We start from the raw sequence: 71,043 nt of genomic DNA on the forward strand, positions 1-71,043 counted from the left end.
AGGAAGAGAATGAGGAAACCTTGGGAGAAAGCTCTGATTGTTAAACTCCTTGGGAAGAAAATTGGGGTGGAGTTTATGAAGAAAAAAATAAATGTCTTATGGGCTAGAAAAGGCAAAATCAATGTCACTGATATTGGTAATGACTTTTTCGTAGTCCAGTTTAGTGAGAAGGATGATCTCAATTTTGCGTTGAACGGTGGTCCATGGATTGTTTTGGGTCATTATTTATCGTTGAGGAAGTGGGAACCAACTTTCAGACCTAATAGTGCTGGAATTGCTAAGATTGCTGCTTGGATTCGTCTACCGGATATTCCCATTGAATTCTATGATGAAGCTTTTTTTAGAAGGATTGGAAACTGGTTAGGCAAGATGATCAAGGTAGACAGCAATACAAATGCTCATGTAAGAGGACGGTTTGCAAGAATATGTGTGGAACTGGACCTATCTCAGCCATGGACCTTGGATGGTTGTTAATCGTCAACGCAGGAGCCGGCAACCTCCTCAGACGGCCGGTGCAGTCCAGCCAGGCGCTGGTTCAAAAACGTTACAAAGGAATAATGATAAGGGAGTTATGACCAGCGATAATCATGGAGATAATCATGGTGATAAGAGAGTTATGACCAGCGATAATCATGGTAATCATGGTAATAAGGGAGTTATGGTAATCATGGTAATAAGGGAGTTATGACCAGCGATAATCATGGAGATAATCATGGTGATAAGGAGGAAATTACGCAATCACGGTTTGCAATCTTAACAGCTGGACCTATTAATGAGGAGGATCATAATCAAATAATTAATTCTGTTACTCCTCATATGGGGGCCCCTCAGTTTGAAATTCCTCAGAAAATATGGACTAAATCCAAAAAGTCCAAAGATACCCCTAGGACTAAATCAACGGTTCCTACTATGCATGCGGCTCATTCTTCAAGCACGGGTAAGAGGTGTCCAGTCCAGAGTGAAAATCGTGAAGATCATACTCCCATTCCACCATCTCCATCAATTGCTACTCCCATGGCGGTTAGTCCTATGCAAGCAAATCAACATGATCAGGAAAATGGGATGAAAGCAGATAGCACTTTGAACCAGAATCAAGAGCAGTTATATGACACATTTCATAAAACTGGTCCTGATATATCAGTTGACAACAGCAGCGACATCCAAAATCCTGAAACCTCAACCATCTCTACGTGCATGGAGGTGGACAGAGTTCACCAGGAAGATATTTCAAGAATGAAGGATGCAAGAACCTTGGAGTCTTGCGTTCAACATAGTTTTTAATGAATTTATTCTTCTGGAACTGTAGGGGAGCAGTGAAACCCCAGTTTCAAAATTCGCTTTTTCTGTTTACTAGGAAATATAAGCCTAGTATTGTAGTGATTCTAGAACCTCGGTGTAGTGGTCAAAAAGCTTCTGACATTATCCGAAAATCTGGGTTTAAGCATGCTTTTGTTCAAGAGGCAGAAGGTTACTCAGGGGGTATTTGGATCCTCTGGAATGATGAGACTGGTCTCGTTGAAATTATTAATCACACAAAACAGTTTGTTCATTTTAAAGTTCAGAATTTTCATGTTCCTTCCTTTTCTTGCACGGCAGTTTATGCGAGTCCTAGGGAAGAAAATAGAAAGGAGCTATGGGATGATCTGCTAAACATTAGTCTCCATTGTAATGGGCCGTGGTTGGTGGCTGGGGATTTTAATGAAATAGCAAATCGGGATGAGAAGAAAGGTGGCTGTAGAGTTAACTTAAACAGATGTTCCAATTTTGCAAATGTTCTTCATAATTGCAAGCTGCTGGATCTTGGAGGATCAGGTCCTTGGTTTACATGGAAGGGTCCGAAGTTTCTTCATCTTGATCGTGTTTTTAAGAGGCTGGACCGAGCCTGTGCTAATGCAAGTTGGAAGACTACCTTTACTGATGCTGGCGTTAAGGTACTTCCACGGATTTATTCTGATCATAGTCCCATTTTGGTCTACTTGTCTAACTTGGACACAGGTTGGAAAAATCGTCCCTTTCGCTTTGAGATTGCTTGGATGGAGCATTATAACTTTACTCAGTTTCTGGCTAGGAGCTGGAATGTTGTGAAAGACACTAGAACGAATCTGCATGATCTGACTCCAAATTTAAAAAGATGGAACAAGATAGTCTTTGGCAACATTTTCAATAGGAAGACTAACCTATTGCATAGTATTGCAGAAATTCAGAATCATGTTGATTATCATACCAACTTATCTCTCCAATCTAGAGAAAAGGAGGTTAGGAAGGACCTTGATGCGGTTCTCATACAAGAAGAGATCTTATGGTTTCAAAAAGCCAGGGTGAAATGGATAAATGATGGGGATAGAAACACCAAATTCTATCACATTAAAACAGCTACTCGAAGAAGTTCGAATAGGATTCTTGAGTTAAAAAATTCTGATGGGATTTGGGTGAAGGAAGCTAGACAACTTCATCAATTGGTAACAGATTTCTATAGCAACTTGTTTAGTGAGGAAGTCCTTAATCGTGATTGGGTGAAATCAAAGACTACTTGGCCCCTTCTGCACGATGATCTGCTATCTAATTTGACTCGTAATCTTTCGGATGACGAAATTTCAAAAGCTGTTTTTAGTATCAATGGGTCAAAAGCTCCAGGGGAAGATGGTTTTCCAGCTGCCTTTTTTCATAAGAATTGGAGTCTTATTAAGACTAATGTTATTAAGGATGTTAACATGATGTTTCAGAATCCCAATCTGATTCACCTTGTGAACTCGACTCTTCTGGTCCTCATTCCAAAAGTAAAGAGACCTGAAAGTGCTAAGCAGCTCAGACCAATCTCTTTGTGCAATGTCATTTATAAAATCCTCAGTAAAATTCTGGTTAACAGAATGAAGCCCCTAATGGAAGAGATGGTGTCTCCCTTCCAAGCTAGTTTTGTTCCTAAACGACATATCCAGGACAACATCATCATCACCCAAGAGCTGATCCATTCAATGCGTAGAATGAGAGGAAGAAAGTGTTTCATGGCAATTAAAATCGACTTGGAAAAGGCTTATGATATGTTAAATTGGGAGTTTGTTCGTAAAATTTTGGATGAAATTCAAATCCCACACTGGTTCACAAATATTATCATGAATTGTATCAACTCTGATAAGGTCTCAGTGCTTTGGAATGGAGCCATTGCAGGTGACTTCCTTCCTTCAAGAGGAGTTCGTCAGGGTGATCCTTTATCTCCCTACATTTTTGTTCTAGCCATGGAAAAATTGTCTCATCTCATTCAAGATGCGGTTGACAATAAGAGATGGAAGCCAATCTCCGTGGGATCAAAAGGTCCTAAGATAGCCCATCTGATGTTTGCTGATGATTTGATGTTGTTTGCAGAAGCTTCTCTAGATCAAATCAAAGTTATAGTGGATTGCTTGGAGACTTTTAGTTCAATGTCTGGCCTAAAGGTTAGTATTCCGAAATCTAGTATTTTTTTCTCGAAAAATACAGATGCTCACATTGCAGATGATATCACAAATGTGTGTGGCTTCAAGCAAACTCACAATATAGGGAGATATCTTGGGTCCATGATGAAACATGGTCGAGTAACCAAAGACCATTATGCTGATGTTGTTGCAAGAATTAGGCACAAGTTATCTGGTTGGAGTAACCAGGTCTTATCTTTTGCCGGTCGAATTACACTTTCCAACTCCGTTATTTCAGCAACTCCTATATTTCAAATGCAACACAGTCTGCTTCCTGTAGCCATTTGTGATGAAATAGAGAAGTTGCAGCGTGCCTTTATTTGGGGTGATAAAAATGGTCAAAGGAGATCTCATCTGGTTGCATGGGATAATATTTGCAAGCCTAAGAGCATGGGTGGCTTAGGGGTGATTAACCTTCGTGTCCAAAATATGGCTTTCTTTCACAAGCTTGCATGGACGATACTTACTTCGCCCGATTCGTTGTGGGTTCGAGTTGTAACAAGTAAATATAAGAGAGGTTTGGATCTTCGGAGGGAAGTAAATCATAAAGCATATGACTCATACTTCTGGAAAAATCTGTGTAGTGTTTGGCCATCTTTTCTTCAAGCAATGCAATGGGAGATTGGAGACGGTAATGATGCATTATTTTGGACAGACAATTGGTTGGGTTTAACTGAGTGTCTTGCCTCTCTGGCTACTCGTACTCCAACTGGTTTGGAGTTGAATCTCCCTGTTAGTGCCTTCGTGAACAGCAATACTGGTCAATGGAACTTTCCCTATATTCGTCAATATCTCAATGATCAAGCTGTTGCAAGGATCCAAGCTGCTCTCATTCCTAGCGCATCGGATGGAAATGACCGCATTATTTGGAGAAATCAAAAGGTTGGCTGCTCTTTAGTTAAAACCGCGTATTATAACATGCTTGGTTTCCCTCTCATGCCGTTGAAAAATTCTTGGACTACCATATGGAAATGGCATGGGCCTCAACGTGTTAAATCTTGTATGTGGATCATAATGCATGGCCGCCTTCTTACTAAAGACCACACATCTAGATGGAGTGGGGAATCTGGTCATTGTAAAATATGTCCTGGTGAGTTGGAAACAAACCTCAATGTTCTAAGAGATTGTAAGCATGCTAGAAGTGTTTGGAATTCTCTGGTTTCAGCTAATCGGCAAAGCTTATTCTACAGCTTGGATCTTAGAGATTGGGTTGAAAATAATATCTCAAAAGCTTGGAATCAAAGTAATTCAGATGATTGGCGTGATGTCTTTTTTATCTCTTGTTGGTTCATTTGGGGATGGAGGAACAAAAGTGTCCATGATACTAACTTCAAGCATCCAACCCATGGAACGCACATAATTGCTATGTATATAGAGGAAGTTCGTAACTGCATGGGTAGGAAGGCTATGGCTACTACTAGCATTCATCCAACTCGTATGAGTTTATGGAAACCTCCAAGGTTAAATTGGGTGAAGATTAATATTGATGGGGCAGTTGAAAGGAATACTGAGGTGGCTGCTTGTGGTGGGATTATCAGATCTGATGATGGCTCTTGGTTGGGAGGCTTTGAGTATCATATTGGTGCTTGCACTCCTTTAATGGCGGAGCTTTGGGGAACTTTAAAAGGTCTGGAATTGGTTTGGCAACTGGGATTTAAGAAGGTGGAACTAGAAGGAGATGCTTCTGAAGTATTCTCTTTGCTTGCTGATTGCAATGCAGCTTGTCAGCCTCGTATAGTGGCTAAGATACAAGCACTCATCGGTCAGGATTGGGAGGTAACGCTTTCTCATATTCCAAGGGAAGCTAATTCCTGTGCTGATTGGTTAGCCAAGTCTGCTCTTCACAAAGATACTGGATTCTGGAGTCATAGAGTTATGCCGTTTCACCTTGCTCAGTTATTTGATCACGATCTTCAGGGAATCTCCTCTTGTAGGGGTATAGACCCTGGATAGTTATTTTTTGTTTCTGGTTGTTTGTTTGTTTTTGTTTGGGGCTTCGCCCCTTAATGTTATCAAAAAAAAAAAAAAAAAAAAATAATTATTTATTTAAAAATAAATTTTGATAAAGATGCATCGAAGAACTCACATTTATATGAGATGTTTCATTTATTGTGTTATTTGTTTTAGTTATATAAACATAATAAAACCCTTAAAACAGTAAGATTAACGTCATAGAATATCAAGTGCATGACTTGATGTGAAATATATTTTTTTTGGAGACAACTTGATGTGAAATACTATTAATTAAAATCATAAAACTATTTTTAAATGTCTCTAATCAAGTATCATTGTGAAGTGAGACAATGATAATATATATATAAATTAGTACATGTACACTCATGACCATATCTATATACTATATCTTACTGATCATGAATATGAGATATTCAAGTCTTCATATTAGAGTAGTGATGTATTGGATTAACCTATTATGAGAACATTACATGGATGTTAGTTCTCTTGAAGACTATGGGATACAGAGTCCATTCACATGAACTCAGAGCAATTCTCTACATGAAAAGTTATTTGTTTTAATCTCATTGAAGCTGAATACAACAAAGCTAGTTATTGTATAAACTACAAATCATAGGCAGGGATGTTAGTGATTTATATGAGATTTGTCCCTCGTATATAACAATAACAATATCTTTGAGCCCCTTGATTGGGTAAGAATGTGAAATGCATGGTTAAGCTCAACTGAGTCAATATCGAATATTGATCTATTTTGTTTTATTAAGTTTATTTTGATGTTAATAAAATAAATATTAAAAATATAATAGTGACACGTTTCAAGTCATTAAGTTTGGTTTAGTGGCAAAGAATTTGAATAATTTGTATTATAATATCAATATGTGTTCAATTCTATAAAAAAAAAAAAATTGACATGTTTCATGTCTTACATTCAATTGAAATATTTGGACAAAAGTACTGGACTAAATGATAATATTAGTGACAGGAGTTATATCTTTGATATTCCTATTGCTTGGAGTGCATGATATAACTTTGATATTTCTATATTAGATACCATTATTTTTTTAAGTCATCTACTACAATTAAGGGTCCGTTTGGATGGGCTTTTAAAAAAAGAACTTTTAATGAGATACTTTTTTTAGAATAACTTTTTTTAAAAGCCATAGTTATTTTGTGTTTGGATACAATATTAAAAAAGTATTTTTAAGTAAAAATATTATTTGGATGTTAAAATAAATAAAAAAACCACTTTTAAGTCTAGAATTACTTTTATACCCTTGTGCATTTTGTTTTTCTTTCTTTCAATGAGCACTATTAATCGTCATCTTCACCTGATACTTCCATCCTCATCTTATCCAAACGCTAACATATTGTCTGCTAAACTTCCTTTCCTTTTCCCTTTCTCTTCGTCGTCTTCCCTTGGAAGTGCTATTCCCGTTTCACCTTCGCAAGTTGCAACGCTACTATCCATGGCCAATCGCTGGGTTAGGCCCAAGGTTCATTTTGATCTATCTGTTTTGTCTTGGAGACAGAGATGTCCAGCCCAATGGACTGGTATGTTGATCTTGGATCTAGTGCCCTCTCAAATAGATACCCTTGAGTCAAGCAGATCACTGTTCACAGTAAACAACTAACGACTTTGCCAAAGGGTGTGTGTGTGCGCGCACAGTGACAACATAACAGTAAGGGAGAGAGCGTACCGTACCTTTAGAGTTTACCTCTTATTTATAGGAGTTACCTATAGATAATATGATATGGACCTTCAGTACCTCTGATGAGGGCTCATGCTTGTCTGTCATGTTGTCGTATTAGGATTAGTATCCTTGATGAATACTATCCATAATTATACTTGATTTAAATCTTGGATTGTCCCTTATTGGGTCTGTCATTCAATGGGCCCTTTATACGGGTCCATAACAGTATCGATATAAAAGTAATTATATATATATATATGGAAAATTAGGTGTCATGTGATTGGATACAAGTTTTTGTCCGTTCAAAAAGTTATAATTATGTATTACGGATAATACGTAGTTATAATATTAAAGTTTTTTCTTTCTTTCTCCTACATCACCCGACAATTGTTTGAAAAGTTATTGAGGAAAGAGAAAAAAATAATTTTTAATATTATAACTATGTACTACACGTAGTACATAGTTAAATTTCTGAATAGAGAAAAAAAATAACTTTAGTATTATCTCTATGCGTTATCTTTGACCGGACAAACTCTTGTATCCAGTCACTGTACATTCGCTGAACCTATATATATATATATATATATATATATATATATATATATATATATATGTCCTGGGATCATCCTATATCTTGCTTCTTCCTAGGAACGACTTTGGTCTTCTCACTTAATGGGACTGTGATGGCCAAGGGTTAAACCCGGCAACCTGGGATGTGGGATTATACCCACAACTAATCAGCCCTCCAAAACAACACCCACAATCACCACTCTCAGCAACCGCTTTAGGGCTACTCCATACAACCATAACCACTCCCAAAGGCTGTATATATATCGCTATAGTACGACAGTACCCCCGAAGAGTCAAAACTGTCCATATTGCTCACCCTTAAAATCTTGTGCCCTAGAGCTTTCATCACCCATAACACACACACACAGATCCCTTTAGTGTGTACCTCTCGGACTTTGGTTAGAGGTATTGGACTATCATTGTCGGTTATCTCTTTCACTTGCTCCGTAAATACAATTACTAGCCTCTACGATAAACATTGGTGTTCAGCTCTCAACAATAGAAATTATAATTCTTACACCAAATTTTAATAGTTGATTTTTGTGAAAAGTAATTCTAATTTTTCAATAAATTATAACCGTTGGATTAATGGAAATTAACGGTGAAAAAATAGGTTGTAAGAGGTTATAAAACTTTTAGGTTGTAAAAATAACGCTCCTTATGTATATATATATATATAAGAAAACATTTTCCAAACAACTTGAGATATATTTATCTCCGTCCACCAAAAAATACGTCTTTTTATTTATTTAGTTCTATTAGTTATGAAGAATGGAAAAGCAGAAAAGAAAAAATGTTACTGAATTTCATAATTCTCATTACTCAATAGAAAAGTTGCATACAGTGGTGAATTATATACAAGGCATGAGGTTATAACAGAAAAGCGTAAAAATAGCACTATATCACTACTCTACTAACATAATGTGCACATGAGCACAAACCTCTCTAACAGAAACGTGGAAAGAGAAATAGCAATGTAAACTATCAGAAAGATAAAAGAATTACAAATAAAATAAAAATGAATATTAATAGCCCCCCTCAAGATGGAGAGTGGATGTTTAAAACACCCATCTTGGACACCAGAACAACAAACTTGGAGGGAAGCATAGGCTTGGTAAGCAGGTCCGCGAGCTGTTTGGAGGAAGGAATAGGAAAGGTCTTAATGCGTCCTTTGCGAATGTGCTCGCGAACAAGATGACAATCGATCTCAATGTGCTTGGTGCGCTTATGGAAAACCGGATTTGCTGCCAAGTGAATAGCAGAATGGTTGTCACAAAAGAGATGTGCAGGTGTTGGATGCAAAACTTGAAAATCTTTGAGAAGTGAAAACAACCATAAAAGGTCACATGTGACATTAGCCATAGATCTGTATTCTGCTTCTGTAGAAGACCTGGACATAGTGTGTTGCTTTTTAGACTTCCAGGAGACAAAGGAATCACCAATAAAAATGCAGAAACCAGAAATTGAACGCCGGGTTTCGAGGCAAGAAGCCCAATCTGAGTCACAAAAAGCATTTAATTGAATAGGAGAGGCAGAGGAGAAGAAGAGGCCTTGACCAGCAGTAAGCTTAACATAACCAAGGAGCCTGTGTGCAGCTTGAAGGTGAGGGACCCGAGGAGAAGCCATAAGTTGGCTCAAACGATTAACAGCAAAACAAAGATCAGGTCTAGATATTGTAAGATAAAAAGACGTCCAATCAGCCGCCGATATATGGATGGATCAGATAGGAGGTCACCATCAGTGGTGGAGAGCTTGAAACCAACATCCATTGGCGTGCTACGGGGCTTACAACCCAACCGGCCAGAATCTTTAAGAACCCCCAAAGCATATTGCCGTTGAGAAATAAAAATTCCCTTTGTACTTCGAGCAACTTCAAGTCTGAGAAAGTATTTCAAGGAACCAAGATTTTTTAACTTGAAACTGTTATGCAATGTGGCAGTAAGCTGCTGTACTTCATGAGGATTGTTAGAGGCAACAATAATATCATCAACACAAACCAAAATAGCAATAAAGCATGTAGAAGAAGAACGAACAAATAAGGAGTGATCAGATTGTGATTGTAGAAACCCAAGTTGTGTAAAGGTGGAGGAGAACTCGGCATACCACTGCCTAGAAGCCTGACGGAGTCCATAAAGAGATTTATGGAGGCGGCAAACAACATTAGGAGGAAGGGATGAATGACTGGAAGTGTAACCAGGAGGCAAATGCATATAAACCTCCTCAAGCAAATCACCATGGAGGAATGCATTATTGACGTCAAGTTGGACAAGGGTCCAATTGTGTATGGCAGCAAGAGCAAGGAGAACTCGTACGGTTGTTACCTTAGCAACCGAAGAAAAAGTATCCATGTAATCCACCCCCTCTTTTTGGGTAAAACCCTTAGCCACCAACTGGTCTTTATACCTCTCAAGGGATCCATCCGAGTTATATTTAACCTTAAAAACCCAACGGCAACCAACAGCCTTCTTGGATGGGGGAAGAGAAACAATAGACCATGTTTTATTTATCTCAAGAGCTGTAAGCTCACTGGACATAGCAGCCTGCCATTTTGGGAGCTGAGAAGCCTCAGTAAAAGAAGATGGCTCAAAATGTGAAGAAAGGGAATTAATAAAAGCAGTGTGTGAGGGTGATAGTTTGGTATAAGAAAGGGAATTGGACAGGGGATGAGCTGTTGGTGAAGAACAAAAATAATCATGAAGATGGACATCGAGTTGGCGGGTTCTTTGGGGTCGTGGGGTGATGGGGGTGTGTTGAGGAATAACAGAGGTGTCAACAGAAAAATCAAAAAAAGAGTATGATTGGGGTAAGCGAAGAAAGTCTGTAGGGAATGGGCAGGAATGAGACTGTATGCAAATGGAAAAATGTTTTCATAAAAAATAACATCACGAGAGATGAAGGTTTTGTGAGACTGTAAGTCAAAAAGTTTGTAACCCTTGTAGCCGGGTGGGTAACACATAAACACAACAGGGGAGGCCCGGGGGGAAAATTTTTGCCGGTTCTTAGGAAAAGTGGAACTGTAACACAAGCAGCCAAAGACTCGAAGGTGATCATAGGTAGGTGGCTTATGAGATAAAAGCTCAAAAGGTGTCAAGGAAGCAAGAAGAGGGGAGGGGGTTCAGTTGATAAGGTAAACGACAGTGAGCACACAATCCTGCCAATATGGTAAGGGGATGTGTGACAGAAAATGCAAAGCACGGGCAACATTAAGAAGATTTTGGTGCTTACTCTCAACAACAGAGTTCTGCTAAGGTCTATCTACGCAAGAATGAAAGACATGTATCCCTTTAGAGGAGAAAAAAGAATGCAGATGAAATTTAGGTGCATTGTCACATCTAACAGACTTGATAGTATAACGATACTGAGTCTGAATGAGAGAATAAAAATGAGGAAAAACATAAGCAAAGTCTGATTTGGCACGAAGGAAGTATGTCAAAGTGAACCTAGTGGAGTCATCAACTAAGGTTAAGAAGTAATGTGAACCCTCAACAGATGGGGTGTGGAAAGGACCCCAGATGTCGAGGTGCATGAGATCAAAAAGAGAATTGGAAAGTTTGGGATTTAAAACAAAAGGAAGTCGTTTCTACTTAGCAAGGGGACACACAGAACAATGATGTGCAAAATCTAAATTCTCAGAAAAACCCAAAACAGACTTCATTTTATTTAAAACAGAAACAGATAAATGGCCCAATCTGGAGTGCCAAAGGACAAGGTCCCTTACAGAAACAGAAAAACTCAGCGGATGGGGGACATGCACAGTAGGAAATAAATTGGTACTGTCTAAAAGATAAAGATCCCCTTGGCGTTCAGCAATCCCAATCGTCTTGGAGGTTGCACGATCCTGAAGAAAACAGTGAGAAGCAGAAAAATTAGCGATGATGGGAGAATCGCGAGTCAAGGAAAGGATGGAAAGAAGATTAAAATGAAAAGAGGGAACAAAAAGAACATTAAAAAGTTTCAAAAAATCAGTAACAAAAACGGAACCAATAGCAGAAACAGTAGTAAGAGAACCATTAGGAAAACTAACAAAAGAAGACGAAGGAGAGGAGGAAACAAATAAAGAGGAAGAGATACAAACATGGTGCGTAGCACCAGTGTCCAAAACCCAAGAAGAAGAAGGGATGGAAACGGAGTACTTATCGCTAAAACTTGCGATAGAAGGGAAAGACTCAGTGACAGAAGGAGCTGACGAAGGAGCCGAGGAAGGAGATGACGTTGAAGAACTCTGTTGAAGAAGCGTAAGTAATTGGTTGTACTGGGTAGGGGTGAAAGCCAACGGAGTATCAGCGGTGGAAGGGCTAGGGTAGACCGAGTAAGGGAAATGGGGAAATGAGTTGGGGTGTGGTGAGGTTGAGTGAATGAAGTGGGCCTGAGGGTAAGGTGGGTTATTGGGCCGAGGGTTTCAGGTGGGCTTATAGCCAGGGGATAGCCATGCAACTTAAAACACTTTTCGCGAATATGGCCCGAAAGGTGACAATAAGTGCAGAAAGGTTTGGAGCGGCGTTGGGCAGCGGCTGCAAGGGTTGGAGGAGAGAAATTAGTGGTGGTGGAATTGAGGAGAGGGGATTTGGAAATTGCAGATGGAGGCAGGGAAACGGAGATTTGGCGTTGACGTTCCTCTTGGAGGATTAAGGAAAAAACTTTGGCAAGCGAAGGCAATGGATCCAGTAGCAGGATCTGGGCACGGGCTGATGAAAAAGAGTCAGTAAGGCCAATGAGAAATTGAAGAACATGGTCTTGTTCTCTTTGATGGGTGATCTGCCGAAGGGCACCACAGGTGCATGTAGGCAAGGGAAGATAAGCATGGAGCTCGTCCCAAAGAGCCTTGAGCTTGGTATAATAGCCACTGACGTCGAGCGGTCCCTGACTGAGAAGGGAAATCTATTGCTTCAACTGGAAAATACGGGGACCATTGGCTTGAGAAAACCTTGTAGCCAGATCTGTCCAAACCTCATATGCATTGGAGAAGTAAAGAAGGCTGTCAGCAATTTCCTTCGATACTAAGTTAAGAATCCATGAAATAACCATGGAATTGCAGCGGATCCAAGCGGGAAACAGCAAATCAGTTGAAGGAGGTCGAAGAAGGGAACTATCAACAAAGGATAATTTGTTCTTGGCAGTTAAAGCGAAAACCATGGCGCGACGCCAAGAATGAAAATTAGAACCAGAGAGTGTATGGGAGACCAAAATCAACCCAGGATGGTCACCACTCTGTAAAAAATAAAGACTAGAACTGTCATCCATGGAGGCTGATGATCCAAAGGAAGCATAAGCTTGAGGAGGACGATTAGTATTAGAGCCACGAGCCATAAAATAGGCCTTTGAATGTTTTTAGAAAAGGCCTATTTCGAATGTTTTTGGCAAGTAAAGCCAGAGACTCTTGTTGAACTTCTACGTAAACTTGATAGATCAAGTGATCATGTTGATTGCGTTATTTATGATTCATTCTTGCCTTGGACTATAGAAGTTGCCAAGAGATTTGGGATAGTTGGAGCTGCATTTCTCACTGAAATTATGTCTGTCCAATAGTATATACTATCATGTTCAACAAGGAAAGTTTCGAGTTCCCCTCACAAAAAATGAGATTAACCTTCCTGCGTTGCGTAAACTTCAACTTGGGGACTTGGCTTCTTTCTTATTCTTTACTAATGTAGATAATCCACTTTTTATTGATTTGGCAGTGGCACTCTAGTCTCCAATATCGACAAAGCTGATTGGATCCTTTGCAATTCATTCTACGAGATGGAAAAGGAGGTTAGCAGCTCAAGTCATGTAACTTTAATGAACGTTTGATGAGTGATATTTTGTCATTTCAATATTAAAAAGTAAAGGTAATTTTGTTATTTAGATTAACATTCTCATCAATATTTTATAATTAATTAAATATAACATCAGTAAAATTAATTTAATATTTTTGGCAAAATTTTGGCTTACTAAATACACTTTTGTAACTTTTTAAGGAAAAAGATTTTTCATCATATTTCTAAAAATCTTTTTTTTCCAGATAAAAAATATCTTCTTTACCAAATGCTCGCTAGATGGCGAGTAAATCTTCAGGGCAATAAAAGTAAGTATATCCTTACTAAAAAGGGGAAAATAGAAATATGAAAAAAAAATAATTATAATATAAATATATTTTTTTTCATATTTAATAAAAGATGTATCGAGTCATTAGTACATTCATAATGCTGAAACTATTTTCCTAGATGACGTGGCAAACAGATCTGGGAAGCGCTCACAGGCATGATGTTTTAAAGCACACGGACGGCAACGTTGTTGGATCACCAATGACGATGGTGGCCTATAACAATGGTTGCTAAACTATGAAGTGTAGGTGCCCACAAGCATAGGACCGAGTAAAATCCATATCAGCAACCCCAGTATTGTAGGAGAGTCCTGCCCTTTTTCTAAAAAAATATTTTTACTACAAAAGAATCATAAAAAGTAATAATTCCATCATGTAGTAAAATCATTTTATTAAATATGCATACTAATGAATGAAGAGATTAATATTCCCGTGCAAGATATAAATAACTTTATCTCCTCTCACGTACAAATGAATAACTCCTTTGGAAAGAATAGGGAGGGAAAAAAAATCACATTCGCTCTAATGTGAATGCAGAAAAATAGAATTGTCTTTATTTTACTGAAAAAAACATTAATTCCATAAATAAATAATAAAATATTTAATATACTATAGAAAAATAGAGCATTTGTTAAACTATTAACAATTTCATTTGCATAAATAGTTACATGTTCTTGCCTTAAAAAATATAGGCGAGCGTAATAATAATTAGGATAAAAATGTTAGAATCACACCCCATCATTTTAATTTTAATTTTTAAATTTTAACTGCTTATGAAGATCTCATCTCATCATAATAAAATAGGGATATCATATCACGTTATATTAATAAGCAATAATATATGCAAAATAAGAAAAACAATCCAAATTACATGACGCGATGTAATTTTCATAATTAGCAAAAACCATAATTGAATATCCCGGTATGAGATGCGGTTTTTATAACGATCTAATCTCATCATAATAAAATAGGGATATCATATCACATTATATTAATAAGCAATCATATTTACAAAATAAGAAAGATAATCCAAATATGACGCGATGTAATTTTCATAATTAGCCAAAACCATAATTGAATATCCTGGTATGAGATGCGGTTTTTAAATCCTTATATTATTCTTAATAAAGCAACGAACTTGTTATCCTTATTTTGAAAACAAATTTATTAATGCATTAGTACTAGCAGCAAGCATGTAGTTTCTTTTATGGGTTTAATGCTCCTACAGCTAATATGTATATAAATTATCTACATTTGTTCCAAAAATAATATCGTTTTGCATTGAAAAATTTAAAAATTATAATGAAAAAGACTATTATAATCCTGAAACAAATTATAATTATAAAAATGGATAGGTTATTCTGCGTACTCTTATTTTACCTACTTTGCCTACCATTTTCAATACCGTTACATTACAACTTTATCCAATGGTGGAGATTTATTATATAAAATAAACTCTTTAACTCATTGTTCTCTCTCACGGCCTCTCGTTCTTTCTCTCTCCTCTCCTTTCTCTCTCTTTAATGGTGCTTCAGCATAAAAAAAAGGTGCAAGCTTTTTTCTCAATTCATCCAACTCAGTCATTGTTATGAGCATTTACATAAAAAATTAAAAAGGGGTGTCAAGAAGAAACAAACTCAGATGCCATGTGTTATAGGATCATGTATGCCTGTTGAACATCAATGGTGAAAAACAAGATAAGAAGGAGGAGATAAGTTGATTCGATTTCAAATTTCAACATCAAAATAGAAACGTTTCTCTAATCGTGGATTAATTCAAAGGAAAGGATTCTTCGTGATTTTCGTTTTTTTTTTGTATTTTTGTGGTTTATGCCATGTTTAATTATATTAGATTCAAGAAATTTTGAAAATTATATTCATCCAGCATAATTATCATGCCATTAATCGTTGATTGGATTTAGATTCAAATATAAATTCAGATTATAAATTATGCAAATCGACGGAGAAAAAGGGAAGGAGAGAGAAAGAGTGTGGGAGGAGAGAAATTAAAGAGAGAGAAAGGAGACGAGAGAGAAAAAAGTGAGAGGCAATGAGAGAGAGAAATGAGTTAAAGAGTTTATTTTATATAATAAATTTTCATCATTGGATAAGACTGTAATCCAACGGTATTGAAAGGGGTAGACAAAGGTAGGCAAAATAAGAGTTGGCAGAATAACCTATCTCTTATAAAAATACCTTATTTTCGTCTCAAAACGATGTCGTTTTGGACTCAACGTAGATAAGTTATCTACATTGACGGTAGAAAAAGCAATCCCTTCTTTTATTCACATGTTTGTAAATATCTAATACTAAGTGAGCATTTATAATTTTCTCATTGCATATAGCTCAATTATTGATTCAAAGGGATCGATCCCTGGCTGCGTGTATAGAAAATGCTTTATTGGAAAAATCTGTACCCAAGATCGTGTAATCTCTCCACCTCAAGGGGATTAGTCCTTGGCTTATGGCTGGAGATACTCTTAGAACAATTTTCAAAGAAAAATTATTGATTGAAGAAAGTCAGAGACAACCAAAATTGTGACTTAATAAGTATGATTCAATTGTTTAAAGAAACCGAAATTTAAAGTATAACAAATTTCGATCAAATCAAAATTCAAATAAAGAAATAGACATGATTGTGATTTGTTTGGCAAGAAAAAAAAAATTAACACATTTGGCATGATTTGATGTAATATCCCAGAAAAATAATAGTAATTTATAATACAATAAATTAATAATAGTAATAAATTATAAATTAGTAATAATAATAATGGGTGATAAATTGTGATTATTTGATTGATCATTATGCTTTAATGTTTGATTATTTGATTGGTAATGTTTGATTGGATTAGGATGAGTCAACAAACATAAATTGTTTAGATATGATGAGTCAACAAACATAAATTGTTTAGATATGATGAGTTAACAAACATAAATTGTTTAGATATGATGAGTCAGCATTGAGCCAGTAATGTATAAGCCCAAAACTTCAACTATAAATAGAGACCTAGCCTAACCAAACCAATTCACTCTCCTCTACTACTCTCTCTCTCTCTTCTCACTCCAAAAATTTTATTTTAATTATTTTCAAACTTTATATTTTTTTGATTATCAACCGATTCTCTGCCCCAAATTACTCTTTTCTTCTAGAAGTTAGCGAAAATGGAGACTAGGTAATCCCAATCTCTAGGTGGTTGTAGATTTGTTGTGTATGAAATTTTATTGGGTGTGTCTTAATCTTTAGGTAGTTATATGTTCGATATATGTAATCCTAATCCCTGGAGAGTCATAGATTATATTGATATGAATTTTGGTATATGTAATCCTATTCGTAGGTTATTTCTTTTATATAAAACTTGGATGTAATCCTAATCCCTAGGTGTTTAGGTTATCTCTATTATATGAAATTTGGGCATAATCCTTATATGTAATCCGTAGATGTTCTTAATAGTTTGGTATGAACATTTCTATATATATAGGTATTTGTTTTTTTTTTAAATTTAAATTACTACATATAATAATTAGAATATTTTTGGAAAATTTTTTTTATTTCAGAAATTATGATTATGTGCAATATATGATATAAACTTATATTTTAGAAATTATGATTATGATTATGTGCAATATATGATATAAAATGTTATTATTTTAGAAATTATAATTATGTGCAACGTATGGTATAAGATATTTTTTTTTTTTTTTGGTACATTGCCAGGAGGTATCCCCATTCAACCTTCTCCGGGCACCATGCCTTCGGGGTACGGCCCGTTTGGGCTAGCCCCTCATTGTAACAGTGGGTGCACTAAGCTTCGCAACCGGAGAAAGGACGAGACTAATTCCTCAACCGAAGATTTTTTGGCTTATTTTTAAAATTTTAAATTTTGGATCAATTTGTAATTAGTCTATAAAATGATGCTTATAACTTTTATTGTAGGAATTGAATTTTATTATTTTATAAATAAAAATTAAAAAATAGGGTTTCTTTTTTATTGATCACAATTTTTTTGTGAAGTTTAGTCACATTTTTTCTATACACTTCGGCATCACTACGTTATGATGAACAAAAAGAAACTATATAAAAAGTAACTAATATTGGAAAAATGTAATTTTACTAACCATCAACATACTTTATCAATAAATTGTAAACATAAAAATATAAACAAATAATACTGGCCAACTAAGTTTGAAAAATACGATCAAATGTAACAGTCAAAAGAGACAATCACCTTTATTAAATAATATAGATTATCATTTAGAATAACTGAAATAAGAGCATGTTTAGCAACATTATTTTTGGGAAAAATAATTAAAGTTTATTTTATTTTATTTTATTTTATAAGATTTGATTAAATTTTTTTAATACAAATAATTTAATCTGAACACAAATTCAACATCAACATCACCTTTATCACAAATTAATTGGGGTCGGTAGTAGATGAATCCACATGAAAGATACAAAACAGTTGAAAAAATAAAATAAAATAAAATAAAATAAAATATATATGTATATAGATATGTATATATAAATAAAATAAAAGTAAAAAAGAAAGGGACAAGAAGAAGTGGGGGAGATGAAGGGAAAAAGACTAAAAAATGGCCATCTGGAACATAGGAATAACAACGGGTCTAACCCTCCACCATATTTATAGCTTTTCTCCATTCCGTTCTAAAACAAATCGTCTGCCAATCTATATCTCACTCCATTAAATCTTGTTTTACTACCTTCCCCCAAGTAAGTTTCGGCCTACTTCTGCCTCTTTTTGTGTTGAGCTCTTGGTAACAAACTTCTGTTCTTACAGGAGCATCCAGGGGCCTTCTCATCACGTGCCCAAACCACCTCAATCTATATTCTCTCATCTTCTCGTCTACTGGTACTACTCCGACCTTTCGTCGAATATCTTTAATCTGAACACAAATTAAAATACAAAAAAAATTTATTTATTAAAAGATCATATTATTTTTTTAAACGGAATAAGAAAGTAAATGGATGAAAGTCAAACTTAGATAAGTTAAGTCAAACTAATGAGCCAAGTACATGAAAGTTAACAAGAACAACGTAATTGGTCCCAAACACCCAATCTAACATTAGACTCTCCTTTACCAAACCGTTCTACTTTCCGAATCCCCTGCCCCAATATTCGTCATGCCTCTCCTCTCTATGTCAAACCCAATTATAATCATATTAATTCAGATATAACCGTTTTTTCTTTGGGTAAAAAATAAAAAAGTAAAAATTAAAAAAATCAGAATCTTTTCATTCTTTTATTATTTTCTAAAAGGGCACAATATTTAATTGTTAATTTGGTTTGATACACACCAAATGCCATTCCATATTGCAGATTCTCACTAGATTTTGCATTTTGCTGTATGTAATAGCGGTTGACCTCCTCACACCATCCAACCACTGTTTGTGTTCCTTTGTGTTTGTTTTTTTTCTCTCAAACAAGACAACAAACAAAAGGGTAACTCGAATGCAATTTTGATCAAATGAAGGGTCCCTTGGATCTTGTTTGAGGTCACTGTTGCATCTCTCACCATTGCTCCGAGGCCACGTTGCTTTGGTGAGTCTCGAAATCGTGTTTTTTTTTTGTCCTTCTTTGTTCTCTTCGTTCTTCTTCCATGTTCATGCTGGTTCTCCGGATCTGCAAAAAAATTTCTTCCCGTTGATTTTATGTTTACAATTTTGAATTTTGCTTCCAAAGTTTGATGCTTTTTGCATTATTATGGAACCCCGTCATGCATTTGTAGGGGATTTGAATCCTATGTGGTATTGTTTGGATCCGTTTCGAGCAGTGTCGTGGGAAATAGGGAAGTGTGTTTGTTTTCTTTGTTATGCTGAAGATTTAATGCGTGTGTATATGGGTTTTTGTTTAGCTTTTTTAGAATGTAAACGAGGAATACGCGTTGCCTTTGAAGACTAATGTGGTAAGGGTGGTTTTATGCAGGTAGTGGGGAGGTGATTGATGGAGTCCAGTGATCTTGAGAACGTGTCAGTTAGAGAGGTCCATGCAAATGGAAGCCGCATGATTGCATCAGAAGTTGAGGCTAAGCTCGATGAAGGAAATATTCAAGAGGCAGAATCTGCTTTGCGAGAAGGGTTGTCACTCAATTTTGAGGTCAGTTTGTTAATGCTCCCAGCCCCCTTCTCAGGCATCACATAGTTTGTTAGTTTGTGCCTGCCATTTTTTTATGTTGCAACCATTCCCTCTTCTTCTTTTTCCCCCCTTTTATGACATTAATAGGCAGATGTTTACGGATTGAATATTTCATATTTGCAAATAATACTAAGCAAAGATCAAGGACCAAATTGCTATTTAGATTTAATGGAGGAAGCTAGGCTCAAACTCCCCTTTGTTGCTGAATGACTGCAACCGTCGTTACTTAACTTCTGAAACTTCTTTTTTCTCTATTTCTTGGGGTGCTTTTTTTGAATTTGGCATGTGATTATTACTCTTCATGATTGCTAACTATTTAAACTGCATTATGTTGTTTTGACATATATCCCCATTTGGAATAACCTATCAAGACAAGTAGGTTCAAGGTCATCAATTATGTTAATAATGAATTCATAAAAATTTCAAGGACATAATTGTTTTCCTGGTTTTATAGGATGTAATTGAATCTTTAATTTTAGATCAAATTTGAAGGTCTTTGGTGTCTATCATTATCTCTTTTTCATTGATTTCGTTTGCGGCATAGAAGACTCTGGTCCTCCTAACTCCAAACTACTGAGAATATATTAATACATGTCATTCATAACGCCTTTCCTTTGAGTTGTCATTGTTTTCCCCCTTGAGCTATGTTTGGACTCTGAAATCTATGATTATATTTTGGACAAACAAAAAGTTTTGGGTAGTTACTAGAAATCTGTTGTTTGACGTGTACATGGTCTGCATAGGGTATGGCAGAGTAAGCAATGACAAAAATTATAAGGTTTTAACTATATATTTTTTTAATGCCCCCCTTATCTAGGTAACCGTAACTATTTTGTCATTTTTAACACCTTAAACAACTAGGGAGTAAATTTCTTCAAATATGAGTCAAACCTTAGAATACTTCCATACCACAGAATAAAATTTTCATATCTGCGAGAGCATGAATTTTTATTTCATGATCTGATCAGTGCTCACATTGCACTTGTATAAGCATTAAATATATCATGGATTATAATTTATGTACATGAGCATAACTTAATTGGATTTGAAACCAGATAAATGTGCCAGACAAGAAATAAACCTTAATAATTGGTACGATATGTAAATTTGACGCAAACTACCTCTTAAATGTTTGGTATATTTTGCATCCCTTGTTTTTTGCACTGAATTAAAGCAACATTTTTGGGAATTAATTAAGGGAAATAGAAGTATGATATTGTAGGAAAGTTGTTAGGTTATGTTATAGAAATAGAGATGGTGGGACTCACTTTTTTTGTTTTTGTTTTTGAAAACAAGTGTGGGTCCCACATTCTCTATCTCTATCTCTATAATGTAACCTAACAACTTTCCTACAACATTATACTTCTTTTTCCCATAAATTAATCAGATATTTGAGTTTTGCCCCATGGTTGCTTTTAAAACTTTAACAGGAAGCAAGAGCTCTTCTTGGAAAGTTGGAGTATCAGAGAGGTAATGTAGAAGGTGCTCTTCGTGTGTTTGATGGGATTGATCTCCAAGCTGCCATACAGCGATTGCAACCTTCCTTTTCTGAAAAACCACCTGTCAAGAAAGGTCGCACTCGTACTGACTCACCTTCCTCAGTCTCTCAGCATGCTGCTAGTTTGGTGCTTGATGCCATCTACTTAAAAGCCAAGTCTCTACAAAAGCTGGGGAAATTAACAGGTATTGAATATATGGTCTTGACTGTTGAAAGTTGTTCTCCACATGTTGTATAGTTTCTTAATTTTTTTCTTCTGAATGGGAATGATTCCTCCTATACTTTTGACATTCTATTTATTACAAAATCAACTTGGCAGAAAGAAAAATTGCAGAAAATAAAAGAGAGTGACACCAAGAATTTACTTGGTTCAGAAACTTTGTTGTTAGCAAGTTTCCTACATCCAATGGCACTGGGATAAAGTCCCAGTGTTCTTGCACTATTAGATCAAAATAAAGTGTACAATCCGGGCACTAAAAGCACCCCAAACAAACACCAAGAAAACACGTACAGCCAAGCAGTAACAGCCAAGCAATAACAGTCCAAAAGAAAACCCTAAGTTCAAGTATTACAAGATTAACAGATATTATAAATCAGAAGCTACATGCAGCCAACTCAACACGAAAATACCAGAGATGACTCCACCAAGCTCCAAGAACACAGAACCTTCAAGCTTGCCTCCAACTCCTCAAAGTCACGAACCAAGATCTCCTTCAATCTTCAAGATTCTGCACGATCTCAAGCCTGCAACTCAAAGGATGAACAAAAACACATATAGAACAGAGTAATAACAAAGAGAATCGAAGAGATTTCGGGGACCAGGATCTAGGTTTCGAGGGAAACCCCTGATCCCCAATTCTTGGGTTTTCATAGAATAGAGAGAGAAAAATGTAAGAGAGATAGAGTGCAACAATCAGAATGAAAGAATATTAAAAGGAATGTGTTAGAACCACATATAATATAATGCACAGTATCTACCTTTTACCAAAACGATTACCCAATTACATAAAACGCACAGTTAATAAAACACAGCTTTTTTCTTGAAATACACTTACATCACTATTTTTGAATCTGATTGAACTAATTGAAATGCTTGTTTAATGGATTCTGCAGAAGCTGCTAATGATTGTAAACGTGTTCTTGATGCTGTTGAGAAGATATTTTATCAGGGTATTCCTGACATTCAAGTGGATAATAAATTGCAAGAGATAGTCAGCCATGCAGTAGAACTCCTTCCAGAGCTTTTGAAACAAGCTGGTTGCTATGATGAGGCAATCTGTGCTTATAGGCGTGCTCTTCTTAGTCAATGGAACCTTGATAATGATTGCTGTGCAAGAATTCAGAAATCATTTGTTGGTTTTTTGCTGTATAGTGGGGTAGAGGCTAGTCCACCTAGTTTAGCAGTTCAGATTGAAGGGTCTTATGTGCCTAAAAATAATATCGAAGAGGCAATTCTGCTTTTAATGATTCTTATGAGAAAATTTTGCCTTGGTAAGACGAAATGGGATCCTTCAGTCATGGAACACCTGACTTTTGCACTTTCTATGTGTAACCAAACTTCTATTTTAGCAAAACAACTTGAGGACTTGATGCCTGGAGTATACCATCGTATTGATCGTTGGAATTCTTTAGCTTTATGTCATAGTGGAGCTGGACAAAATGACAATGCTTTGAATCTGCTTAGGAAATCTTTGCACAAACACGAACAACCAAATAACCTTACATCACTATTGTTAGCTGCTAAGATCTGCAGTGAGGATCCCCATCTTGCTGCTGAGGGAGTGGGCCATGCAGAGAGGGCAATCAGTAATGCTCAGGGTTCTAACGAGCATTTGAAAGGTGTTGCGCTTCGGATGTTGGGACTTTGTCTGGGAAAGCAAGCTAAGGTTGCTTCCTCTGACTTCGAGAGGTCCCATCTTCAGTCCAAAGCTCTGGAGTCATTGGAGGAGGCAACTAAACTGGAGCCGAACAATTCTGATCTGATTTTTGAGTTGGCTGTTCAATATGCAAAGCACCGAAATTTGACTGCTGCTTTGCGCTCTGCGAAGCTTTTCTTTAATGAAACTGGTGGCTCTATATTGAAATCTTGGAGATTGCTTGCCCTGATTTTGTCTGCACAACAAAGATTTTTAGAAGCTGAAGTGGTAACAGATGCTGCTTTAGATCAGACTGCAAGATGGGAACAAGGACCACTGCTTAGGCTGAAAGCAAAGCTGAAGATCTTCCAATCACGACCCATAGATGCCATTGAAACTTATCGGTACCTACTTGCGTTGGTTCAAGCCCAGAAGAAATCCTCTGGTTCTCTCCGAATTAGTTCAAAGGTAAGTTCTGCCATCTACTTATCTTCTTTTAGGGATTCTCTTATTTAATATTAGCAAGACATGTCTGTTTGATGTGAGATTGGTAGATTATAATATTTATTTAATTAAATTACTTCAGCATGTCTGAACGATTTTTTCTTCAGACTAGTAATAGCTGAAAATATGTAATGTGGGAACCGGATTTCCTCTAAATCTGCTGTCAATTGAATGCTCTTAATGAGATTCCAATTATGCTAAATTCTTCCCCCCGTGTTATATGGAAAGAAGTTGATATTCCAACGTACAGTTCTGTACCATTATATAGTTGTCTTTTAGAAGAAACCAAAAATCACCGCAATGTTAATTACCTAACAAAAATCACAGAAACAGTCATTTCTTAATGTTGCAAAAAGGTAACCTGTGAAAAATTTGAGTTTGTTCTATAGAGATGGCCCTTTTATCTATAATCCTGTAAAATGAGTACTTCAAAGATGTGTCCATGAATCAGTATAAGTTCCAGGATTTTTTTTACATTTTTGCTTTTATGCTGTTATGCTCTCATATTTTTCTTTTTTACTGTTATCGTTTACACTGAAGTTTAAGCACTTCCTCATTCTTTTGGTTTTGCTGAAAGAAAGATGTTGTTTGATGGGGTAAAAAAAAGAAAAAGGAATGCCCCCTGTGATGTCGTTTGCTTCATGGGACTCATCATTTACAAATTGCTGATTCCATAATAAATCTTTCATTTTGTCAACTCTTTCAGGTTGAGGTTGATAAAGTAAATGAAGCTGATATTTGGCATGGTCTGGCAAATTTATACGCTAGCCTTTCTCATTGGAAGGATGCTGAAATCTGTTTGCAAAAGGCCAGGGAATTGAAGGAGTACTCCGCGGAAATTATGCACACTGAAGGCAAGTCCAAAACTTGTGTGCTGTTTGAAGTTTTCTATTTTAGCATGTTGACCTTATCCTGTAGAAAAACAGAGCATAGGTTTTCTTTGTATATTATTATTTCCATGAAGGTGGTTACAATTTAAGGGCATCTACCATACACAGATTTGGCCTAGCAAATCCCATAATATCAAGAAATAAAAGCTATAATTATCTAAACATGGAAGAATAATATTTTAGGGTTGACTAGCTTATGGGCCTAATCAACCTAAACTAGGAAGTAGGAAACAAATAACAGGAACCGAAAAAAAAAAACAATATCTAAATGGATTACGTGGAGAATCACATGTGACTAACAACATATAGGGGCCCTTTTTTATCTAATTGAGACTGAAGTAGGAGTCCTTATGACTGGTCATAGGCCTAAGGCTGGATCCACCTGTAAAAAATTACTCCCCATTAAGCCCCGATTAACAAAGGTAAGGGTGAGGTCAATCCTTGTATGTAGCTTACACTTATATATTTGCAAAAAAGTTGTTTCCCAGATTCAAATCCGTGATCTTTCAGTCACAAGGAGCAATTTCACCATTGCTCGAGGCCTGCCCTCTTTATAGGATCCACATGTAATGATCTTAAAAATTTTAAGAATGTAAAGTGACACCCTTTGAGGATGCGAAGGTAGAGCATATAAAAGAGCTAAGAATTATGTGCTTGTTTGATATTAATATTTGAGGGGACCTACTCTATGATAAACATTTTATATTTTCCTGTATGCTTCTGCCAGGTGTTTTGTTTGAGGGACGTGGGCAAATTCAAGAAGCTCTTGATGCTACTCTTAATGCTGTCCTACTTGAACCAAACTATGTTCCAAGCAAGATTTTGACGGGTGCTTTGCTTCAGAAAATGGATTCAAAGGTTTCGCCTGCTGCAAGAAGCTTACTGTCTGATGCACTTAGAATAGAACCCACTAACCGCAATGCTTGGTTTTGCTTGGGGTTGGTTCACAAGCATGATGGCCGAATAAGTGATGCTGCTGACTGCTTTCAAGCAGCTTCCATGCTTGAAGAATCTGATCCCATCGAAAGTTTCAGCTCTATACTTTGACTGGATTTCATTCCATAACATTTAACTCTGCAGCCTGCTGTGAGATTTATATCGTTATGTTTTCAGTTGATACATCTTCTGGGTTTAATGGGACACATACTAGAAACAGTTTTAGAAATGTATTTCCTTTTTATTTTATTTTTTTAATTCTTGTCATCACAAACTAGGCTTAAAGAAAAGAAATTAAAAACATTTAGGAAATAAGATGAGACAGGGACTGATGTTAATCTGGTTGTAGGATGGATGAGTTGTAAAGAACTTAGACTGGCGGAGATTTTAATGTTTGTTCAATTGCTGCTCAGCCTTGTAAATGTAAGTCGCTTAATGGAGCAGTATCATTGAGAGTTGAGATTCTGTTTTCTTCTTTTATGTGCTTTATAGCTTTTTGGCTAGATCTTCAAGGCACAAAGGAAAAATATGTTTGGAGTCACTTGAATTCAAATGCAGCCGCTTGTGCTGTTATGTACATTTCTGTAATTCTCTTGATATTGGATGTTGTTAATTGTTACATTGTGTATTTATAGAAGCAAGCCTAAAAAATTTTCCACCTTGAAATGGACATTTATACCCATTTTTATGATGAGCACGACTTAGTTCATTATACCCATTTTAATGAATTCAAAGCTTTGTGATTGATTAGATATTACCGAGCTCTTTCTTGAACAACTTCTCCAAAATGCTGATAACTAATAGAGCTATCTTTTTTTTTGAAAAAAAATGGAATGTCACCTGTCTTATACGATATTTTGGTCTCACCTTTATTACACAGCAGAGGACATGTGACTGTCTACTAGTGTGTGAGACAGAGTTAGGTTATGAAAACTGTCATTATAGACGTGTATTCCATCGTTTACCTGCATATTGTGATTACCGGTGTGTTGAACAACTATTTTTTTTTTTGGAAAGATGGGAAAAAGAAAAAAGAAGAAAAGTACAGAGGCTAACTTCAAAAGTCCTATAAGTATCTGCTGAAAAGGAAAGTGGCATCTCAACAGGAGAAGTTTTCAAGATGATAAAATTGTATAAATACAGAAGAAAGTGTCACTAAACAGTCAATAGATTATCCAAGTCTACTAACCCAACAAAGGGATTCCAAATCAGGCACTATTACAGATTATAATAACAAAATTTTGTTCTACTATGCATCTGCCAACCTACAGGTTTTCTTCTTCTTGGGCATCATCTGAACTTTGGAGATGGCTTAACTTAACTCTCGCCTTTTTTGGTTGTGATGAGTCTTCTCTTGCCTCATCTTCATTACCCTTCCTCTTCTCCCTCTCACCATTTTCTTCATCAACAGAAGCTGCAGGAGGTTCAGCACTCAAATTACCTTCCGATACCAATGTGGATGAATTTGGATCAGATTCTTCAGCTTTATCTTTGTTTCCAGATCCTCCATTCTTAGCTGATCTTTCAAATTCCTCGAGAAAGGAGCGGACTTCTTCATTGGTAGCAAGATCCAAAGGGGTCTTTCCTGCCCTTGTCTTGACACTAAGACTTGCCCCTTTCTTGGCTAAATACTTAACAAGTTCCAGATGGGAACCTTGAGCAGCATAGTGCAATGAAGTCATGCCTTTGCGGGTAGAGGCTTTGACAGAGGCCCCAGCTGAAAGCAGAGCCCGAATGACTTCCAAATGTCCCTTCTGCGCGGCAAAGTGTATCGCGGCCATGTCATCCATAGCAGATGCACCAACATCAGCTTTGTGCTTGCAGAGATAACTCACTACCTCTGCTTGCCCAGAAAATGCTGCTAAATGTAGTCTATGGTTCAAAGTTGCTTGTCAAAGAAACAAGGTGGCAATGCTAGAAATTCCCAAGAAAAAACTAGTAACTTCACCCAAAATAAAATTTTCTTCCTCATTTCCAATTCTGCCTAGAATACAATCATGCAATCTGAAGAAAAAAATATTCAACAATCCATATTCAAAGGGATGGACATATGATTTTAACAGGACACTTTCAGATAAAACATGAAGCGTCGCTCTTTCCATTCAAGAAAATATCTATTCTAAGGAACATGTAAGACTCCCCTAATAAATAAGCAAATAAATAGCATTCTAGTATGATCCTCTCATCTAATTCTTTAATGCTCTCAGATAATCATGTATAAAATTCATTGTTCAACCTAGATAGGTAAAATATGCAATTTGCGAAGAAAAGGAACCAGGCAATGAATCATCACGAAAAGAACCAACTAAATGTCAATGCTACATAATAAAGACTAATTTCCATTGAAGCTATCGAATAAGAGCATCTATAACAAACGCAGAGAAAGAATCTTAGGGTTCCCATACATAGCGTTAACAATTAATATTCATGAAAGAGAAAAGGAGGATACGGTGTTCTGGAATGCTTATCTCTGGAATTAACAGCCAAAGGATTTGAACTCAAAATTAACTGAACAGCGATGAGATCACCGGACCTTGCCGCCGCATGAAGGTCGTCGCCGGCGGTCGTCGATCTGTGCGGATTACCCTTACCCATCTTTCTCCACTCTTCCGTTTCTTCTCTTCCTTCTTTGTTCGCGGTTTTGCACTGCAAAACCTCAAAAATCAAAATAATCTTTCTTTTCTTCCTCCTAAATTTTTATTTATTTTCCTTTCTTTCTTTTTACTGAGGTGATTATTATTATTATTATAACATGTAATCTTTTGATGAAAAGACTGTTTAGGATGTCCTATCCTTCTTTAGCTTTATCTTAAGGGGTGGCTTCCCCCGTGTATTAAAGTTTAATGTTTTACATTTTTTTTTTTTGGAATATTACTCTCATATGATATGAGAATTTTTTTTTTATGCACTCACAAATCAAAGGTGAGGTCTACTCTCTATTTTTTTTCCCTCTATTCATTATTACGAACATATATGTTCTTATGCATTATTACGAACATATATGTTCTTATGCATTATTACGAACATATATATGTTATTTGGAGGTCATATCTAGTATTCAGAGTTTGCCTCGATTTAGTACCGCTCTCGCGGCCCGCACCGAAACAGTGCTTTACCGCTAGATGTCCAGTCAACTCCTACGCCTCAACGTATTTCGGGGAGAACCAGCTAGCTCTGGGTTCGAGTGGCATTTCACCCCTAACCACAACTCATCCGCTGATTCTTCAACATCAGTCGGTTCGGACCTCCACTTAGTTTCACCCAAGCTTCATCCTGGTCATGGATAGATCACCCAGGTTCGGGTCCATAAGCAGTGACAATTGCCCTATGAAGGCTCGCTTTCGCTACGGCTCCTTTTATCAAAGCATGTTTCATGAAAAGCCTGCAATTGGATGTCCCTTTGACATATTTCATTCATCTTTGTGAATGATGTTATTTAAATTTTTACTTCCCAGCATTAACAAATAATTCTCCGAAAAAATTTTCGCGTGTAGATATTGAAAAATTATGTGGAATAAAAAAATCATCTGCTTCGGACTTCCAAGCCAAAAAAATTACATAGGTCTTCTTTGAATTTTTGAAGGACCACGATTTCAATTAATTGAGTTTATTTTGAATTTTTTTTTTGTAGTCGACTTTTTTTTAATGGATTAAAATGGGGGATATGATATCGTAACAACCAATCAGTGTTACTACCAATATTACTGCCAATCAATTTCATCGTTAGATCATTTATGGTGATCCAACGGTTATACTTATTTCCATGTTTTTATAGTTATGATTCTCCATATTTAATATGAAAGTATTATATATGAGAAATCATAAACATGCAAAGGTGGAAATAAATATAAAATATTAAATATGGAGAATTATAACCATACAAAGATAGAAATAAATATAAAGTATTAAATATGAGGAATCATAACCACACAAAGATGAAAATAAATATAACCGTTGGATCAACATAATCGATCTAACGGTGAAATTGATTGGTAGTAACACTAATTGATTGTTACAATATATTTTCCCTTAAAATGGACCCTGTGTTTTTTCGTGAGGACGAAAAAAGGTATTTACTATTTTTAAAAGGAAGATTGTGTTTGACGTTGGTTCCAAAATAACTCGGAGGCTTCTAGGTTTAAATGTTCTTATAATATCTTTGTTGCAAATTCGAATTGTGTTTGTGAGAGATAAAATATGCCAAATGAGGTGTCATTGCGTATATCTCGAAAAGTTATGTGGAATAAAAAAAATTCGGATTCGGATACCCGAGTCAAAAGTTATGGCCTTTAGAAGTTTTACGGTTAAAATATGAATTTTTTGTGACACGTGTCAATACTATATGAGTAATGCCTAATTTAGACGTGACTGCCTCATAGGAGACGCTTAACTTAGGCGTGGCAGGTGACACCCAATTCGGGCAAGACACATTGCAATACACGCGTAAATAATTCCAAAACAATAAGAAATTCATAATTTTTTATTAAAATGCAATTAGTTAATTATTTTGCCCATTATTTTATAATTGGGATTTGTTTCTCTCATATGAGAGGAATAAATAAATTCTTTCTATAGATATTATAAAAAAAATGTATCATTCCTTTTTTGTTTTTTGTTTTTTTTAAAAATAAATGGATCTCACTCTTATAATATTTATGACATGAGATTAGAATTTTTGTGTAACATCGTATTTTTTCCCTTTCATAATTTAGTATAAAAGATTTGATCAATTTTAATAGGATAAGGATGTATTATGGGTTTGTGATGTTTATACAAAATTTCACGGTAATAGTGATTTACTTATATTAAATATAAAGTGACGTAACAGAAGAAGAGTTTTAATTTCCTTCTTAAAAGAGAAAGAAAAATAGAAAATAAAATAATAGAATAATAATAAATGAATAAATATAAAATTGAGATGTCAAATCAAAACTAAGTTGCACAGTATAGAGCAGAGAGTAATCAAAGAGGCTACAAGGCTACAAGGCACAGTATTGAATGGTTTTTTTAATTTAAAATTTAAATTTTCAATGTTTGTATCTTTCTTAAAATGACATAATTTTCTGTCATTTAAAATGACAAACACTTTTTCCTTAAGGTAGTGTTTGGTTGAAGGTTTATTTTGGGATTGATGAGAAAGTGTAACTGAATATTGAAAAATACCACGTTTGGTTCAGGTTTTTTCAAAAAAATACCAGGCAAATAGGATAGATGAGAAGATGACTTTTGTATTGATTTTTGAATGAAATTCTCTGTTACAGAATACCACTTGAGATGTGGTATTTTGAGATAACTGGAGAAGTGAAAAAACAGGTGCAAAGTTTCTCCTCAAAATAGATTTTGTATATTTAAATATAAAGTGATAGAACAGAATAATTTTAATTTCTTTCTTAAAAGAGAGAGAGAAATATAGAAAATAAAATAATAGAATAATAATAAATGAATAAACATAAAGTTGAGATGTCAAATCAAAACTAAGTTGCAGAGTATAGAGCAGAGAGTAATCAAAGAGGCTACAAGGCATGTTATCAAAAAAAAAAAAAAAAAAAAAGCTACAAGGCTACGGATAGTATTAAAGGGCACCTGGTTTGTATTTATTTACACCGCCCGCTCTTTGTCCCAAAGCATATAAAAAAATACATTAAAAATATTCATATCTTTCCCTGATCTGCTTCGAGGGAAAAACTCCCAGCAGTTTGAGAGATGCTTCCTTCATGTTTGCTTCTGCAGAGGCTGAGCGGTATTTGTGTTGTTAGTCATTGGATTGCACACGCCACTGGAGTTCCACATCGGCTAATACTACGACAATACAGTGTTTATAAACAGGTGCTCAACCATAGGGTTTGTCCCTTCGGGGACATCCGATAAAATTGGAACGATACAGAGAAGATTAGCATGGCCCCTGCGCAAGGATGACACGCACAAATCGAGAAATGGTCCAAATTTTTTTTATGTTTCATTCCATTCTTCATGTTTCCTCTTTCCTTTTCTGCATCATTCTCGTCGCGAGGGGTATTCTTCAACAGGTGTGGCTTCTGGGGAAGTCTCCTTTTCATTGCAAAGATAATAAGTTGTCATAACTCGATCACATCTTTGGAATGAGGACAGATATGTTTTAAAGTTTTATATTTTAGGAAAGCATGTAATTACAATAGTTTGTCGCCTTGATTCGGTTTGTAGGAAAGGATGCTAACTTTTTAGGGTTTAACTATATAATAATAATAATAAAAGTAATGGTAGCACTCTTGGATGTTTGAGGTTTCGTGCTTATGTCTGTAAAGATTCATTATTTGTCATGCTGCATCATTGATGTACGCATTTTTTCACTTAAGAACCACAATATTTGAAGGAGTTTTCACAATGTGTACATTACTCAAGGGATGGTACAGTATTGGATGGTGTGGCCTTTTCCTTTCTCGTTTACAAGTAGATTGTATATACCTTTTAACTGATTTAATGATATTTGTCTCCATTTTTTAATCTAAATATTGATAATTGGTTGTTTACGAATGCTTGGTATTATGAATTTTGATTTGGTCATTTAGTTTCTTTATTACAATGTTGACATCGTATTGTAATCTGCTGCCCCAAATGGCTCACCCAAGTCATTTAGTTTCCTCTACATTACTATAAAATCTGCTTTTACATTTTGCTGTGATTTTACAACTTGGGACGGTCTTGTGTTGCAGCTACCAGCTCTTACTTATTTGTCCTGGTATAAAATTAGTAATTTTCCCCCTACGCCCTTCATTCAAGATCAAATAGTGCACCTATTGCAGGTATTGCTACTTTTATAACTGATATGCTTTCATTTCAATCGAGTGTTTGTCTTCTAGATATCTGCTAACATGCTCCTTTTGGCTTGCCATATAGTCAAATATACCTGCTGCTTAAGTGCCAATATGGAATGGACTTAACACCAGGAGCTAATGCTGTTAATCAATAACATTAAATGTTTCTTTCAACATTGTCTTATCTTAATATCTTACAAGCTTCATTTGAATCTTGTAGGCTTGCTAATCAAGCATTGTAATTTGTCATTTCACTCTATACTTGAACACCCAGAGCCGTGACATGTAATTATAGACCCATAGAAATTTCCAGCATTCAGATAGGATGTTTTACTTTCTAGAAAGTTAAATTATGCACAATATTTTACAATTTTTTTGCATTTTATAAAATATTATAGTTCATAAAGCATTAGTGATTTAAATATTTTTATGTCAAATTCATTCTTGAGTAGTTGAGGTCTGCTATATTGAGGAAGTCAATAAATATTATTTAATGTTGTTCAAGAGCGTAGTACGGCCTTGGCTTGAGCTCAAGATGCTGGATCTTAATGAGATGATTACTGCACAGCTTAAAAAGAAAGATGCTTCATTCTGATGTCAATAAGGGCATTCTTGTACCAATGGTGTGTCCCTAATTGATACTTTCTATCTAGCCTACTTATGTGCACACTCTAATGTGCCACTATGAGCAAATGTTCTTTTTTGTGTAATTTTTCAAAATCTAGATTCACTGGACAAAATCTCTATGCTTTTTTTTTTTTTGAGATAAATTAGCTGCAAATATGTTGCCAAAGCTGGTTAGTGATTACAAGGAAAGGATTTTAGTTGAAATGTTCTCTGCCCTCTTTGAGAGCAATGATTTGGCCAATAACTAGTATTTCTTTTTGTTAGGATGTCAGCTTTCCAAAGAGAATTTTTTTTTTTTTTTGGATACAATCCAAAGAGAATATTTGTATTGAAGCACTGCATTATATATAGCTGAAATTCACACTGTCACAAGCTTGTTTTATGTAGCAGACTGCATTCTTGAGCAATAACTCTTTGTGGATATATATATATATTATTTTTGTTGTTATGGGTGGGGGGGAGGTGTTTCCAGAATTAGGGATGGATGTTTTGTATTTGTGAATGATAATGAGATAGTAAACTAGAAAAATGAGAAACTAAAAGTACAGGGACTGTCTTGAGCTACATTGTTTAATTTGATTAGTGATGGAGAAAATTTATAAGGATTTTGGGGATGGGATTTTGTTAATGCAGAAGTTAAAGAATGAAAAGATACTAAAGGCCAGTTCTGCACGCTCTGATGAGACAATAATATGACAAACATGTAATTATCCGTTTGAATTGATTTATCTTAATTTAACTTATTCATTGTAATTATCCGCAGTATGCAAATGTTTCTTTTTTGGAATAATATACATTGTATTCCCCTTAGAATACTTAAAACTACATTTTTTTTTTTATAACATTAAAAAAAAAAAAAAACTACATGTTTTGTTACAGGGAATAACTTATTTGACTAGTTAACTCCTGGGTTCTCTGGTGACCGTGCTGGGTTCCGTCCCGGCGCTGTTGTCATTAAATTTGATGGGAAATCTTGGAAATATTAAGATATTTTATATATTATCATTCAATTTATATTCTAACTTTGTTATAGATGTGAGATGATTTGGTAGGCAAAACAATTAGACTAAAATTTGAATTGGTGGGTCCATCTCTCTTGGCAGCTAATGCTGGGATTTCCCTATATATTCCCCGTTTAGCTAGTAAGGCAGAGAACCAGTCCAAAAGTGGTTCTGGTTTTTGAGAACTGAGGCGAAAAACTAGTTCTGAACTGGTTGGAAGGTAGTTTATAACTGGTTCTGAATCTAATTTGGTTGTAATCTTGTTTTGAACCTAAATTAGTTTTGAACCGCCGAACCTGAATGGTTCTAAACCAATTCTAAATCAGTTTACCAAAATCAAACTAGTTTGGAAAAATAAGCTGGTTAACATGTTTGGTTTAGTCAATTTTGTGTACTGAGTAAAATGTAATGACACTAATGACATACTTGATCTAAGTCTCTCAACTTTTGTATTCTAAAAAACTATATAATTTATTTTCATAATACACATAGACAATTATTATTTGTTGCTGGATTATTTTTCTTTCTTTTTTCCTTGAAATATTTTCTTACTTAAGTTGTTACAGATATTTTGATGTCTATTGCTGTTTTGCTGGATCTATTATTGCCTGTTTGTGCAAGATTGATTTGGTAGGGTTAATGAAATTTGTAAGTTGGTTTTTATAGAATTGCACTTAATCAAACCGTCAAATAAGTTTAACTATTTAATCACTTGCTGAGCTGAGGTGATAAAAGATAATTAATTAATAATTTATCAAACACATAATTTAATTTTAAAACAGGTTTTTAAGAAATCTGTAGTTCTTGCTTAAATTATGTGGTTAAATCTATTTGATAGTGGATTAAGTGGAATAGTTTCATATAGCTCATCTATACTCCTTGAATATAACTGACCTGCGGCGGCAAATTTACCTGCATTACAGCCACAATTGTCGACAGCCTGATTTACAGTAGTAACAGTGAACTGCATATTTCCTCATTCTTTTGTGTATCAGATATGTACAGGAGGATTATGAGCTAAACAAGACGAAGATGTTAAAATAATGAAAATTCAGTGTGATAAAAAAAAATTAATCCTCCAAATTCTCTCCCATGCTGATTACTGCCCTCCAGAATCCAGACTGCTACTTTGTCCCTTTCCTGAGCATCGAAATTTCTAATTCGAGAAGTGTTGATCAAGTTAGATTTGAAAGGGAAGACGTCTCTGCAGAAATCTATGACCCAGAAGGCCAAAACCAAATAAATCAAGTTTGCTCTCAGTGAGGATGTTGCTTTTTCTTTTCTTTTCTTTTTTACCACAGCTGCATTTTTATGATCTGTAAAAAATGTTTCGGGATTATTTACCCTTGCAATTTTAAGACTTTTTTTTTTTACTACAGAATTGCACTTGCTGGAATGTGACGAATACAAGAGATGTACTCAAAAAGAAAACAAAAAACAATTATGAAGATTTATCATTTAATCTGAACTTAAGTAAAATTACTGTGATGCACGCTAGGCCTATGAATATGTCAACACTACATGCATACAATCATTCAAGGAAACTGTAATTTGTTGAATGGATATAAAGCAACTGTGCATAGTCCCATAAACTATGAAAGACAGAGAGAATTGATACTTTGCTTCAAGCAATCAGTAGACATCTACCTACTGATGGTCAATTAACTCAATTTGTTGAGATTCCATAACGGTTTCGAAGAGAGTCAATGGCCTTCTCAGATGACTGCGAGAGCTCCGCGATAGAAGTTTTGCATGCTGAAATTTTTACTGAAAATTACTATCTGACAAATTAACGCAGCATATGTGTGCGCATAAACTCAAATTCAATATTAAGGGATATATCAAAACAAAGATGTTGAACAATGAGCAGGTAATAAACTACACCTAAAAAGAAGATTCTATTTTCCATTCTTTGAAGTAGTAGAAAATGAAGCAGTGTAGGTAAATCACGCGTAAGATACTAGTCATGAATCACAGTTAAAGCACTTGGACTTGATTCTGCTATACTATGCATACCACGAGTTGCGCTGGCCTGTGCATCTGCCATGAACTCTTCATAAGAAGCCTGAAAAAAAGCCGTTAGATTCTTATCATGTTTCCAAACGATAGTTTGAAGTGATAATGAAGGAGGCAACACCTTCATTGCTTCTCGGCTTTCCGTAATCCATCCAGAGACTTTTTTGTATTCCTTCTCTGCTTCATCCATTACTTGCTGGCATGCTTGAGTCTGCATCTAAATTTTTCATTAAGAGAAGCATCCAAGTGATTAATGATTAATATAACGATCTATCTCAATTAAAACATTTGTTACAGGTTTGCTAATGTTGATTTGTTCACCAAATATACCACAGAGAGACTAATCTCTAGATTTGATTTTCTACTTACGTTCTATCACTTTTCTCCTAAACTAGATCTGAATGTGCTAGCAAGACAAAAGCATCAAGAAGACTGAGGCAACAACGTGAATCTTCCATAACCTGTTGTAGCTCCCAATAAAATGTGAATAAAATCAAAGAATTCGAACGCAAGTTTGATATGTCCTAGTCATTGAACAGTTTTTAGTAGTTTCATAAAAAAAAATTCCATGTGTTCTCCGAGCAACCAAACGAAAAGTTCACAATCACAGAAATGCGATTATACAGCTTGTAAGAAAGTGAGCAAGAAAGCGTGAGAAGAAGAAACCTTGAAACGCTTGTGGAGACGCGAATGAGAAGCTTCGAGATCCTTGAGGATCTCAGAGTGAGAGCGATCGATCCGGCGCTTGAGATCGTCAACACCTGAAGAGGCGAGGTTCTTGAGGTCGGAGATGTTGTTCGGAGCCCTGTGACCGCGAGGTGGAGAAGTGCTGCTGGCCAGAGCAACGGTTACTCTCTTGACGCCCTTGGAGGTAGAAGCCGCTCTCGAGAAAATCGCCGATTTCGGAGACTCATCCGCCGGAGAAGCCACCGGCGACGGTGTTTTCAAAAGATCGGTCACCGTTAATTTGGTTTTCGTTCCCCTCTTCTTCATCTCCCTCTTCACGAATTTCAAATTGAGCTATTGGATGTGAGTTTGAGCGGTTAATTTAACTTAGCGGGTATTTATAATAAGGCGGTTTTTTTAAATCTGAATTTGCGAATTTCGAAAACGTTTGCTAGGTGGTGACCTCGAAAAGGCATTGAACGATTAAAATCAAAATAAAAAACATTTTTTACTTATAGTTAAGCTTGGCTTTTGGGATTTAACTTGACAAAAAGTCCCAAAAAACAAAAACTAAATAATGCAATTCTACCTAATTATCACGGAAAAATAAAATGTTTATGGAGCTCATAAAGACAACAGTCGCAAAACCAATCATTTACTTTGTTACTTCATAAGACCCGTCAAATATTCTTTTACTTATTTGATATACGGTACTTGATACAAAATAATCATAATACAGAAATCGTACACCAAGAAAAATCGTTCCATCTAAAAACAATTTGCACATGGATACTTTCATGACTCATTTCATATAATTTGGCCAATTAATGATGCCGAGAGAAAAAGAGTGTGTTAAGCGAGACATGAAAGATTTATTGATATTTATCGCTCATATTCGAAATGCTTAAGGTCAAATTCTTTACATGTAGAAACTTACAAACAAGAGTAAATATCTTTTTGTATCTTTGACAAAAAATACAGTTCTCAATTTAGTCTCTTACAAAAGAAAAGTACTCTCCTCGAGGTCTCGAAATTCAAAGTGGATCCATTTAGTTGAAATCGTGGTCCCTCACAAATTCAAAAAATTTCACATTAGGATTAAAATGGATCCATTTTAAATTTTTTAAGAACCTAGAAACTAATTTTTTTTTTTTGTAATAGACTAAAATAAAGATCGTATGTTTTTTTTTTTGGTTAAAAATCAAAAGGATATTTACTCTACAAACAATAAAGCGAAAGCAATGGTAATGTAACTTGATCGAAGACTCGTATTGCTTGGGTCAAACTTTTAAAAAAGTGTAGTTAGTGCGAGGAACTTATTTGGAAAATAAAGCTGCTCAATATATAAAAATAATGCCTCACCGAGTCACCGCCTGTATGATATCAAGAAGACAAGAACCCTCGTGGATCATGGCGTACAACAGCGTGTAAAGTTTGTTCTGAAACTGAATCGTATAGATTAAAAACTTGTGCAGAAATGTCGGGGAGCAATGACAAACCACTACCTTTCAAAACAAGCAAAAGCACACTCACTTTCACATGCACGTGGACAAGAAAAAAATTTAATATTTGTGAATGGGCAAGTTTTGTAGGCGATAAAATGGAAATTCTCCCCGGGAATCCAGTTCACTGTATTTATGCAATGAAAATGTATCCAGATTCAATGTAGACGTGAAGATAAGCCCGAGAAAAAGTGAAAGTGATATTATATTCAAAGTTAATTGTTTTTTATTGCATTGTTAGTTAGAAATTTAGAACAGTATAGTAATTGAAATATATAACTAATATGACTCTACTATTTAAGAGAGAAAATTTAGAAAAATAAGAAATAAGTTAGTATATATAAGCTATTCCTATAAACAAATATATAGCAGTTTAAATAAAATGTGATAAATGATATAATTTATTGTTTGGTACACAAATATATACCCTATACACCTAATAAAAGTGAAATAAGTCGCTGAAGCCCTAAAGTGGTGATTTTCTCATTAACACGAAAAATGAAGAATGGTATTGACAACGATGACGACAATTATAATGGCAGCGCTCACAAGTGGTGGCAGGGACGACGTAATGTGATGATTGTGAAAGTGACAGTGGTTGATTATGAAATCGAAGGCGATGGGTTAAAAGTTAAAACAAGAACGATGCTCTGACTTCTTACCCTATATAGAAAATATTTTCAATACTATATATGAATCGAATACTTCGCATGTCTTTTATTAAATATGTAAAAAAAAACACATTTATAATATGGTTATTTTCTTTTATTTTTTCCCCTTTTTAATAAGAAAATATCTACTCCTATGACATGAAAAATATGCTCCTGAATAGGATGGAGTCATATGGCAAATATTAAATAATAAAAGAATCCTATTAGATGACTTTATTGTATTTTGTTTATGCACCAATTATTTAGAAATTGATTGCGACAACTATTTTATTAACTCCAGTTACTACGTTAAAGATTCGCATTAAGCTAAAGTTGACATGCCAAACATATTAACCTGACTCAACTCAAAGAAGCATAACATGTGACTTAAAATTTGCTGCATTGTAATTTCAGTGTTCGGCTGCATGATTATGAGGCTTACCAGGAGATAATTTCAGACACGCCAAACAAAGTAACTTTGTTGCAGACGATGAAAATGAAAATCATTCCTGCGTGTGCTTTGACAATGAATATTACAATGCTGTCAATGCAGAATCAGCAACTTGGATTAGATATTGGCACCACGATTGATTTGGCTTCTCTTTGATACTGATGAAATCCGGAAAAAAAAAAATTCGAAAAAAAATCTTCAAAAAAAAAAAGACATTACTCCTTTCCAGTGCAATCACTATAGGCTTAACTGCGGGCTGTAGTTAAAACATTTTCAAGTTGGCTGCTCAAATGAGTTGATGAGCATCATTGCATGAATAATACAGGGAAACCAAATAAATGACATTCTAAATACTAGCTTCCAGGTTTCTTATTGCCATCTCATCTATGATCAAACTACAAACATAGATAAATAGCTCAAGTGTCAAAAGCATAGGATACAAAGCTGCCCTTCAACGGTGGTTGTGTTCAGAGATGTTGAAACAATAACTATTATGCTTCAAGACCTCAGAGTAAATCCTGTCCCCATTATCAAAATTCAAAACATAATCGAAAGAGGACAAATTAATGCACCAAAGAGTGAGTGCTCTCCTCATTGTCAAAATCAGGGAGCTCAGAGCTATGGGAGAACTTCATCCATCTCTTTTTCTCGGCAAATTTGAGACAAGGCTGCATCACAAGGCCAATCGCCACAGCAATGAGGCTTATAACCATTACTTTGAGGGAGGAGAAAAACAATACCACACAAATCAATATTGTAGGAGGGATACACATAAGAATTGCTCCAACCGTTCCCCCTGGTACCTTGTAAGGCCTAGATGCATTGGGGTGTTTGATCCTCAGCAATATGAATGCAATAAACTCTAAAATCATTCCAAAACAGTACAAGAAATTCTCTGCAGCTACAATTTCTTGAAAACTCAACCATGATAGTAAAATTACACCAGAGGCTGAAAAAAGTATTCCTATAAGTGGGGTTCCATGGCGAGACCTCTTGCTAAAGAACTCAGGCAACATTCCCCTCTCAGCCATCCCTAGAAGCTGGAAAGAGTCACTGCTCATTTCTGCAACAAACATTCCCATGTTTGACATTGCAGCTGCTGCCTGAAGCCACCATCTCAACCACACTCCTCCAACAATCATGGCAATATCTGAGAAGTACCCATCAGTCCACAACTCACGATTGACGGGAACAGCACCAATACCAATTAGAAGAGGAAAGAAGTAACTCAGAACTACTAGGATCAGAGCAAAAAACAGAGCTTTTGGAAGAGTTTTCTTTGGATTTTCCACTTCTCCAGAAAGAGTACTTATGGAGTCCCAATAATTAAGATTCCAAAATAGAGTATTCAAATACAAATTCCAGTCAACATCATTTAGGTTTGTCACAGCCCATCTTGAAGGTTCTAAGTCTGGAATTGCCAACAACCCCATAACCACAAAAGGTAGGAGTGAGAAAATCCCTAAACAAACAGCAATCCCTCCCACAATGGTTAATCCCCTATAGTTCAAATAAGTGAGAAGTATTGTCAGACCCCAGGTTGCAACAACTCTAGGTAAGCCACCACCTAATGCAGGGATTCCTGACTTCAGATAATCAAGAAATAGAACTGGGTATAAAGCATTATCTATCACCCCACTCAACCATTTCATCCAACCTTGCTGAAACCCCCAATAGGGACCCAAAGCAGAGGAAACCCAAACCACATAGCCACTGTTTTCAGGGAACATGGTACCCATCTCAGCAGTAATCAAAGCTTCAGGAATACTCCATATGAATGGGAAAACCAAGAACCCAAGCAGGGCTAATAGAGGACCAGCAGCCTGCACAGTATCTTCAACACCAAAAGGTCCCCCAGAAACCTCATAGAAGATGAGAAACACAAGAGGAAGAACTGAAACTTTCTTCATGTGATTTGCCCTGGGGGAAGGTAATTCATTGACAGGCACATACTCACCCTCGGTGACCTCCCCCATTGCAATGGAAGCTTGTCTATTGTTACCGGTAATCCTTAATTTCTACACCAATCAAAAAAGGGGCTTTTCTAAGAATCATAAAATCAGAAGTTCATAAAACCAAAAAACAAAATATAGTTCCAATATAACACCACCAAACAAAGAATCAAGTACTTTCAAGTCTCACGCTATCAAATAAAAGTCAAAAAGATACTAGCTTTGTCAAATTTATTTTTTTGGTAAAACTTGCTTCGTCAATTTTACAAGCAAAAACTCAATAAAATGAAGGGAAAACTCCATTAGAGAGTTTTTCTACGCTTAGCAGAGGTATATCAATTTCAATCATTCAAAGGTCAAAGTTCAAACAAACAAACACGCAACACCCCTTCCGGAAAAAAAGATAAAAAGATAAAAAAATAGCAGATCTTGGACTCGGATCTCGAATGACCGAATACAAATGGGAACAAGCCATCCCCTCCCTGGAATGAACCCATTGATGAAAAACTTTGAAAAAGTAAACCAATGTAGTGACCCCGTTAAAAGAGAGAGAGAGATGAAGAAGCAGAAGAAGAAAATTGAGAAACGAGAGTCAGAAACAGTTAAAGAACAAACCATGAAAGATTTGCCTATCCTGTTATGGTCGATCGGATTACATCCTCCATCGCGGAATCCAACGTTCGAAGAAAGATACCACGCGTGCACACTTGCAGTGCAGAACCGAAGCGGAAGGTAAAGAAGTTACAATAAAGGACTACGGCTCGTTTGGATGACTTTTTTTTATTCAGAAATTTTTTTTTTTTCCAAAAAAAAGCACTTTTATTTTAAAGTGTGTTTGGATGCTGCTTTTAAAAAAGCAGAAGTCATAAAAAAAGTTAAAAACTTACTTTTTTCAGAAGCTAAAAATTTTAGCTTCTTAAAAAAGCAAAAGTCAAAAGTTAATTTTTTTTTTCAAAAAAAAATTATTTTTAAAAAAATCTAAATAGTTTTAACTTTAATAAAAAGCACTTATGAAATAAATAGGGCATAAAAGTAACTTTTTTTTAAAGGCAATCCAAACGCACTCTAAATAATTGAGGTACTCTTTCTTTCTTTTTTTAAATAAATTAATTAATATTTTTAATTAATTAATATGAATTTTCATTTTTGAAAACAAAGATTTTGGTATAATATGGTTAGGATTAATCTTTGTCATTTTATAAGAGATAATTTTATCTCTTATATATACATATATGAAATCCATGTGAATTCATGTAAAAAAAGAGAAAAAATAAATATAAGATCCACATATTTTTATATATAAGTATAAAATAAATTTATCTACTATAACACGAGAAACACTAATTCTAATATCATTACTCAAATTTTGAATTCATCACATGATAATTCTGCGAAACAATATAATCGTTTAATTTGGATTACTGGACTTTGTGCCCTGTTGAAAATTTAATTTTCTTTTATAACAAACCCAAGGATAAGGAAACATTATCATTTGTCAAACTTCTTATCACAATGAATGACTTGTTCATAGAGGGAAGGGAAAAAGTTTAAAATGTGTTTTGGTCAATGTTGTACAATTTAAATATTGAATATGCATGAGTCACGTGAATTAATATATTAATCGCCTCGAGCGCAATAATCAAAAGAAAAATAATTTGATAAATAGTTTGGACATGAAGGCATAATAAATACAGTCCATTTGGATAGTTTTTTTCCCCCCAAAAATTGCTTCTTTTCTTTAGGAAAAAATCTTTCTCGTTACAAATTAGTATTTGTATATCTTTTTTTAAATTATAAAAAATAGGAAAAAGTTCACCAATGCCCCTGTGATTTACTTCAGAATCACTTATGTCTCTGTGATTTTTTTCTTATCACATATGCTCCTGTGGTTTGTAAAAGGTATGTTTTTTAGCACATATAACCATGTGGTTTCTTATTTTTTACAAAGCACAGGAGCATGTGTGATAGGAAAAAATTCACAGGGACATAAATGATTCTGAAACAAAACACAGGAGCATTAGTGAACTTTTCCCTAAAAAATAATCACATTTTTTTGAAAGCTAAAAGTTTTAGTTTCTAAAAAGATAATAATAATTTTCAAAATCTAAATTTGCCCCAACTCAACAATTATCTCACTTTCACCGCTACCTCAGCTACCACAAGTATTTCTACCACTTCCATCATCATCGTCATCAATATAACTCCAACCCTGAATAAATTTATCTCCGTTGTCACACCACCATTACTACTGCTACCTCCTCTATTGCCGTCGTCATAATTGCCACCATCATATCATCATCATTGTCACTACCTTCATGGCTTCACGCCACCACTTATACCATTGTCGTTATCGCCACATCTTGCCAACAGCACCACAATTATCGCCGCCACCATTACCACCGTCTCCACTGAAGCCAAATTTGCTTCTATGATTTGTTTTTACATGTCTTTTTAATAATACTATAGATTAAAAGTGTTTTTTTAATTTTAACACTCAAATAATTTATTTCGTTAAAAGTACTTTTCATGTACTACACGTAAAATACCTTTGCAAAATATTTTTTAAAAATAAATAAGACATAAAAAACTCTCTTTTTTCCAAAAATTTATGCAAACGGGCCTTAATCCACCGACGACCAAGCTACTTCACCCACTAATGAGCCTGTATTTAATCTTTGAACGTTTAGATTAAAATCTATATAGAAATACTTTATTAAATATTTCAATTAAAGAATTGAAATATACGTTTATTAACATTTGACTTCACCAGGTCATATTTTTACTTAATCTGGTCTTGCATCATACATTCTATATAAGGATTAAAACTATCTAATTTTGCCACTACGAAGAATTTAAAAAACTACTCCTATCCTAAATCGGATTTATGGATATTTTAAATTTAATTTAAACAAATTGAATCCTTATCCATATATCGATGAATAAATTTAAAAAATAAAATAAAATTTAAAAACGTGTATATATATATATATATATATATATATATATATATATATATATATATTAAGTAATTGGAAAATCTAGTAAACTTCGTAATTAAATTAGCAAAATTTCTACTCAATCTATTTTTCATTTATAATTAAGGATTTAGCTATTTCGATTTAGTCATTTTATACACTTTTACTGTTGCAAATTCTAATGTAAACATATATGTGAGAAGATTAATATAATTTTCTTTTTATAAAGTTCTAACTACTATTTTGGATGTGACAATATTCTCTCATATCTAAAACGGACCAAAAAAAAAGCAAAATCGTACTCTGAAAATTAAAGGACCTCCTATAGTTTACAAGGTTATGCTTAAATAGTTTTGACGATGTCAAAACATGAAGAATTCATTTAAAGATACTAAATTTCCGGGTTAGATAATTTTTAGATTTTTTGTAACACATTAGATATATCTTTAAGCATGATTCCAAGCTCCATTGCATATCATTGCATAACATGTATTTAGTTATGTTGAGTGACCTAATAAAAAATAAAAAATAAAATAAATTAAAAATTAAATAACAAGTTTTAAAAAATAAAATCCAAATCAATTAAAAATTTGTTTTAATAAAAAAAAGGGAAAGAAAAAGTATATGAATATATACTTTTACGTTGATTGATATATATGAACGTCAACTTCTTTTCAAAATTTGTTTCACGTTGATTGATATATATATATACATAAAGAAACATACTTTTGTTTTTAATATATATAAATAAAGAAACGAAACAACGTTGTTTTCACGATTTGTTAAGTTGATTGATATACATATATATAAACCTTTGACTTTAATATATAAAAATATAAAACCCATCAGTAGCTTTTATAAAGTAAAAAAAAAAAGGCAACCGTTTGATTTTTCCCGTAAATCAAAGTGGTGAGACTCTTGTTGTATATAATATTAAAAAAAAGAGAGAAACTTTTACAATATCACATACATATTTTACAAGTTTCACAGTACCTAGTTTTTCTACGCTCTCGAAACAAAAACGTCATCTCAGTTTCTCTGAATAATCATCTTTGTTCTTCGGAAGTTTGCAAGAAAATTTTCAAAGCTCTCACAATTTTGCTCTCTGGTAAGTTCTCAACCATTTGGAAGCATTTAATTCAAGTTTCTTTGAACTAAGGTTGAAGAACCCTAACCTCATTTTCTATTTTACTTTGCTGAAAATTTGAGATCTGTTAAGGTAATATCTTAAACCTTGTTTTGAGCATCCTTTGGTATAATCTTGATACTTGATATTGTTGATTTGATTTTCTGTTTTCTTTTTGATACATTGTGAGCATTCTGATTTTTCAGTTTTGATTGTATTGTAAGGACCTCCTAAAGAGATTTGGGATGGACTCTGCAAAGCATATTGACACACCCATGAGCTCCTCATGTACACTTCATAAAGACGAACAAGGTAAATCGGTAGATTCTACAAGGTATAGAGGTATGATTGGATCACTGTTATATTTAACTACCTCTAGACCTGATATTATGTTTGCTGTATGCATGTGTACACGATATCAATCTAATCCTAGAGAGTCCCACTTAGCTGCTGTTAAAATAATTTTTCGTTATTTGGTGGGTTCTAGTCATATGGGATTGTGGTATCCTAAGGGATTTCCACCAAGCTTAGTTGGGTATTCCGATGCCGACTTTGCTGGATGTACATTGGATAGGAAGAGCACGAGTGACACATGTCATTTGTTTGGAAACGCTTTAGTTTCTTGGCATAGTAAGAAGCAAGCTAGTGTAGCTCTATCCACTGCGGAAGCAGAGTATATAGCTGCAGGTAGTTGTGTTGCCCAAGTTCTTTGGATGAAGCAACAACTTCTGGACTATGGTTTGAAACTTGAGACTATTCCCATCTTGTGTAATAACACAAGTGCTATTAACCTAACTAAGAATCCCATTCAACATTCACGTACTAAACATATTGATATTCGTCATCATTTCATTCGTGATCATGTTAGTAAAAGAGATGTTGAAATTAATTTTGTTGATACAACTAAACAATTAGCGGATATTTTTACAAAGTCATTACCTAGAGATACCTATGAAAGATTGCGTATGGAATTAGGCTTATTTGATCCGTCTTCTTAATACATGCACATTCATGCCTTCTAACATGTCTTTATTCATTATGCCATTTTTTTCATATGCTTTGGTTGTATCTCATGCTACTATTATTTTTGATAATGTCAAAGGGGGAGAAAATAAGATAAATGAATGTCAAATTGAGCTTATGCATATTGATAGGGGAGCTTAAAGAAATTTTAAAGTTGTGATATTACATGTTATCTAACATTTGCTACTAACCATTTTATTTCTCTCAATTTGAGTATATATTGCCATGGAGGGGGCTGAACCTTTAGCCATCACTGTTCCCCCGTACTCCGGATTAGTTCCATAGCCGGCTCAAAGAGTCGAAGCTCGTGGGGATACCGGAGGGAGCCAACTCGTCTCAAAGAGATAATTAGGGTTGGGTAACTCCAAAAAAAAAGGGGGGGAGATTAAAGGACCTCCTATAGTCTACAAGGTTATGCCTAAATAGTTTTGATGATGTCAAAGCATGAAGAACTCATTTGAAGATGCTAAATTTTCGGGTTAGATAATTTTTAGATTTTAACAAATTGGATATATCATTAAGCATGATTCCAAGCTCCATTGGATATCATTGCATAACATGTATTTAGTTATGTTGAGTGACCTAATAAAAAATAAAAAAATAAAATTACATAACAGGTTTTAAAAAATAAAATCCAAATCAATTAAAAATCTGTTTTAAAAAAAAAAAGGGGAAAGAAAAAGTATATGAATATATACTTTTACGTTGATTGATATATATGAACGTCAACTTCTTTTCAAAATTTGTTTCGCGTTGATTGATATATATATATATACATAAAGAAACATACTTTTGTTTTTAATATATACATATATATATATATAAAGAAACCAACGTTTGTTTTTAATATATATATAAATAAAGAAACGAAACAGCGTTGTTTTCACGATTTGTTAAGTTGATTGATATACATATATATAAACCTTTGATTTTAATATATAAAAATATAAAACCCATCAGTAGCTTTTATAAAGTAAAAAAAGGCAACAGTTTGATCTTTCCCGTAAATCAAAGTGATGAGACTCTTGTTGTATATAATATTAAAAAAGAGTGAGAAACTTTTACAATATCACATACATCTTTTACAAGTTTCACAGTACCCAGTTTTTCTACGCTCTCGGAACAAAAACGCCATCTCAGTTTCTCTGAATAATCATCTTTGTTCTTCGGAAGTTTGCAAAAAAAATTTCAAAGCTCTCACAGTCTCTGCTCTCTCTGATAAGTTCTCAACCATTTGGAAGCATTTAATTCAAGTTTCTTGGAACTAAGGTTGAAGAACCCTAACCTCATTTTCAATTTTACTTTGCTGGAAATTTGAGATCTGTTAAGGTAATATCTTAAACCTTGTTTTGAGCATCATTTGGTATAATCTTGATACTTGATATTGTTGATTTGATTTTCTGTTTTCTTTTTGATACATTGTGAGCATTCTGATTTTGCAGTTTTGATTTTAAGTGAGTATAGTAGAAATCTTGATGCTCTTTGTGTAAGATTTGTGTTTATAATTTTTTGTGAAAGATTGAAAAAAAAAAAGAAAAATAAATAAATATTAAATCTGAATTTTTGTTATTGTAATACAGTGATTTAATTCAGATTTTTTGTTTGGAATTTATTGTTTAGAAACCTAATCTTGAATTGTTCTAGAAATTTTATTGTTGAAATATTAAATCTGAATTTTCTGTTTTAATTGAGATATATTGTGATTAAAATTCAGATTTCTTGTGGTTTATTACTAAAAGATTTATCTAGAACTAATTCTGATTTTTTTGTGAAATTTTCAGAGAAATTACAATTCTGATTTTTCTGGATATAATGTGATAATTTCTTTTTAAATCAGAATTTTTAGTGTCCATCATTTAGATACTTGATACAAATAAATACAAGTTCCTTATTGCTGAAAATTTGTAGTTTGTGATACATATGATTGTGCTCTAAATTTTCTGCAGACATCATATCATTTTTGGAGCTTGTTGTTGTGCTTTATTTGATATCAAGTGTGATAGGATATTGTAATAGGTTGAAAAAATTTCTGTTATAAATCTGAGATATTGTATTGGTTGTTAAAGTGGAGTTGTTGTGTGTTGTAAATATGTCCTAGATGTGTGGGTGCAACCGTGTGGGTTGGCAACCTTGTGCTTAGCTTGATAGTGTGTCTCAAGGCCTGGAGCCTCAAGAATCCACTAGGGAGAGTGGAGGTCATGTGTGAGAGGAGTTGGTGAACTCCGTAGGTTCGGCTTGAGAGTATTCTCAGAGCTTGGAGCAGTGTAGGCACTAGGAAGGTTTTTGATATTTTGTTTGATTGCTTGTGTGACGCGTGTTTGTAAAACAGGTACACTTGTGATAAATAAAATATTTGCAGCTACTTCAGTCTGGACGTAGCACCCTACTTAGGCTTAGTGGGTGTGAACCAGGATATATCGTGTGTCTCTTGTCTCTCTGATTTAATTTCTGAATATTCTGTTTAGAGACTTAAAGTAACACTGATTTCTGGTTTAAAAGTGTTGTAGCAGAATTAATTTTTTTCTGTTTTGTTTAAGAAAATTACATTGTTGCGTTTATACTCTATAAATTGCTAAGATACGCATTCTGTTACTATATTGTTCTTAGCATTGTGAAAAATTATTTTGGGCATATAGGGACTGAAGAAAAAGTTTTTTGAAAAAGTTTAGAACACATATTCACCCCCTCTAGGTGTTCCGTACGCGTCCTGTGTAAGAAGCCACTTGCCCAACAAAAATAAAGACGGAACCTTTTTTTAGTAATTATCGAAAAAGGATAACTAAAACGATTAATGAAATATTAGGGAGCAAAATAAGTATTTGCGGCCCCGTTGATTTTGTCCGATTAGTTGTTGTGGGTTGGTCGCATACATCTTTCGGCGATGCAAAAGATGCATGAAAGTGAGGATTCCATATCTGTGCCGCAGTGGGACACTCGTCGCAACGAAAATTATATTATAAATTTAAATGTAATATGTTTATAAAAATAGAAAAAATATTTATCCTTTTAAATGACACAATTTATATCATTTTACTCTTACAAAGAGGTGGGACCCACACCTTTATTTTGTTGTCAACTCTCTCTCCTCCTTTATCTATATATTTCTCTCTCTTAAAATAACACAATTTTACATCCTTTTAAATTATACACACTTTTTCTTATAAAAATATTTACATATTATAAATATTAATGAACAAAATATTTATTTGAAAATAATATATATCAATGTTTTTTTCTCTGGTAGATGATAAGTTAATGAAATGTAACTTAAAACATATGGGTATTGATATGAAAATGCTAGAAAAAAGAATACTTTGTATATAATTCTGACCACAATTGCATTGAGCTGAAATGTGGTTGAGTTAAAAGCTAAGGGCTTTATTTTGTTTTTCAGATCCACATATTAAGACTTCACAAAGCAAAGAAGAAGAAAGAAAAAAAAAAGAGAATGGGCTTGTTTGAATTCAGAAAAGCCCAAATAAACAGTAGAAAGAAAAAATTGGAAGAAAGAAATATAAGGCAGCGTTGGACACAATTGGGGAAAAACATTATGAAGCTATCGAACCCTAACCTCCACCATGCGAACCAACCCATTTCCAACCAACCACAATCCCGAACTTTCCATTTTGATTATTCTTTACAAATCAAACCACCAAGCCACGCTGGGTTTTTAATTTTGGTTTACCCATCGAGCTTTAGCCCTTCACGCATTGTCCCTTAAGCTGAACGTTCAACCCAAAGCACTGACCCTAACCATTTTTATTCAAAAAGAAAATGCCAAACACTACCGATAGCTGATTGGGTGAGCTGGAGTTTGTTAGGATTGTTGGCTGAAGCAATTTTTGGAGTGTGGTTACGGCCTTTGTAAGGGAATCGCACGATTGGTGTAGCACGTGCCAACTGATGTGTGAATCATCTCTGCATGTGGGAGCATAAGCTATAAAAGAGAAGAGCAAAGCGTTGTAGGCACTTTTTCTCTCCATCTTTTCTATTTTTCGTTGTGGTCTGTTTTGATCTTTATATTTTTACATTTTTCCCTTTGTTAGTTTTTTCTGAGCACTGTATCATAGCTATTTTGTGGATATAGCTTCTTCCTCGTAATTTCCATTTTTTAGTTGTAATTTTTTTTTTAATTTTCGTTTGCTGTTTTTGTAGCTCAACCCTTATAGGTATGAGCCAAACCTTTGAAGGTTGGGTTTAGGTTACCCGAACCTTAGTGTTGGTTGATTGCTAATTACTGTTGTTAATTTTAATTCTCAGTTGTTTAATGTCATGCTTGTTTTTTAAATATTCTTTCATTGAGGCCTGATGTTAGATGTTGTATTAGGAAGAAGTCATCGAGATGTGACTAATTTTGGAAAATGCATTAAGCACATGGGCTCGGATAAGAGATCATTCAAGTGTTGTGACTTAGAGATGAGGGCATCCACCATGTAACTTTGGACTTGGAATATAAGAGTTCTCACTGCATTCAGCACAGATCTAGATGTGTGAATGAAGGTAGGGGATAAAATGATTTTAAGAGATTATAATCAGCAAGAGTGATTCGTTAACTTGGAATTAAAATTAAGCAATATGTAATTGGCATTCCTTCCATTGCTGTGGGAAGGGTAATCCGAAAGCCCAACCTATTTTTCTAAACATTTTCACCAACTCAGTTTTCCTCTACTTTAGAATTTTAATCATCCTTCTGTTTTACATTTTTTGTAAAAATCTTTTTACATTAAAAATAGACAAAACACTACTTAAATTGCTTTCATGTTATTTTTCATCTTTTAGAACAATTGACCCAAGAAATTAATTCAGAAAAGTCTAAAAAAAAAAATAGTAATGCAGTCAGTGCTATTTTAGAGCAGTTTTGTATTATGTTATTTTTATTGTTACTCTCTTTTTTTTAGAAATTCGGTATTAAGTAATTGCATTTTGTGCTTTTGAACTTTTCATCAAAAGATCATTCTGGAAACGATAGCTAGAATTTATAGACTTTATATTACTTATGGCTGTGTATACTTGCACAATACTAGATAAACTTTAGCAAGACCAACAGTAGACATATCAATGATTTTTCATACAAATTATATATATAATATATATATACATATAGAGGCAGGATCCTTTGACACCGGTGTCAAAAAAAAAGTTTGACACCTCATCTGAGAACCATTAGATTAAAAAAAAATCAATGGTGTCACATGTTTACAAATCAGAATCGTTGATTTTTTTTAATCTAACGGTTCTCAGATGAGGTGTCAAACTTTTTCTTTGACACCGGTGTTAAATGATCCTGCCTCATATATATATATATATATATATATATATATATATGCTTAATATAAAATAACATCTTCTATTTTTTTGGATAAAGATAAAATAACATCTCTAGCTGGCCACATAACCCACTTTAGTCAAGTCTTTTTCTCCGTCCCTATCTGTGTTTCCATTTCATTTATTATTTATAGTTAATTAAATGGATTCTCGAAGTATCTGGTCCATCCACGTGATTGTTGTCGAATAGTGTAATTTATTTATTTTTCATGTTGTGACATATAAAAATTAGAGTAGTACGTATAGAATTTAGATTGACAAGACATAATAATTAGAAATATGACAGTAAGATTAGTTTAGTTTATGGGTTTTATAAGAGTTATGTTGTAGGAAAAGTAATTGTGTTATGTTATAGAGATTCGTTTTGCGTGTCGGAGTTTTTTATTTTGCTTAAAAAATTGTGGGTCCCACAAAAAATTGTGTGTGTAGGAAAGTTGTTGTGGTCATGTTAATGATAGATGTAAATCCCTTAGTTTATTTACATTTTATTTCTTAAATTTTGAGTAATTAATATTTTATTACGGAATGAAATTGAGTTGACAGTTAATTTTTATTCTCCATAAAATAATAATAATAAATGAGGGAAATTATTTTTACACTATGTTTTTCTTATTTTTCTAATCTCTTATCTTTTCATTTATAATATATTTAAAAATGAAAGAAATTTTTAAGGGTGTTTATTAGTTAGGTAATTTTTTTATTTAACTTTCAATATCATCAAAGACACCATTCTTAACAATATTAGCATTTTAGAATATGAAATATTTTTAATATTTTTATTATTGATTTTAAGACTTTATATAAAATCTTCATTTTATCTTTTAAAATTAAAAAAAAAAAGATTACCAAAAAAAAAAACTAGTTGTCCATGACGTAATAACTTGCAAAATTATCAGAGAGAGAGAGTGATTGACCTCTTGGTTATGAATCTCAGGAACATTGTCATGAGACGCCTCATAGGTATTCGACTGGGATCCTGGGGTGGACGGGTCCGCTCCAATTATGCTGTTCACTTCACCCTCTGCTGTTTCTCCCTCATTCTTCGCGTTCTTTAATTCCTGCATCCCCATCGAGTCCTGGACTACTCACGAAAAAATACAAGTCAAAAAAAAAAAAGTTTCATCTTCTATACCAAAATGCCAATGTATGGATTAGTGAGAGAAAAGATAAATTAAAACAATCCAAACGTTATCTTATTGACCAAAAAAAAAAAGTACAACGCAAATCTCATGTCCCCAAGAAGTTTCAGACTTATTTTCATGCATAATACCTATATGATCAGGCGCCTTGGTTGTGAAAGAAATTTTTGGGTGATTTTTCATGGAGAATTAATTTTGTTCAGCTTTCTCTGCCTTTTCCATTTTGTTGTCTCTGTGTGAATTTGAGATCAGCGGAAGATAAGTCCTGGTGCTGAGTGATTAAGAATTTAAGACCATTTGTGTTGATGGAAAAGGAACATGAGGAACATGCTTAAAATGTTGTGTGGGTGGGTGGCTTGTGAAGATGATTAATGATAGAGATGATTTGTGAGTGGTCCCTGAAACCACGTTGTGCTATCATAAAGTGTAGCGTGCAATCTGTGTATGTATGTATGAAAATGCGTGTCTTGTGTGAAATTTTGACGATGCATAGCTACATAGTCCTAATTTCATTTTTGTACATAGCGCTATTATTTGTAAAGACAACTTTCGCATATATGTGCGTGATAGCATAACAATAACACTAATAGAGAGAATAGTCATAACAGTAATATTTATACAATTTACGATTCTGGATCTTCTATGCTCTTTAGCATCTCAATCCCATTTCTAATGTTGTCCTATTAAAATTAATATCTCTGATCGATTTTTTAATTATATCATATTTATATTTAGATTGTCTCTTGTTGGTCATGATAATAAATGAGCCGGAAAATAAATGAGTCTTATATATGATAAATCCATACCAAACGCCAAACATGTTTGTTTCGACATATTTAACAAAATGAGAAGATGAATCATGTGAGTAAAGGACATCTCGTTATATGTTTTCAACAAACGACATCTCCTACTATTAAATTATGAGGACATCAACATTGCGGAGACTGGTCCTGAGTTTTAATATGTTATTTAGTTGGATCAAATTGAACAAGATTTATACGTGTATTATGCATTGTATCACTATTTTTCTATTCTTTAGACCTATATTAGATTATTATTGCCACTTAATTAGACTCCGTTTTTTTTTTATTGCCAGTTTCCTTTATCTCTTCTATGAATTGGAGTGGTAATCATAATAATAGTTTTAAGTTCAGCTAAAACGCTTGTTTGATTTATTCCATCCTTCTAGGTATCATCTGGCTTCCTAAAAAGGTTTTTGTATACGTTACGTGATATTTATCTCCGTTCATTTTTTTCAGCTCCAACAGTTTTATTTTTTATGAATTATTTTAGGGAAATGTTAGAATCATGTAACAGGAACCAAAACCACTTTCCTGTACAAACAACTTTTGGTGGGATCCACGAATTAAAAAAAGAAGAAGAAAGAAGTGCTATTATCGATAAAAAACTGTGAGTGCAGGAACATTTTGGTTGCTTCATGTTACATAACTCTCACATTTCCCATTATTTTAACACTTCCACCTTTTCCTTTCCAAACTGGTGTATTGAATTGGAGTTCATCACTAATTGAAATCATTTCCCTTTATTTTTTACATTCATGTTTAAGGTATATATATTTTACGCGACAAGATGTAAAAAATCACTTTAACCCCTCACGAAAGAAATTTTTAGGCTTGAAATGTGTATATTGCATGAACCAATTTTCTTGTCTACCTTGTGCGTGCTGGACAGTAAGAATCAAACTCGTGACCACTTGGTCATTCCGACTTTGATATCATATAAAGAACCAATTCAACCCAAAATCTTAATTCATTGGTGAGACTATATTAATAATTTTATATCTCTCTATATTATTATTATTATAATTGATCCATTTCCACATTGCTTAATTATGAAATATTTTAATATGTAACAAACTCATTAGTTCTTAGAGTTGGAAAATTGAATATAGGCTTGGCTCCAAAATATCTAATGTTTGTATTAGATTTTGATAATGTTATGTCTTAGAGTTTGTATCAGATTTTGATAAGGTTATGTCTTAAAGTTTGTATTAAGTTATGTGTTTAATTTCTTTTTGTATAAAAAAAATTGAAAAATTGAATACAGGCTCTAAAACGTCTAAATTAGATTTTGATAACGCAGAAGAAAATTAAAAAAAGTGGGAATTACGTAGTGTTGCTTGTTTTTATATAAGAGGAAGTCAACTTCAAATAAGAGAGAAAAGATTAAGCGAATACGATTTATACATTATCTTATTGGAAAAAAAAAAAAAAAAAAAGTACAACGCAAATCCCATGCCACATAGAAGTTCCAAAAAAGGGTTCACCAAAAAAAGAAAAGGTTCCAAAAAAGGAAAATTATGTAAAATATCTAATGTTTGTATTAGATTTTGATAATGTTATGTCTTAGAGTTTGTATCAGATTTTGATAAGGTTATGTCTTAAAGTTTGTATTAAGTTATGTGTTTAATTTCTTTTTGTATAAAAAAAATTGAAAAATTGAATACAGGCTCCAAAACGTCTAAATTAGATTTTGATAACGCAGAAGAAAATTAAAAAAAGTGGGAATTACGTAGTGTTGCTTGTTTTTATATAAGAGGAAGTCAACTTCAAATAAGAGAGAAAAGATTAAGCGAATACGATTTATACATTATCTTATTGGAAAAAAGAAAAAAAAAAAAGTACAACGCAAATCCCATGCCACATAGAAGTTCCAAAAAAGGGTTCACCAAAAAAAGAAAAGGTTCCAAAAAAGGAAAATTATGTAAAACAATGTGCGGCAGGACAATCAAGACTCTTTCTGTCTTCATTTTTCTTTTATTTTCATTTCGCCCATTTATTTTTCTTTTAGGGGCGTTTGGTACACCAATTTTTTTCGGATTCTCGGAAAATTGAAATTTTGAAAATTTGAAATTTTTAAATATTATCGTAAACTGAATGTAAAAATTATATTTTTGAAAATCGAGATTCCCAGATAAATAAAAATTCTCATGTACCAAACGCTCAATTAATGTAAGTAATGGTTTCTCAAAGTATCTGATCCTGACTCACATCATGTATTATCACGTGGTTGTTGACAAATCGTACCGTATTTTTTTTTATTTCGGCATATAAAAAAATAAAGTAACACGCCTGTAAGCAAGTTATGCGTGTCGGTGTCAGCTTGTCTGAATGGATTAAAAATAAAGTGGTGTAGAATTTAAAATGACAAGAAATATGAAAGTAAGTGTAGTTTATTTATATTTTATCTCTTAAACTTTAACGAATATTTTCTAAAGTATGAAAGTGAGTTGAAAGATGTTTTTTATTCTCTACAAAATAATAATGAAAGGATATAATTGAGCCAAAATGTTGGAAATGATTATTACATTTTTAGTTTCAGTACATCGTTGAAAAGAAATTGTTTTGGTAAAATTTATTTTTTAAAACTCTTAACTTATAGGGAAAAAAAGAAGCCATTCTTTAATTACGACTTTACAAAAAATAAATATATGTTTGAATTACATCATGTTCAAACTAAAATATTTGGCAATTTTTGGATAGATGAGTGAAACGGTGTTTTGGTTCATGCATTACGATCAAGTCTCGAGCTGATCCCAAAAGAATATGATCCAAAACCCACACACACAAAAACAAAAAAAACAAAAAGTTTCAGCTTCTATGCCAAATTACCATTGAATAGGTGAGTGAGATAAACTGTACTTGAATAAAAATATTAAACCACATTCCTCTCCCAATTTTATGCTTGTTTCTCTTTTGTCACTTTCCTTCTTTTATTGTCTGGGAAAAATGTTTCAAAGCCTTCCTGAATTTCCTTTTCGCGTCTTCCTCCTAAAATACTTTTTAAACTTTGCTTCTCTCTATTAATAGCTAAGTATGATTCCTACTCCCTCACAAACTCTATCCCTTTTGAATCATTAACTTCTTATCTTCGTAATCCCTTTAGGTAAGTTTTATTCTCTTTCCCCATCAAACACGTAGATCAAATGATAAGGACGTGTTTCAATTTTATTAATGATCTCCAACTTGAGTCCTAAGAACGCAGATATGTTAAAATTTGATAAAGAATTTTGCCTCTTATTTTGACATACTAGACTTAAATTATCAAATCACCGAGAACTGATGAATAATATGAAAAAAAGAAACTTATTAACTTCTCAATTTTGAGTAACTATATCAACCTCTCTTTTGTCAATTATAATTTTTTTTGTTGTTTTCCTTTTCATTTTTAAATACATAGATTAAATTAGAGTGATCACTACATGTGTGTATAATATTTAGATAGTGAAATACGCAAACCAATAAAAAACGGACTGAAAAATAAAAAATCAAATAAGACAAAAAAATGAAAAAAAATTTAAATTGCATACATATTCGAATCCAAATATGAAATTCGATCTAATCATAATGTACCATTATTTTATATATATTTTAAAAAATATTTTATCTAAAAATTTTATATTATTCCTGCTTATTAAAATTTTAGTAGCTTTTATATTTTAAATAATTTAAATTTATTAAATTTTAATAAAATAATTTATACTTGTATTTGATATATTTTAATAAAATTACTTTTGATAAAAAAAAATTATAGAAAAAATGAAATGAATCGATTGTATATACCAAAAATTACATATTTACTTAAAAAAACACATATTTTTAATCATCTCAATTATAATATATAAAAAGACGCAATTTATATTATAATTCACACGAGCACCACGCGATGCTCTTTCCCAAAGCTTCATTCAAACATCAAAGCTTACAAGAAAAGCTTTTAAACAAATCATAAAATCATAAAATAAATAAACGGAAGCGTTGCATGTCACTCAAACCCAAAATAAGTAAACAAAATAAAAAAAGTCCAGCATAGTTGGTAGATAGTTAGGCTTATTAAGTATATTGATAGGGGTTCGATCCCTGACCATATGGAAAAAAATTTGTTGAGAGATATTTACCGATGTGATCCCCCGCCTCAAAAGGTTAGTCTTCGGTTGTTGATTGGAGATACTTTGAAAAACCCAAAAAAAAAAAAAAAAAAAAAATAAACAGAGAGAGGTGGGGACACGTCTGAGAAAAATATCACTGCACGTGGTTCTTTTTATTAAAAAGAAAGAAAAAGATTTAAACTTTAAAGAAAAATATAAAAAAATAGGTAAAAAGAAAAGAAAAAAACTCAAACCTAAAATAAGAAAACAAAGAGAGGTGGGGACTCGTCCAACTTGAGAAAAATATCAGTCTTCGGTGGTTCCTTTTATTAATAGATAATTATTTATTTATTTATTTTACCTATTTTTTTTTATATTTTACTTTAAATTCTATTTTTTCTTTTTAATAAAAAAATCTATTGAATTCGTTGGTCCTGATACACTAAAAATTTCTCGTCCAACTTAACATTGCAAGTTTGAAACTTTTTTCTTGGATGAGAAACGGGAATCGGATAGAGAAATAGAGTTAGGTAACAAAGTTATTTTATTTTTTTATATAGTAGTGAGAATTAAACACACAATTTAATATAAATTATTTAAACTTCTTACCACTAGATTAATTCCAGTGGCTTAACAAAATTATTTTATTTATTGAATGTAGACAGAAATAGATTGGATTAGGTAACCTACTATGCCTAATTTACTTATCTGATTAGTTACCATCTTCAATTAGCAAGTTAGTTTATTTCCTCCAACTTTTTTTTTTTTTTTGCTTTACTGAATCTGAAAATGTAGCATAATCACCGTTGCGAGGCGAGATCTTTTTCAAAATGTTTTTTTTTTAAATGAACTTTTTTTTTACACTGGTCATAATAAACTAGGTCATGTTTTAAAGCCCATTCTATGCGGAAGCCCATGTTTCGAGGCCCAACACAGCCCAAACAGTAATAAAAACCAAAATAACAATCTGAGCCCGTCCAATTTAGGTATTGTATGAATCGCAGGCTCCTTTAAAACCCAGCGTTAACCCTAACCCTAGTCTCTACCATCATTTGCAGCTGCTCTCTGCGTGTGGACACTACTCAGGTAGCTCTCGCCTCTCTTCTTCTTCTTCTTAGATTATCCATCACAATTCTGCGTGCTTTTCTCCTTCGACATCTTCATTTTGCCAAATATTTTTTCCTGTTAAGTTTCTGACACTCTAGTTTTTCATTCTTGTTTTAACTTCCTTTTTTTTTTTTTTTTGCTTTTGAAAATAAACGTTCTCTTGTGTCCGTTCATTGTTTTCTGGATTCGGCGTTTGTGATTTAATTAGTGGTTAAGCCATCGCATTTTGTGATTTTGTTCTCCCTTGCTTTTGGTTTTCGGTGTTTGATTTCGATTTGTTATTGTTCTCATCTGGCTCTAAAAATTGCTCTGACCTCCAGTGCTCTATGATAATATTGACTTGTGTACCTCTTACAAGTCATGTATGATTCATTGTTAAATATTGTCAAAAACAATTTTCGTCATATGCCCAATAGATTGATTGGACATTGACCTTGCTTTTTTTTTTGCGCTTTAGTTTGTAAATGTTGTAATTTGTAAATGATGTTGGTCTATTGTAGATATATTCCTCTTTGTTTTTGCTAGCACTAAACATCTGATTTTTTTTTTTCTTGTGGGGACATTGATGGCTTGTTGATATGTTTAGCCAGATCAGTATAGTGTTCGGTGTTTTTAATCGATCTGTTATGTTTATCTTGTTCTGATACTTTACTCTGTTTAAATATTTCTCATTTATTTCCATGGCTGACATTCGTAGGTAAGCCATGGTTAAGCACAACAATGTTATCCCTAACGGGCACTTCCGTAAGCATTGGCAAAACTATGTGAAGACCTGGTTCAATCAACCAGCAAGGAAGACTAGAAGACGGCAGGGTAATTTAATAACTTTTCTTGTTCTTTTAAAACTTCTCTTCTAGTAATTGTTTTGCATCGGTCCTTTTATATTAATAAAAGTTAGTTTGGATTATTGTTGATTATTGCTATATTTCTTTGGTCGTGCTGCATTATTCAGCTCGTCAGAAGAAAGCTGTTAAGATTTTCCCCAGGCCTACTTCTGGACCTCTTAGACCTATTGTTCATGGTCAAACTTTGAAATATAACATGAAAGTCAGAGCTGGTAGAGGTTTTTCTCTTGAAGAACTCAAGGTAAAATAGCTTGTTTTATCTCTTATCTCTGTCTATATCTTATGATGGATTGATGGGGTGTATCGTGTATGTAATTGTTGCCCGGCTTAGTTAGTTGGTATATTGAGGATGCTACACCTGTATTATTTATAATTAGGTTCATGCTATGGGACAGCACATAGTCTATGCTTTATTGCTATGATGAGATATTTAATTCGAAAATCTGGTTTCTGGGAGTATTTTTCCATTTTTAGTTTGAGGATGTTAAAAAAACCCCAAAGATTGTTTTAGGCATCAACTATGGAATGAAACAGTAAATCATGAGGAGTTTTACTTTCACTTTATCTTTTTTATTGTATATTTCTTCTATTTTATGTCATAGGCTGCTGGTATTCCCAAGAAGCTTGCTCCTACCATAGGCATTGCTGTTGATCATCGCCGCAAGAACCGATCTTTGGAAAGGCAGCAAGCTAATGTGCAGAGGCTGAAGACATACAAGGCCAAGTTGGTTGTGTTCCCAAGACGTGCACGCAAGGTCAAGGTAATGCAAATATGCAATTATCTGTTGTGATTAGGAGGGCTATTTCTTAATTTTGCTACTATCTTTGCTGCTGAAGGTGTAAAAGAAAATATGTTTTGACATTCATCTGGCCCAATGTGTTTTTGCAGGCTGGTGATTCTACCCCCGAGGAACTTGCAAATGCCACACAAGTCCAGGGTTCGTACTTGCCCATTGTGAGGGAGAAACCATCTGTAGAGGTTGTGAAGATTACAGATGAAATGAAGGCATTCAAAGCTTATTACAAGCTTCGCCTTGAACGCACAAACAAACGCCATTATGGTGCCAGACTGAAGAAGGCTGCTGAGGCCGAAAAGGAAGAAAAGAAGTGATGACCTTGAGAAGTTCGAGTTTGTAATCCATATAATAGTTGTTGCAAGACAATTTTTGCTCGAGGATTAGCTTTATTAAGGACATGCTTAATCTCAAACGTGGATCTTTTCGCCTATTATTAATTATTTCGTGCCCTGTTATTCAAGTTTTTTGGTTTAATTAGTCATTGGTTTGTCTGGATTATTTCGTTGTTTTTGGTAGTTTTTATTTTGTTCATTTTCTGTTTTTTTATTATGCTATAATGACAAGTCTTTTTTTTAACCCTTGAATTGTGGGAAGGTGGATAATTTTTGCTTCTATTGTCTTAGTGTGTGCCAAAACTATATATTTCTCACTTATTGACTCTTACGAGATTATACCGTAATGCTTAGATTAATTTCTATAATAATTATATAAATTTATTTTATTTACAGAGTGCCTTTTCATTTTTCATATAATATGCAATTGAATTTTTATTTTTGTTTGATTACCGATAAATTTTTGTATGTTTTTGTAATTTAGTCAAATTAAATTTGTACTTAATATGAAATAAGCATTTTTACGTCTAAATTTATGCTTGGTTCTATTATGTTAATATGGATATAAAATGTGTTCTCTTATAAATCCGGTGTCTCTGATTAGAACAATGGAATGTGATGGTACAGATCTTTGTTACCAGTGTTCGGTAGTCCGTAGGATAAATATTTACAACATATTTATGGTGGCATTTACCACACTTACCATATGTTTCTGATTTCATTTATTAAATATTTACTCTGAGTTATCATACTAAAGGATTCTGAGAATGTATTATGATTTTTTTTTAAGTAAACCAAATTTGATACTTGGATATTCGGTTTGATAACTGGTTGCTAATTTTTCACCTCTGGTAAATCGAAAGGAAATCTTTCCTATTTTGCTAGGGAAAACAACTAGAGAAACAATAAAATGCCTAGGTAGAAGCAACAAATTTCATGCAAAAATATTAACTTTGATCAATTATATCAATTATACTTAAAATGGTTAGATAATTTCAATAGGTGATCGCATTGCAATTACATTGCTATTACAAAAACATGTGTAAGATTTTTATTTGATGTGGCTCCTCCGAAGTCTTAGGTTGTGTTGGTCATTTATCTCTTAATATGTTCCTAAGATAGATAATATTCATTATATGCCTCTAAATTAAATCATTAAATATAGTTCATTCTAATAAATAAACAATAAAAATGTTTATTTTGATAAGGAATACAAACTTCTAAATTAATCTCACTTTCAGAAAAAATTTAATTAATTTGAATAATAACTTCATTCTTTCATGAAAATATTCTTTTAGAATTATACTAACCCCGTCTTTTATTATTGTAAATATATATATATATATATATATGGAAAATGTTTCTGCAGCAGTTAATGCAGATAACTTATCTGCATTTATTCTCAAAACGACGTCGTTTTGGTATTGAAATCTTAAAAAATTATTAATATAAAAACTATTATAACTCTAAAATAAATTAAAATTACAAAAACATCATGATTTTTCGTCTAAAACGACGTCGTATTGGGCTTACTGCAGATATGTTATCCGCAGTAACTGCAGAAAAAGCGAACAGTATTGACGTAATACACTGAAGTATTTTCCTCTCACATAATTCATGTCTTGGTAATAGAAAGAATCTATGTAGCACCGATACGACACACTGACACGACACGACATTCTGACACGTCAATCCTAAAAAATTATGGATTTCGACACGTTAGGACACGTTTTAATATTAAATAATATTTTTAAATTATATAGTGTGTATTTTATTTAATATTTAATAATTTAACAAAAAAATGAAACTAAATTAATAATTCTCATCAACACGTTATAAAAATAAGAATTGGAATGAGAGAGATATAATATCAGATAGAGAGATCAAATCATATTAGAGAGAGATCAGAGTCAAGGAGATACAACAAGAGCGTGATAGGAATTGACAATAATGATGCTGAGATGATCTCTTATCTACTTAATGGAAAAAAGACAAAAAAATAAAATTGATATCATCAGCGGAAGTTTTATTAATATATTTTAACTTTTAAAAAAAATAATTTTTTTTCAAAAAAAATTAAAAAAAATAATTACGAAAATGCCATTTGACCGTGTCGGACACGGTCAAATTCGCGTGTCGGAATGGTCAACGTGTCAGAAAAAGTTGACCGCATGTCCGACACGACTCTCCCTGTTTTTATAAGTGTCTGTACTTCCTTGGAAAGAATAATATACTAGTTAAACATCCAAATAAACACAGCACCCCACATAAAAAAACAAGTGACACAGAACACCAGATAAGATAATTTTTAATAAATAATGAAAATTGATGTAACATACATCTATATATAAAATATGGAAAAATATTTGTCCTTTTAAAATATATAACTTTTTGTCATTTTAGATTCTAATCATTGATTTTTGTCGATCAACGGTTATAATTTATTGCGAATTACTAATTTATTATATAATTAGATTTGGTAAATTATAATCATTAATAGACGAAAATCAGTTGTTAAAATCTAAAATGACATAAAATTATGTCTTTTAAAATATTTATTTTACATCTTATCCAAAAGAAAATATATTTTTTGCAATTAGTGCGTGTAGATAATTTGACGAAATATCAAAATTTAATTTAAAAGAAAAAGAAAACCTTAATTGCATCTACCTACGAAATTATGACATTTAAATCTATTTATCTCAATAATAAAGATAAGATAGTGGAGTTTATTATTTTTATTTTTTAAACAAAATAATATTTATCTATATTACATGAAATAATTATAGTTTTTTATTTATTTTTCAATTGGTGGGAGGAGGAATATGCTTGCGTTACGTAGACGCGCGTGAGTGAGTGGTGAATATATCCAGAGACAACGCAATTATAAGTACGCTTCGAACGTAACGCTCATCATCGTGTAGAAGCAACAATCAGATCAAGATCACTTTCAATCTCACAACCAAAACAAACATGGGTTTGCAGGTCTCTCTCTTAATCTATGTGCTTTCATATGTTTCATCGCTTGTTTTTCTTCAATCTCGTATCCACTTCACATCATTAATCATGTCACTCTTCCTTTCTCTGTCTATATATATATATATATCATAGCAAGCAATTTAGCACAGATCCTTGCCTTCTGCTCTTTTATTTCATTTTATACTTTATTTTTTTTCTTCCGTTTTGGTGTTTTAGATCTATGCCACTGTTTAATTTGTTATGGGGTAATGAATTTCTGGGGGGGAAAAGGCTTTTTTTTATATTATTTATTGGTGGGTATTATTTGCCTTAGAAGAAGTAATAACCTTTGACTTGTTGAAAATTGGAATTGTGAATCCCAAAATCAATCCTTTACACAGTGGCTTCTTAGATAGCTGTGTATTCCTTTTGAATAAAGAAAAGTAATAGCCAATTGTAACATCTCTATGTCTATGCATTCGTTTAGATTTTATTGGTAATAATTCATGTGGACAAATACCGTTTCAGCATAGTACCTTAAAATGTGACTTCTAGCTTCAGGAGCTGGTGATTTGTAACAGGAATCCCTTGATCTGTATGTTGGCTTCATGATACTGATTAAGATTTTTGGTGGGATTGATTGTTCTTTTATGGATCAATGAATTAAGGCAGAAGCACATGCTATCAAATTGGTAATTTGTAAAGGGAAATTGTATGGTTTAGCGATTCTGGTTATATTCAAAAAACAATGCTTTGTACAATGCTTTTTAGCAACTGTTTGACGAAATTGTGGAGAGAGCCCTGTTGTTCAAATAATGTAATTAGCCTGCATAGTATTTAATTGCGCCGCGAGCCGCGCCGTATGGGCGTTGCGGTGCCTCACCGCAAGAAACCGCTCCGCGCCGCATCGGAACGCAACAACAGCTATTGCAATCGCAAATTGAGGCTATATTGCTGTCATAAGTCAAAATGTCAATTTGTCCTAAATTTAAATGTGTAACAGAAATTTTTTAAGGGTTTTTTAGTCTATCTGTCTCTCTCTCTCTGTCACTTCTGTTATCTCTCTGCCTTTAAAAAATGTTTCTGTTTTTCATTATTTCTGTTATATATCTATTCTGCTATTTCCGCAACCGCAACCCGCTATAACGCTATAGCGTTTTTCGGAGTTGGCCGCGACATGCCGCAATCCGCGTTTGATAACTTTATTCTTATAGCAATTTTGTTTGTATCAGAATCTTATATGTACTTATGTTATGAATTTTGATCTAGTTTTACGCTTCTATGCTTAATATTGTGCTTATAAAAAAATTGACACTTAAAGCATCACACACTAATTTGGACATTGTTATGCAGGAGGATTTTGACCAGTATGCTGAGAAAGCCAAGAGTCTGCCAGAGAGTACAACAAACGAAGACAAGCTTATCCTTTATGGATTGTTCAAGCAAGCCACTGTTGGACCTGTCAATACCAGTGAGTGCTCTTTGCTCGTGTTAACAAATGACTCATCTTTGATATTGGAATCCTCTCTATTACCTTCCCCAATAAGGGTGGGATTTTTAAAATTTCCCCCCCTTTTCTATATCCATAAGGATTGTCCTTGTTCATGAATTTGTTCATGAATTTGTGCATGATTTACAGGCCGTCCTGGAATGTTCAACATGAGGGACAGAGCTAAATGGGATGCATGGAAGGCTGTTGAAGGTATTAAAATACAAACACACACACACACACACTTCAGTTCAAGTGTCCAGGAAAGCTAGCTAGATCAATTTCTATTTTTCTTGGTACTTTTATATTTTCTGAGAGACATCAAAACTCTTTGGCAGGGAAATCCAAGGAGGAAGCAATGAGCGATTACATCACTAAGGTGAAACAGCTACTCGAAGCAGCCGGCCTTCCTGCTTGACAACATTGCCATCTCTTGCTTTCTGAATTTGTGCTAAAATGTTTCGAAGTGTTTGGAAAATAAACAATTGCAGTGTTTGATCTAGAACTCTAATATGTAATCTTATTTATTGGTGACGAATTAGATCTGTTGCTTTCAGTTCATTAACTGTGTCACTACTATTGAAAATGGTTGTACACAGATGCAATGTTCCAGAGACTTAACAATGTCTATCTAGTATAATTAAAACTGTTTCAACTTTGGACTTCAGTTGCTTGATCCGGCGCTTTCACTTTCAGGTTTCAGCTCTCTATAATATGAATCTGAATTTCATAAGATGCTTGATTTTGGTTGATTATGTACCAGGCACAACATGCCCTTGTATATATTAGAACAAAATACACTTGTTTGTACTTGTTCTGTCAAACTCATAGAGTAGTACATGTGTATCCATACCCACCGTTACTGATGGCGGTATGCATGATGTGCTTGGCGTGCATGCAATGATTTCTTCAGAAATTTGGAATTTTAGGAGTTCAAACTCGCAGTTGTATGTGTATCTCATACTTGTAAATAACCTGCATCAAATCAGGGTGGGATTGAGTCGCAACATTGAAACATGCATAGAAGTATACAACAGATTAGTTTTGAGTTCATCTATCTTGATAGATCCACTCTACTAAATTTCTCTTAACTCTAAAGTTGACGTGCAATGTACCGGAAGGGTCATACTATTGACCTCTGAGTATGATCCTTATTCTGCATTTGCAAGAGGCCCCTCTCCTTGAGAATAAACAAAATAAATAATGCTACTTTACAATGAAACGTGATGATTCTAATTCTGTTTGCAGCATTTGCCTTTGTTTATAATTCATACCGGAAAGTTGATTTGCGAAAGTATTTTCCACCACAGAAAAAGAAGAAGAAAAAGCTAGTTTATTTTCAATTTTGACATCCTAAAAACAAATGTTTATATATATATATATATATATATATATATATATATATATATATTCCATGACTCTAATTATCTCTTCTGGACGAGTTATTTCCTCATGTATTTTTGCAACCCACGTAGGAAAAGGGAGCCGAGTAAGTAAGAAACTAATTTTGAGTTTAGTAGCGTGACAATTATTCAGTTCTAACTCCAAAAATTATCCTCAAGATTTGAATCCTTTCTTTTGACAGTTCATTTGTCTGGTGACTCGTATAACCACTTGAGACGACTCTCGGTGTCAAGTTCTAGTTCTGTGTGATATTGAATTAGACTATACATGAGTGTTTTCTTGAAGGCAACCAGAAGCCGTACCAATATTTATTGCTTGCTCTGGTCCCATGCTTCCTGAACTTCAACGGTTCTACCTGTAAAATGAAATCATGGGCAAAAATTCATTATGATGACTTTTCTGTCTTTTATATAAAACAGCTTGCATCCAAATGGATACGAGTGATATTACTTGTAAATATTTACAGCTACTCATTCTTTTATAAATCACTAAATAATAAATAATACTCGAGAACTGACATCACATACATAAAGCATATTTAGAAAGATATGTATAATTTTAAGCCCTTATAAGTGCTGGATTTGGTACGTTGTGGTCCTGTAATATCTCTTTATCTGGCTTCTTTTCTTGACTTGTTTTGCGATAAATCATGCTGACCCTCGGTAGTTGGTACTATGTTAGATTCAGATCAGGTTTTGTTGTTTTAAATGGAAGGGCAAGAGTAGTTGGCTACATTTAGGACCTTAACGAGTACAGTGAAGATCTGGAGCACACATGATTTTCTCATAGAACTATCAAGTATCCAAATGGTTTGGCATAATAACTACAACCTCTCTCACAAACTATTGCCTAATTTGATAACCTTAAGGACAAGGTTCTTTCATAGGGGGGTGGTATTGATACGACTTTGTATTAGGAGGTAAAGAATATTCCTTAGGAAATATATTTAGTCATTAGGAAGTTAGTCAGGTGGATTGGTTTTGTTTGTATAAAAAGGGAGTGTGTCCTTACTCAATGGCGGAGCCAGGATTATTAACGATTTTTTTTTTTACCCATTCAACCACACTTTCTCTCTCACGCACTCTCCAATCCCCCCGCCTCTCTCTCTCTCTCCGCCATCATTCCACAAAAGACACTAAACACAGCAAAAGGCATGAGCCATTTTCACCAATAGCTTTCTCGGTCAATTTAACTCAAACAAGCTTCTAAGTTTCCTCTGCAATATAGCCTTATCATAACAAAATAAAGAGATTCAATATTAATTGTGGGTCTATTTGCACCTTCCCTTAAACTTGCACATATTCAAACACACCAAACTTCAAAAGTAAATAGTATGAAAAAAGCTCTCCAAAATAACACTTCTCATTATAAAAGTTATCTAGCTTTTTTATAATGTATTAATGCTTTCTGAAATTAATACAACATATTTTCATTTTAAATGTGTAACTCATTAACTCAAAGCAAGTTTGCTCTTTATATATCAATAACATTTTGCAGCGGAAAGTTGAGAATGGAGGGGAGGAGGAGGGGGAGTCCTTGGCGCGCCCTTGGTCTCTTTAAAAGATTAAGTTAAAATAATTTTCTTCAAAACTTGGAGGGAGGAGAGGGGCGGCCGCACACCCTAGCCTCCGCCTCTGTCCTTACTATTTATTGGATTCAGTTTTTGGTATTTTCTGAATATAGGCAGAGAGTGCTCGGTTTGAGGGGGAGTGCCCCTTGGCAAGAGAAGTATCTCTTCTCTTGCGTGTAGTTTGGTTTTTCTTTTCTCATCAATAAACATATCCTATTTTCTTCCATTTCCATTTGTTTCTTTGTTCTTCCTTTCTATAATACCAATTCCAATTTCTAAAGAACCCAGAGCTGTAACAGGGTCACATGGTGACAAAACCAACCGATGTGTCAAGGTTCCCCTTCAAAAACATTACTATGATTAATGATAGTAAAATGAAGGTAAGATATGAATTGAATTAGTAAAATGAAAGCGAGGGAGGAGGAAGAAAGAACAAAGAAAAAAATATCTGTAATATAGATAACAAAGAAAGCACATTGTTTATACAGAGCAATCTCATCTTGACAAAATAATTCAATGTTATTGATTAGCAAGCCTACAAGATTCAAATGAAGCTTGTAAGATATTAAGATAAGACAATGTTGAAAGAAACATCTAATGTTAAAACCTGTAACAGATACCATTATGTTTTCCATGTAACAGCTCATGAATACAGACAAGAACAAGACTACATTTAAGGAAAAACCTGTAAGAAAGAGATTAACCAACACTTTCTACATCAAGCAGAACAACCTAGTCAGTTAATTATGTCAGTAAAATTTAGACAGAGACATAAATATCAGTGATTTACATCAGATGTCAAAGGATGGTAAACTACAAAAGTTAAACATGCCGCCGAGTAGAACATGAACATAAGACAATCAAAAGTACTTAAACTGAGAACAAGTGGACTCAAATATTACAAACTAATAGAATTCCACAAAGTGGATGGATGTAAAGAACATATGGATAGAACTTGCTTACGATGTATATTTTTTTATAGGTATTTAAGTATGTTTATAATTTTTTAAATATAAATTATAGATTTATTGAACTAATGACCTAGTACCTCGACAGAATCAACGACGGGCTCAGTTTAACAGCATTGGCTCCTGGTGTTAAGTCCATTCCATATTGGCACTTAAGCAGCAGGTATATTTGACTATATGGCAAGCCAAAAGGAGCATGTTAGCAGATATCTAGAAGACAAACACTCGATTGAGTTATAAAAGTAGCAATACCTGCAATAGGTGCACTATTTGATCTTGAATGAAGGGCGTAGGGGGAAAATTACTAATTTTATACCAGGACAAATAAGTAAGAGCTGGTAGCTGCAACACAAGACAGTCCCAAGTTGTAAAATCACAGCAAAATGTAAAAGCAGAATTTATAGGAATGTAGAGGAAACTAAATGACTTGTGTGAGCCATTTGGGGCAGCAGCAGATTACAATACGATGTCAACATTGTAATAAAGAAACTAAATGAGCAAATCAAAATTCATAATACCAAGCATTCGTAAACAACCAATTATCAATATTTAGATTAAAAAATGGAGACAAATATCATTAAATCAGTTAAAAGGTATCTAGAATCTACTTGTAAACGAGAAAGGAAAAGGCCACACCATCCAATACTGTACCATCCCTTGAGTAATGTACACATTGTGAAAACTCCTTCAAATATTGTGGTTCTTAAGTGAAAAAAATGCGTACATCAATGATGCAGCATGACAAATAATGAATCTTTACAGACATAAGCACGAAACCTCAAACATCCAAGAGTGCTACCATTACTTTTATTATTGTTATTATGATATAGTTAAACCCTAAAAAGTTAGCATCCTTTCCTACAAACCGAATCAAGGCGACAAACTATTGTAATTACATGCATATCTGTCATCGTTCCAAAGATGTGATCGAGTTATGACAACTTATTATCTTTGCAATGAAAAGGAGACTTCCCCAGAAGCCACACCTGTTGAAGAATACCCCTCGTGACGAGAATGATGCAGAAAAGGAAAGAGGAAACATGAAGCATGGAGTGTGAAACGAACCACAAAAAAAAATTCGGACCATTTCTCGATTTGTGCGTGTCATCCTTGTGCAGGGGCCATGCTAATCTTCTCTGTATCGTTCCAATTTTATCGGATGTCCCCGAAGGGACAAACCCTATGGTTGAGCACCTGTTTATAAACTCTGTATTTTCGTAGTATTAGCCGATGTGGGACTCCAGTGGCAGATGCAATCCAATGACTAACAACACAAGTACCGCTCAGCCTCTGCAGAAGCAAACATGAAGGAAGCATCTCTCAAACTGCTGGGAGTTTTTCCCTCAAAGCAGATCAGAGAAAGATATGAATATTTTTAATGTATTTTTTTATATGCTTTGGGACAAAGAGCGGGTGGTGTAAATACAAACCAGGTACCCTTTATTACTATCCGTAGCCTTGTAGCCTCTTTGATTACTCTCTGCTCTATACTCTGCAACTTAGTTTTGATTTGACATCTCAATTTTATATTTATTCATTTATTATTATTCTATTAGTTTATTTTCTATATTTCTCTCTCCTTTAAGATGGAAATTAAAACTCTTCTGTTACGTCACTTTATGTTTAATATAAGTAAATCACTATTACCATGAAATTTTGTATAAACATCACAAACCCATAATACATCCTTATCATATTAAAATTGATCAAATCTTTTATACTAAATTATGAATTTTAAAAAAATTCTGATGTTTCATGAAAATTCTAATCTCATGTTATAAATATAATAAAAGTGAGATTTATTTATTTAAAAAAAAACAAAAAAAATGATACATTT

General features: G+C 33.9%; 8 protein-coding genes and 2 non-coding genes across 12 annotated transcripts; 5 read left to right on the forward strand and 5 right to left on the reverse strand.

Annotated features, from left to right (window-relative positions):
* Positions 1 to 12,562: 12,562 nt before the first annotated feature.
* On the reverse strand, positions 12,563 to 12,991 carry LOC133297044 (uncharacterized). Its single transcript, XM_061496104.1, has one exon. It carries the CDS (start codon positions 12,989 to 12,991, stop codon positions 12,563 to 12,565), a length of 429 nt encoding a protein of 142 aa, XP_061352088.1.
* Positions 12,992 to 19,187: 6,196 nt separating this feature from the next.
* On the forward strand, positions 19,188 to 26,241 carry LOC133297056 (protein NPG1-like). Its single transcript, XM_061496118.1, has 6 exons — positions 19,188 to 19,326; positions 19,711 to 19,881; positions 21,351 to 21,603; positions 22,532 to 23,742; positions 24,485 to 24,632; positions 25,396 to 26,241. Exons 2-6 carry the CDS (start codon positions 19,729 to 19,731, stop codon positions 25,713 to 25,715), a joined length of 2,085 nt encoding a protein of 694 aa, XP_061352102.1. The 5' UTR covers positions 19,188 to 19,326; positions 19,711 to 19,728; the 3' UTR covers positions 25,716 to 26,241.
* A 433-nt stretch (positions 26,242 to 26,674) lies between these two features.
* On the reverse strand, positions 26,675 to 28,251 carry LOC133297054 (uncharacterized). Of its 2 annotated transcripts, XM_061496116.1 has the most exons (3): positions 28,054 to 28,251; positions 27,037 to 27,476; positions 26,675 to 27,003 (listed from the first exon to the last, which is right to left on the reverse strand). In XM_061496116.1, exons 1-3 carry the CDS (start codon positions 28,197 to 28,199, stop codon positions 26,870 to 26,872), a joined length of 720 nt encoding a protein of 239 aa, XP_061352100.1. In that variant the 5' UTR covers positions 28,200 to 28,251; the 3' UTR covers positions 26,675 to 26,869. The 2 variants fall into 2 exon arrangements, with proteins under 2 accessions (XP_061352100.1, XP_061352099.1); XM_061496115.1 differs by having other exon boundaries at positions 26,675 to 27,476.
* A 3,198-nt stretch (positions 28,252 to 31,449) lies between these two features.
* Positions 31,450 to 31,552, forward strand: LOC133297058 (U6 spliceosomal RNA). The gene has a single exon (XR_009749599.1). It is a non-coding gene; the product is annotated as a U6 spliceosomal RNA (small nuclear RNA).
* Positions 31,553 to 35,689: 4,137 nt separating this feature from the next.
* On the reverse strand, positions 35,690 to 37,032 carry LOC133297045 (uncharacterized). The gene is made up of 4 exons (XM_061496105.1): positions 36,706 to 37,032; positions 36,161 to 36,256; positions 36,040 to 36,088; positions 35,690 to 35,778 (listed from the first exon to the last, which is right to left on the reverse strand). The coding sequence occupies exons 1-4, from the start codon at positions 37,030 to 37,032 to the stop codon at positions 35,690 to 35,692; spliced, it is 561 nt and encodes a 186-aa protein (XP_061352089.1).
* A 2,500-nt stretch (positions 37,033 to 39,532) lies between these two features.
* On the reverse strand, positions 39,533 to 41,995 carry LOC133297052 (probable polyamine transporter At1g31830). Its single transcript, XM_061496113.1, has 2 exons — positions 41,876 to 41,995; positions 39,533 to 41,326 (listed from the first exon to the last, which is right to left on the reverse strand). Exons 1-2 carry the CDS (start codon positions 41,876 to 41,878, stop codon positions 39,872 to 39,874), a joined length of 1,458 nt encoding a protein of 485 aa, XP_061352097.1. The 5' UTR covers positions 41,879 to 41,995; the 3' UTR covers positions 39,533 to 39,871.
* Positions 41,996 to 45,221: 3,226 nt separating this feature from the next.
* LOC133297041 (secreted RxLR effector protein 161-like) lies at positions 45,222 to 46,537 on the forward strand. Of its 2 annotated transcripts, none has more exons than XM_061496100.1 (2): positions 45,222 to 45,343; positions 45,568 to 46,537. In XM_061496100.1, the coding sequence occupies exon 2, from the start codon at positions 45,607 to 45,609 to the stop codon at positions 46,357 to 46,359; it is 753 nt and encodes a 250-aa protein (XP_061352084.1). In that variant the 5' UTR covers positions 45,222 to 45,343; positions 45,568 to 45,606; the 3' UTR covers positions 46,360 to 46,537. The 2 variants fall into 2 exon arrangements, with proteins under 2 accessions (XP_061352084.1, XP_061352085.1); XM_061496101.1 differs by having other exon boundaries at positions 45,252 to 45,343; positions 45,586 to 46,537.
* A 12,190-nt stretch (positions 46,538 to 58,727) lies between these two features.
* LOC133297043 (large ribosomal subunit protein eL13z) lies at positions 58,728 to 61,065 on the forward strand. Its single transcript, XM_061496103.1, has 5 exons — positions 58,728 to 58,822; positions 59,541 to 59,656; positions 59,796 to 59,929; positions 60,291 to 60,449; positions 60,578 to 61,065. The coding sequence occupies exons 2-5, from the start codon at positions 59,548 to 59,550 to the stop codon at positions 60,797 to 60,799; spliced, it is 624 nt and encodes a 207-aa protein (XP_061352087.1). The 5' UTR covers positions 58,728 to 58,822; positions 59,541 to 59,547; the 3' UTR covers positions 60,800 to 61,065.
* A 2,596-nt stretch (positions 61,066 to 63,661) lies between these two features.
* On the forward strand, positions 63,662 to 65,931 carry LOC133297053 (acyl-CoA-binding protein). The gene is made up of 4 exons (XM_061496114.1): positions 63,662 to 63,802; positions 65,129 to 65,246; positions 65,415 to 65,477; positions 65,603 to 65,931. The coding sequence occupies exons 1-4, from the start codon at positions 63,791 to 63,793 to the stop codon at positions 65,680 to 65,682; spliced, it is 273 nt and encodes a 90-aa protein (XP_061352098.1). The 5' UTR covers positions 63,662 to 63,790; the 3' UTR covers positions 65,683 to 65,931.
* Positions 65,932 to 70,278: 4,347 nt separating this feature from the next.
* On the reverse strand, positions 70,279 to 70,381 carry LOC133297059 (U6 spliceosomal RNA). The gene has a single exon (XR_009749600.1). It is a non-coding gene; the product is annotated as a U6 spliceosomal RNA (small nuclear RNA).
* Between the last annotated feature and the right edge of the window lie 662 nt (positions 70,382 to 71,043).

This window comes from Gastrolobium bilobum, unplaced genomic scaffold (assembly GCF_033153095.1).
Source record: "Gastrolobium bilobum isolate Gb01-03AN ecotype WA unplaced genomic scaffold, APGP_CSIRO_Gbil_v1 utg5068, whole genome shotgun sequence".
NCBI classification, from domain to species: Eukaryota; Viridiplantae; Streptophyta; class Magnoliopsida; order Fabales; family Fabaceae; genus Gastrolobium; species Gastrolobium bilobum.

Coding starts and splice junctions, on each gene's coding strand:
- LOC133297056 (XM_061496118.1), top strand. CDS start 19,729: ATGGAGTCCAGTGATCTTGAGAACGTGTCAGTTAGAGAGGTCCATGCA. Junction 21,604..22,531: donor AAAGCTGGGGAAATTAACAG/GTATTGAATATA, acceptor TGGATTCTGCAG/AAGCTGCTAATGATTGTAAA. Junction 24,633..25,395: donor GGAAATTATGCACACTGAAG/GCAAGTCCAAAA, acceptor TGCTTCTGCCAG/GTGTTTTGTTTGAGGGACGT.
- LOC133297053 (XM_061496114.1), top strand. Junction 65,247..65,414: donor TGTTGGACCTGTCAATACCA/GTGAGTGCTCTT, acceptor CATGATTTACAG/GCCGTCCTGGAATGTTCAAC. Junction 65,478..65,602: donor TGCATGGAAGGCTGTTGAAG/GTATTAAAATAC, acceptor ACTCTTTGGCAG/GGAAATCCAAGGAGGAAGCA.
- LOC133297044 (XM_061496104.1), bottom strand. CDS start 12,991: ATGGCTCGTGGCTCTAATACTAATCGTCCTCCTCAAGCTTATGCTTCC.
- LOC133297041 (XM_061496100.1), top strand. CDS start 45,607: ATGGACTCTGCAAAGCATATTGACACACCCATGAGCTCCTCATGTACA.
- LOC133297043 (XM_061496103.1), top strand. CDS start 59,548: ATGGTTAAGCACAACAATGTTATCCCTAACGGGCACTTCCGTAAGCAT. Junction 59,657..59,795: donor GAAGACTAGAAGACGGCAGG/GTAATTTAATAA, acceptor TGCATTATTCAG/CTCGTCAGAAGAAAGCTGTT. Junction 59,930..60,290: donor TTTCTCTTGAAGAACTCAAG/GTAAAATAGCTT, acceptor TTTATGTCATAG/GCTGCTGGTATTCCCAAGAA.
- LOC133297045 (XM_061496105.1), bottom strand. CDS start 37,032: ATGAAGAAGAGGGGAACGAAAACCAAATTAACGGTGACCGATCTTTTG. Junction 36,257..36,705: donor GTCTCCACAAGCGTTTCAAG/GTTTCTTCTTCT, acceptor TGAAAAATTTAG/ATGCAGACTCAAGCATGCCA. Junction 35,779..36,039: donor ACAGGCCAGCGCAACTCGTG/GTATGCATAGTA, acceptor TAAAAATTTCAG/CATGCAAAACTTCTATCGCG.
- LOC133297054 (XM_061496115.1), bottom strand. CDS start 28,199: ATGGGTAAGGGTAATCCGCACAGATCGACGACCGCCGGCGACGACCTT. Junction 27,477..28,053: donor GATAAGCATTCCAGAACACC/GTATCCTCCTTT, acceptor TTTGAACCATAG/ACTACATTTAGCAGCATTTT.